This window comes from Rana temporaria, chromosome 7 (genome assembly GCF_905171775.1).
Source record: "Rana temporaria chromosome 7, aRanTem1.1, whole genome shotgun sequence".
Lineage (NCBI taxonomy): Eukaryota > Metazoa > Chordata > Amphibia > Anura > Ranidae > Rana > Rana temporaria.
Genome location: NC_053495.1, coordinates 63,735,629 through 63,807,717, shown reverse-complemented (window position 1 = coordinate 63,807,717; position 72,089 = coordinate 63,735,629). Strand labels below are relative to the sequence as shown.

Sequence of the window (72,089 nt, the reverse complement as noted above, 5' to 3'; positions counted from 1 at the left end):
AAGTTCCTTTTCCCAGGCCAACATATGAGGTAATTTGGTACAATTATTAGCAAGAGATCGATATATGATTGAAATATTTCCCTTCCTGATCAAACCCTGATCACAATTACTTTCATAAGGTGTCAATAATCCAGAGATCGAGTCACTATCCCATAGGCTTTGTGCATAATCATGTAGTTGGGAAAATCTTAGTTTTTCTGAGACAGGAAGATCTAGCTTGGCTATGAAGTGTTGTTCAGGAAGTGGACCTGAGCGTGAAAAAAAACGACCTATACGATACAACCCTTTATCATGCCACCATTTGAAAGAATCTATATCAATTTTAGTAACAAAGAGTGGGTCTAGAAAAACGCTTGATAAAGGCCTGCCTTTAGAAATTAGAGAGGGATTGTTTTTAAGTGAATCCCATAAAACTAAGGTTTGAGAAAGAGTCGGAGATAATATAGAAGGCCTATTCTTGGTAGGACTCCACATCAACTCCTCTATCGTTAGATTCGGGGTCGCCTGCTCTTCTATATCTAACCAGTCAGGGCGTTCATGTTTAAGAAAGGTTTCCGATAATTGTGCCAATCTCGCTGATTGATAATACCATAATAAGTTGGGTACCCCCAGACCACCCTGTTCAGGTAAGTTATAGAGAGTGCGAGATGGAAGGCGTGGACCCTTGTTGTTCCAAATAAACTTGGTAATCTTTCCTTGAAAAGATTTTAGATGACTTTTAATTATCGGTATGGGTAATGATCTAAAAAGATACAAAAGCCTAGGGAGAAGAGTCATCTTTACCGAGTTAATTCTACCAATCCAACCTATATTCTGAGTACCCCAATCTTTCAAATCTTTCTCAAGTTTTCTATACATAGGGGGATAATTGGCCAAATACAAATTTTGGATGTTGGGGGTCAAATAGATACCCAGGTATTTGATATAAGAGGTGTCCCATTTGAATCCATAATCTTTCTTCAGTAAAGAAACCGTGGATTCAGAGAGAGAAACATTGAGGGCCCTAGACTTGGCCACATTCACAGTTAGACCTGAAACCATAGAGAATTTGTCTAAAAGAGAATATATTTCTGGTATGGATGTGTCTGGATCAGTTAAAAACAATAAAAGGTCATCTGCAAATAAGGCACATTTATGCTCCTTTTTGGCACATCTAACTCCCCTGATGTTTGTGTTTTCACGAATAGCTATGGCCAGGGATTCCATAACTATTGCAAACACCAGGGGAGACAGAGGACAACCCTGCCTAGTACCCCTATGAATCTCAATAGGTTCCGAAAAAATACCCTGAAAGCGTATATTAGCTTTAGGGTGAGAGTAAAGTGCAGATAAGACTCCAAGAAATTTCGTGCCAAACCCCCAACGTTTCATCACTTCGAACATGAATGGCCATGATACTGAGTCAAATGCTTTCTGAAGATCTATAGAAAGAAGCATTCCCCTTTGATTAGTATCACCAGTCCAACCCGAGTTCAAAATAGAGATCAGATCCACAGCCCTCCTAACCTGATCAGGACCTTGCCTTCCAGCGATGAAGCCTACTTGATCTTTACTAACATACTGGCCAATGAAAGAGGACATTCTATTGGCCATTATCTTAGTGAGTATCTTAAGATCGTTATTAATGAGAGATATAGGTCTATAGTTTTCCACCAGGCTATGGTCTTTTTCTGGCTTAGGGATAACCGAAATATAAGCCAAATTAAGTTGCCTGTCTATGGGAACTCCACCGGTCATGTGGTTGAAAAATCTAACCATGTAGGGTGTCAAAATGCTCGAATATGATTTATAATATGCACTTGAAAACCCATCAGGGCCCGGGGCTTTATCTAATTTTAGATTTTTAATCACTAACGATATTTCTTCAGCGGATATGGGAGACTCCATTACTTCTCTATGAATTTCAGTCAATCGAGGAAGTTTCAGATTGTCCAGAAAATCATCCATTCCCACTGAAGAAAAATCAGCAGCGGATGCATAAAGCTTAGAAAAGAAGTCCTGAAAGGCCTCCATTATCTTCCTAGGATTCAGGGTGAAAGAACCATCACTCATTCTTATTTTAGGGAGAGTCCGTGATTGAAATCTAGGTGACAATTTATGAGCTAGCATTGGGCCTATTTTATCTTTAAATTTATAGAAATTAGCACCAGTCCATTTCAAGTCTTCCCCTGCTTTAGTTGTAAGTACCAAATTCAAGGCAGATCTAGCTGCATCAAGTGCCTGAATTGGAAAGTTAAGAGGATCAGATTTATGTTTTTTACGGAGTTCTAAATAGTTGTTTTCCAGTCTCATAGGGGGTTATCCTCAAAAGAGATACTCCGACTTAACTGCTGTTCAGTCTGTGTGTAACTTTGGAAACGATCCTCAAAAGGCTTTTTCCAAAGTTACACAGAAGATCCGGCATGTGTAATTGAATTACACTGCCTAATTTTAGGATGCAGTACCGCATTCGCCGCTGGGGGCATTTCGAGTCGAAATGCCGTTGCTAGTATGCAAATTAGCACTTAAGGCGATCCACAAAGCTTTCTAGCTTCCTTTTTGCGCCGTAAGTGTTATTTTGCAAGTGTAAAATTAGGGCTGGTTCTACAAAGTGTAAACTAGTCACACCTTGTAAAAGCCCATTCCAGCGACGGCATTTGGTATGCTTTCCCGAGGGAGAACTCCACGGCAATTTGTAAAAAACAAAACCGGCATGGGTTCCCCCCCAGGAGCATACCAGGCCCTTAGGTCTGTCATGGGTTGTAAGGAGACCCCCCCACGCCGAAAAATTGACGTAGGGGGTCCCCCTACAATCCATACCAGACCCGTATCCAAAGCACGCTACCCGGCCGGCCAGGAAGGGAGTGGGGACGAGCGAGCGCCCCCCCCTCCTGAGCCGTGCCAGGCCGCGTGCCCTCAACATGGGGGGGTTGGGTGCTCTGGGGCAGGGGGGCGCACTGCGGGCCCCCCCACCCCAGAGCACCCTGTCCCCATGTTGATGAGGACAGGACCTCTTCCCGACAACCCTTGCCATTGGTTGTCGGGGTCTGCGGGCGGAGGCTTATCGGAATCTGGGAGTCCCCTTTAATAAGGGGGCCCCCAGATACCGGCCCCCCACCCTAAGTGAATGGATATGGGGTACATCGTACCCCTATCCATTCACCTGGAGGCAAAAAGTAAAATGTAGTAAACACACAACACAAGGCTTTTTAAAATAGTTTATTATTCTGCTCCGGAGGCCCCCCCTGTCTTCGTTATTAGCTCAATTACCAGGGGGGGCTTCTTCTTCCACTCTCCGGGGGTCTTCTCCGCTCTCCGGGGGTCTTCTCCGCTCTCCGGGGGTCTTCTCCGGACTCCGGGGGGCTTCTTCCATCTTCTCCCCTCTTCCGCTCTTGACTCGGCGAACCCCGGTTCTTCTTCAGCTCTCCGGTGCCTTCTTCTTCAGCGCTGGCTGCCTGCTATGTTTGTGTGTTAGCTCGATTTCAAACAGGCAGCCGGCGCGGTCTTCTGTGGCGTCATCTTCTCTTCTGGTCTTCTGTTCTTCCGATGTTGCCTCGTCGCCTGTTGTCGCTGTAATGATGGAAGCGCGCCTTGCATCACATTTATATAGGCATCACCGTCCCATCATGCTCCGGCAGGTACCCACGTGGTGGGTGCCTACCCACGTGCACCCACCACGTGGGTACCTACCGGAGCATGATGGGACGGTGATGCCTATATAAATGTGATGCAAGGCGCGCTTCCATCATTACAGCGACAACAGGCGACGAGGCAACATCGGAAGAACAGAAGACCAGAAGAGAAGATGACGCCACAGAAGACCGCGCCGGCTGCCTGTTTGAAATCGAGCTAACACACAAACATAGCAGGCAGCCAGCGCTGAAGAAGAAGGCACCGGAGAGCTGAAGAAGAACCGGGGTTCGCCGAGTCAAGAGCGGAAGAGGGGAGAAGATGGAAGAAGCCCCCCGGAGTCCGGAGAAGCCCCCCCGGAGAGCGGAGAAGACCCCCGGAGAGCGGAGAAGACCCCCGGAGAGTGGAAGAAGAAGCCCCCCCTGGTAATTGAGCTAATAACGAAGACAGGGGGGGCCTCCGGAGCAGAATAATAAACTATTTTAAAAAGCCTTGTGTTGTGTGTTTACTACATTTTACTTTTTGCCTCCAGGTGAATGGATAGGGGTACGATGTACCCCATATCCATTCACTTAGGGTGGGGGGCCGGTATCTGGGGGCCCCCTTATTAAAGGGGACTCCCAGATTCCGATAAGCCTCCGCCCGCATACCCCGACAACCAATGGCAAGGGTTGTCGGGAAGAGGTCCTGTCCTCATCAACATAAGGACAGGGTGCTCTGGGGTGGGGGGGCCCGCAGTGCGCCCCCCTGCCCCAGAGCACCCAACCCCCCCATGTTGAGGGCACGCGGCCTGGCACGGCTCAGGAGGGGGGGGGGGCGCTCGCTCGTCCCCACTCCCTTCCTGGCCGGCCGGGTAGCGTGCTTTGGATACGGGTCTGGTATGGATTGTAGGGGGACCCCCTACGTCAATTTTTCGGCGTGGGGGGGTCTCCTTACAACCCATGCCAGACCTAAGGGCCTGGTATGCTCCTGGGGGGGGAACCCATGCCGTTTTTTTCTTTGAAAATGGGCATGGAGTTCTCCCTCAGGAATGCATGCCGCTGTCATTTTTTTTATCCCCGACGCAACTTTAAGCCGTCGCGATCCTCAAAACTCGGCGTAACGTAACTTCGCGCATGCGCAGTACGGCCGGCGCGCATGCGCAGTACGGCCGGCGCGGGAGCGCGCCTCATTTAAATGGGACTCGCCCCATTTGAATAGGAACGCCTTGCGCCGGCGGAATTTTAGTTACACAGCGTGAAATTTCTAGATAAGTGCTTTGTGGATCAGGCACTTAGGTAGAAACTTTAAGGCAGTGTAACTTAAATTGGATTTTTTAAGTTACGTCAGGTTTTTGTGGATCTGGCCCCTTATGTCCAGGTTCCTTAACCGGATTTCTTTAACTCATGTGCGATACTTAAGGCAGCCATCCTGGGCTCCCTGGAATCCTTACAAGCGCTGGTACTTTGTGGCCCCATGGCCCCTTACTCCTTCAATATTGACTGCCCTAAAAGCCTGGAATGCAGGTCTTTGCCTAGAGACTGGCTTTTACCGCTATCTCCCCTCATACATCATACCAATCCAAATTTACCACATTTTTATACCTTGCCCGACCCTCAGGTTTGGGCTAAATTTCGAATTAAATCTATTAATTAAATCTATTTCTCACATTGTTTATAACAGGGTACTGAAGGCTTTTGTTTCCTTTTGCTCTGATTATAACATTCCATCCTTTTATATTTTTAGACATCTGCAGGTTGCTCACACATTCAATGCTCAATTTCCACTACAGGTAGATAGCTAGATTCACATAGGGCGCCGCATCTTTAAGGCGGCGTAGCGTATCGTATTTACGCTACGCCGCCTTAAGTCAGAGAGGCAAGTACTGTATTCACAAAGTACTTGCCTCCTAACTTACGGTGGCGTAACGTAAATGGGGCCCGGCGTAAGCGCGCCTAATTCAAATGAGGATGAGGGGGCGTGTTTTATGTTAATGGAGGGTGACCCGACGTGATTGACGTTTTTTAGGAACGGCGCATGCGCCGTCCGTGTACATATCCCAGTGTGCATTTCTCCAAAGTACGCCGCAAGGACGTATTGGTTTCGACGTAAACGTAACTTACGTCCAGCCCTATTCACGGACGACTTACGCAAACGACGTAAACATTTTCAAATTTCAACGTGGGAACGACGGCCATACTTAACATAGACTAGGCCAGCTATTTGATGGAATAACTTTACGTCGGAAAACGCCTTACGTAAACGGCGTATCTTTACTGCGACGGGCACACGTACGTTTGTGAATCGGCGTATCTAGGCATTTACATATTCTACGCCGAACTCAACAGAAGCGTCACCTAGCGGCCAGCCTAAATATTGCACCCTAAGATACGACGGCGCAGGCTGTCTATCTTAGATAGGTTTAAGTGTATCTCAGTTTGAGAATACACTTAAACTTACGACCGCGCAGATTCCGAGTTACGTCGGCGTATCTACTGATACGCCGGCGTAACTATTTGTGAATCTAGCTAAGAATGTTCGGATCTGAAAGCTTTGTTAAGAACTGATTCTCTCACAAAACCTTCCTCAACGCTCAATGCACCTCCCCATGTACTCTTTTATGTGTGCCGAATAAATTATTTACCCAGGATTTGGCGTGCCGGCTTCTTCTATTGGAATCTAGTAGAACAGTAGTTGGACTGTTTTTGTTTTACGCTAGGAAGGCGTTTACACTGCACTGGAGAAAACCTTCTGCTTCCACCATAGCCTATAGAAAGCAATTGGTAATACCAACCTATTATGCCGCGTACACACCATCGTTTTCTGCGATGGAAAAATGCGACGCTTTATGTGCTTTAAAAAAACGTCATTTTTCAAACTTCAATTTGAACAACGACGTAGCATACACACCATCGCTTTTTCACAACGCTCTAGCACAGCGCAGTTCCGTCAATCACGCACGACGTCACTATAAAGGGTCGTTTCCATGCGGAAGACGGCCTCTTTTGCTGATATCGTGTTGCTGCGTGTTAGTAAAAGTTTGGTGAGATACGATTCGTGATTTTCAGTGACTGTGCTTTAAATTTCGTTTTCTTGTCTATAAGCTGAAAAACACCTTAACGAATGTGCTGATTCCATTCTGAACAGTCGTTTTACATGAATGAGCGCTGCCGTCTCCTAACTTGCTTCTGAGCATGCGCGGGCTTAAATCGACGTTTTTACGTACACACGGTCAATGTTTAGAACACAGAAAACGACGTCGGCCAAAAACGACACATAAAATTGAAGCATGCTTCAATTTTTTTCTGTCGTTTTTTAGAAGACATAAAACGACGTTTTTGCCCACACACGGTCAATTAAATTGACGTTTTTGAAAATGACGTTTTTTTCCATCGCAGAAAACGATGGTGTGTACGCGGCATAACTCTACAAAGACACTTTTGCACGCGGGGGCTGCACTCATAAGTTATGGAAGAAAAGGTTGGAGGATGCAGCCATGGCATAATTCTCACCTGTGTGTCAGTCTAGACTAGGGGTAGATCACTACTTATGCATTCACTCCTACTATTATCCTTTCTTTAACCACTTAAGGCCCGTCGCACGACTTTATACGTCGGCAGAATGGCACGGCTGGGCACATGGATGTATATATACATCCCCTTTAAGAGCTCGCGACCCGGTCCGAAGCTTAGTGACTGTGCCCACGGGACCCGTGGACCCAATCGCTGCGGGTGTCCCACGAACGGGTCACAGGAGCTGAAGAATGGGGAGAGGTGAGTGTAAACAAACCTTCCCCGTTCTTCTCTGTGGCAATGTCAGTGATCGTCTGTTCCCTGATGTAGGGAACGACGATCACTGACGTCACACGTCCAGCCCCACCCCCCTACAGTTAGAAACACACATGAGGTCACACTTAACCCCTTCAGCGCCCCCTAGTGGTTAACCCCTTTCACTGCCATTGTCATTTTCACAGTAACAGTGCATTTTTATAGCACTTTTCGCTGTGAAAATGAAAATGGTCCTAAAAATGTGTCAAAAGTGTCCACCATAATATTGCAGTCACGAAAAAAATCGCTGATCGCCGCCATTAGTAGTAAAAAAAAATATTAATAAAAATGCCATAAAACTATCCCCTATTTGGTAAATGCTATACATTTTTGCGCAAACCAATCGATAAACGCTTATTGCGTTTTTTTTTTACCAAACATAGGTAGAAGAATACGTATCGGCCTAAACTGAGGGAAAAAAATGTATTTTTATATCTTTTTTGGGGATATTTATTATAGCAAAAAGTAAAAGATATAGATTTTTTTTCAAAATTGCTGCTTTATTTTTGTTTATAGCGCAAAAAATAAAAACCATAGAGGTGATCAAATACCACCAAAAGAAAGCGCTATTTGTGGGAAAAAAAGGACGCCAATTTTGTTTGGGAGCCACGTCGCACGACCGCGCAATTGTCAGTTAAAGAGACGCAGTGCCGAATCGCAATAAGGGGCAAGGTCCTTAAACTGAATATTGGTCCGGGTCTTAACCGGTTAAAGGGAGAGACTTTTGTTGGGTAAATGTCCTTTATCATGTGTACTTCTGCACAAGCCACACACGCAACTGTTGCATGTTTCCCTTCTTTTTTTACCTTTTGTTGTCCGTGCCATGTTTTGGGCATTGGTTATGGATAGTCTGCACCTGCATGTGCTGGACTATCTGGCTGTTGTGCTTTTTGTCTTTAACTCACACTAAAAACGAAAAAAAAAAAAATAATAATAAAAATAGTTTGGACTTCAACTAATACATGCGCCCGCTGTTAGCACTACTGTATATAAGCTGTTTGTAGCATCAGCTACATATTGCAAGTCGCAATGACATTGGTAAAAGTAGTGCAGGAACCTTTTTCATTATCACTGCGACATGAGTTTCGGCGATATGAACAGTTCCATTGCCGGCAATGGGTTGCGACTTGTCATGCAATTTGGAACTGTCAAATCGCATGACAAACCGCTCCGGTGTCAATGGAGGCTTAAAGGGTCACTAAAGGAATTTTTTTTTTAGCTAAATAGCTTCCTTTACCTTACTGCAGTCCTGGTTTCATGTCCTTATTGTTCGTTTTTGCTTTGAAGTGGCTGTAATTCTGCTCTGATCTCCACACTTCCTGGTTGTCTTTTTCCTTATAACTATCATACTGGGAGCTTTTCACGGTGGTCTAAGCTGTCATTACTGTGGGCCAGATTCATGTAGCTCAGCGGATCTTTAGATCCGCTAGATCTACCTGGTTTACGATCCGCCGGTGCAATTTAGCGAGGCTAGTGCATGATTCATAAAGCACTTACCTCGCAAATTGCACCGTTGGATCGTAACTCCCCCCGGCGGAATGCAAATTACGCGGCTAGGGGGAGTGTACAATTTAAATCAAGCGCGTTCCCACGCCGATTTAACTGCGCATGCGCCGCCGGCGAAAAAGCCCAGTGCGCATGCTCCAAATGACGTCGCTAGGACGTCATTGTTAGCGGCGGGTACGTCAATTGCGGCCATCGGGATTCCCGATCGACTTACGCAAACGACGTAAAAAATTAATAAATCGGCGCGGGAACGTCGGCCATACTTAACATTAGCTACCCCTCATATTAGCAGGTGTAGCTATCCGCCGGAAAAAGCCGAACGCAAACGACGTTGAAAAAGAGCGACAGGCGGGCGTACGGACATGAATCGGCGGTTCTCCTCATTTGCATATGCGACGTGTAAAAAAAAGCGACAACACCTAGCGGCCGGCGGGAGATTACGGCCTAAGATTCGACTGGTGTAAGTCACTTACACCAGTCGGATCTAAGGGAGATCTATGCGGAACTGATTCTTATGAATCAGTCGCATAGCTCCGACCGTGGGATCTCACAGATCCGACCGTCGGGTCTCACAGATACGACGGCGGATCAGGAGATCCGCCGGCGTATCTATTGATGAATCTGGCCCTGTGTGTCTAAAACTTAACAGAACCAATCAGATTCATTTTAAAAACAAAACACTGCCCTGGATTTGTTTGTTTTTGTTCTGTGTGTCTCTCTAGTTCACAGGAACATGAAAACAGTTTAAAAGTGAAACTAAACTGCAGGCACATTATAGGATTGATTTGTTATCTATTTGTAATCATTTTTAAAAGGAATCAGTTAACCTTTATGTCTCTATACCCTGTAAACAGTCATTTCAGCAAAAAAAAAAATTTCCTTTAGTGACCCTTTAATTTTCATTTAGACCAAGTTTGTCCAAACAAGTATTTCCTTCACTAAAACATGTGACCTCTGTGAGCAATTTATAAACTGTGTGTAGTATCAGTTACGCAGGGACTTCCCATAATGCTCCTGGAACAAAAATCCAGTTGGGCTCAGTGCTGCTTTTTACAGGAAGCTTTGCATTTTTATAAATAATTACAAGGCTTCCACTGACTGGCTGAGGTGGAGAGTCAGGCAGATGACATCACATTCTCCACCTCAGCAGTGGCCTAACCAGAGTTCTGGGCGCCCGGGGCGAAAAAAAAATTCGCCCCCCCCCCCCTTATATAAACATCCACGTTTATATGTGCATAAACGTGGGGGACTTAAATATTTTGGAGCTTTTTTTTAAAACACCTACACTGACAGTGACCTGACCCCTACACTGACACCTACACTGACACTGACCTGACACCTACACTGACACTGACCCCTACACTGACACTGACCCCTACACTGACACTGACCTGACCCCTACACTGACACTGACACTGACCCCTGCACTGACACTGACCCCTACACTGACACCTACACTGACACTGACCCCTACACTGACACTGACCCCTACACTGACACTGACCCCTACACTGACACTGACACCTACACTGACACCTACACTGACCCCTACACTGACACCTACACTGACCCCTACACTGACACTGACCCCTGCACTGACACTGACCACGACACTGACACTGACCCCTACACTGACACTGACCCCTGCACTGACCCTGACCCCTGCACTGACACTGACCCCTGCACTGACACTGACCCCTGCACTGACCCCTACACTGACACTGACCCCTGCACTGACACTGACCCCTGCACTGACACTGACACTGACCCCTACACTGACACTGACCCCTACACTGACACTGACCCCTGCACTGACACTGACCCCTGCACTGACCCCTACACTGACACTGACCCCTGCACTGACACTGACACTGACCCCTACACTGACACTGACCCCTACACTGACACTGACCTGACCCCTACACTGACCCCTGCACTGACACTGACCCCTGCACTGACACTGACCCCTGCACTGACCCCTGCACTGACACTGACCCCTGCACTGACCCTGACCCCTGCACTGACCCTGACCCCTGCACTGACACTGACCCCTACACTGACACTGACCCCTGCACTGACCCCTACACTGACACTGACCACTGCACTGACACTGACCCCTGCACTGACACTGACACTGACCCCTACACTGACACTGACCTCTACACTGACACTGACCTGACCCCTGCACTGACACTGACCCCTGCACTGACACTGACCCCTGCACTGACACTGACCCCTACACTGACACTGACCCACCTAACTCCTACAGTAGAAGTCCATCCTCTGAGTCCTCCTTACCTGTGTCTGCTCTTCTCCAGAGACTCCTCCAGGACGGACAGGACCCCAGCACTGGATGTGCAGAACTGCTTCCGACGGAGTTCCGACTCTCTTCCCCGCCGGCCGCCAGCACTATCCACCCGCAGCCCGCTCCATGCTGCAACTCCCCTCCACACAGTGGCAGCGCCGTACCACAGAGCACTAGAGCGGAGGGGAAGACGGCGCCGGCGGCTTTCCGTACCTGACGTCTCCCGCCGGCCGCCGCCATTTTCAGACTTTCCCGGCGCTCTGCGATTGGACGTATGGCGGTCATGTGCGGAGGCGGGACTTCCAGCCCCACTCCTCACATGACCCCCATATGCCCAATCACAGGGCGCTGGACATTACACATTGCACGCTGGCCGCTCGGAACATCCGGTGACACGGGAAATTAAAATTAGGAGGAGGCACGGAAAGTCGCCCCCCTAAATGGTTCGCCCGGGGCAACAGCACCCCCTGCCCCCCCCCTTCCTACGCCAGTGCACCTCAGCCAATCAGAGGAAGTCTGGTACTCTATCATAAAAATTCAAGGCTTCCTGTGAATGTCTGAGCAGCCCAACTTGATTTTGTATTGGGAACGGGGCAGGAAATCCCTGCACCACTGCTGTAACACAGCTCTGTATACTGTATGTAACTAATGCTACATACAGTTTATAAAGTACTCAAAGCAAGTGCATGTGTAGCCCTATTATAGGGGGGGTCATATAAAGTTGCCCTCTCCACACAGACTATGGTGGTAACCTACAGGTAACTAAATGAGCCAGAGCCTTCGCTAAAGGAAGAGTGAACTATGAATATATAGGCCCAGATTCACAAAGCACTTACGCCGACGTATCTCGAGATACGCCGCGTAAGTGCAAATATGCGCCGTCGTATCTGTGCGCCGTGCCCACAAAACTAGATACGCCTAAAAATAGGATTCATCCGACCGACGTAACTTGTCTACGCCGGCGTATCGTGGGCGCATATTTACGCTGGCCGCAAGGGGCACTCCCATTGATTTCCGATTCAAATATGTAAATGAGGGAGATACGTCGATTCGGCGTAAAGTTATTCCCCATATACTGTAGGAGGCGCAACTCATGCAAAGGTATGGACCAGGGAACACAGCCGTCGTATTTTACGTTGTTTACGTAGTACGTGAATATGGCTAGGCGTAGGGTACGTTCATGTCGTAGGCAGTGATTCGACGTATCTTAGGCAATTGTTTCGACGTGATTCTGAGCATGCGCACTGGGTCCACGGGACGGCGCATGCGCCGTTCGTTTTAAGTACTTGTATGACTCTCGGCCCATCATTTGAATGGGGTCACGCCTCATTAGCATGGCTCACGCCCACTTCCACCTAAGACGGCTTACGAATCCGGGCCATAATTGGCAGTGCCTCCACCTAGAACAGGACTCCAGCATATGTAGAGATGATCCCTTTGTAGGACAATAACTAGTAACTCACCCAAAATAACTGACAGCAGCAGTACTAATACACCCAGCATAGAGTCCTAGGAGTAAAGATATGCAGACATCCAAGCAGGTGATTAGTGTAACTTTATACAATATATGTGATGGCATTACATACTGTACAACCAAAGCAATAACAGAAAGAATGTACAGTACGTATGTCTGGGAAGAACAGTGTATACAGTACAGTGGCGGTGCGTCCATAAAGGGCGCACGGGCGCCGCCCCCTCTCTCCTGCAATCTCTCGTTCACCATAGATAGATTCATGCATTACATGAATCTATCTATGCTTGCCGCTGCCACCCCCTATTCATGTGCCTGACCCCTTTTCGGGCGCTGGGCACATTACAGCGGAGGGGTATTTTTTGGAAGCACCTGATTAGAGCCGTAGGCTCTAATAGGCGTCCAAAAGGGTGAACAGCGGGTGCCATGCTGGGCGCATGCTGTTCACTAAGCATTGGGTTAGGAAAGCGAATTAATTGCTTTCCTAACACTGAACCGCCTCTCAGCCAATCAGGTGCTCGGGTTTGTTACCTGTCACCTGATTGGTTGAAAAAACAGGTGCTGTGATTGAATGGCGCCTCTCAGGTGTCCAATCATAGCAGAGGACGGGAAGAGAGGACGGTAGAAGACATCAAGGAGCGTGGAGGACAACGCCGCCATGACCCGCTGCCCCACCGAGACAAGGTAAGTGCCGGTGGGCAGGGGATGCACAGTGGCAGAATTTGATGGGCACAGTAGCGGCAATTGATGGGCACGCTGGCAGCAATTGGTGGGCACAGTAGCGGCAATTGATGGGCACACTGGCAGCAGTTAATGGGCACAGTAGCGGCAGTTGATGGGCAAAGTAGCGGCAGTTGATAGGGCACACTGGCAGCAATTGATGGGCACAGTGGAAGCAATTGATGGGCACACTGGCAGCAATTGATGGGCACAGTAGCGGCAATTACTGGGCACACTGGCAGCAGTTAATGGGCACAGTAGCGGCAGTTGATAGGCAAAGTAGCAGCAGTTGATAGGGCACACTGGCAGCAATTGATGGGCACACTGGCAGCAATTGATGGGCACAGTAGTGGCAATTGATGAGCACACTGGCAGCAATTGATGGGCACAGTAGCGGCAATTGATTGGCACACTGGCAGCAATTGATGGGCACAGTGTCAGCAATTGATGGGTACAGTAGCTGCAGTTGATGGCACAGTGGTGGCAATTTATGGGTACAGTGGCTGCGTTTGATGGGCACAGTGGCTGCATTTGATAGGCACAGTGGCTGCAATTGATGTTTTTTTTTGTTCAGTTTGAGCACCAGCCGCCACTGATACAGTATATGTATTTATTTATCTGGATATTTACAGTGGGATCCAAAGTTTGGGCACCCCAGGTAAAAATGTGTATTAATGTGCATAACGAAGCCAAGGAAAGATGAAAAAATCTCCAAAAGGCATCAAATGACAGATTAGACATTCTTATAATATGTCAAAAAAAGTTAGATTTTATTTCCATCATTTACACTTTCAAAATTAAAGAAAACAAAAAAAATGGCGTCTGCAAAAGTTTGGGCACCCTGCAGAATTTATAGCATGCACTGCCCCCTTTGCAAAGCTAAGACCTGCCAGTGTCATGGATTGTTCTCAATCATCGTCTGGGAAGACCAGGTGATGTCAATCTCAAAGGTTTTAAATGCCCGACTCATCTGACCTTGCCCCAACAATCAGCACCATGGGTTCTTCTGAGTCTAAGCAGTTGTCTAGAAAACTGAAACTGAAAATAGTTGACGCTCACAAAGCTGGAGAAGGTTATAAGAAGATAGAAAAGCGTTTTCAGATGTCAATATCCTCTGTTCGGAATGTAATTAAGAAATGGCAGTCATCAGGAACAGTGGAAGTTAAAGCAAGATCTGGAAGACCAAGAAAAATATCAGACAGAACAGCTCGCAGGATTGTGAGAAAAGCAATTCAAAACCCACGTTTGACTGCACGATCCCTCCAGAAAGATCTGGCAGACACTGGAGTTGTGGTACACTATTCCACTATAAAGAGATACTTGTACAAATATGGTCTTCATGGAAGAGTCATCAGAAGAAAAACTCTTCTACGTCCTCACCACAAAAATCTGCGTTTGAACTTTGCAAATGAACATATAGACACGCCTGATGCATTTTGGAAACAAGTTCTGTGGACCGATGAGGTTAAAATATAACTTTTTAGCCGGAATGAGCAAAGGTACGTTTGGAAAAGAAAGGGCAGAGAATTTAATGAAAAGAACCTCTGTCCAACTGTTAAGCATGGGGGTGGATCAATCATGCTTTGGGGTTGTATTGCAGCCAGTGGCACAGGGAACATTTCACGAGTAGAATGAAAAATGGATTCAATAAAATTTCAGCAAATTTTGGATGATAACTTGATGCCATCTGTGAAAAAGCTGAAGCTAAAGAGAGGATGGCTTCTACAAATGGATAATGATCCTAAACACACCTCAAAATCCACGGGGTACATCAAGAGGCGTAAACTGAAGGTTTTGCCATGGCCTTCACAATCTCCTGACCTCAACATAATTGAAAATCTATGGATAGACCTTAAAAGAGCAGTGTGTGACAGACAGCCCAGAAATTTCAAAGAACTGGAAGACTTTTGTAAGGAAGAATGGGAAAGATACCTCAAACAAGAATTTAAAGACTCTTGGCTGGCTACGAAAAGCGTTTACAAGCTGTGATACTTGCCAAAGGGGGCAGTACAAGATATTAACTCAGGGTGCCCAAACTTTTGCAGACACCATTTTTTTGTTTTCTGTAATTTTGAAAGTGTAAATGATGGAAATAAAATCTAAGGGGTAGATCCACAGAGCAAGTACGCCGGCGTATCTACTGATACACCGGCGTACTTTCAAATTACCCACGTCGTATCTTTCGTTTGAATCCTCAAACCAAGATACAACGGCATCTGGGTAAGATCTGACAGGCGTACGGCTTCGTACGCCTTCGGATCATAGATGCAATACTTTTGCGTCCGCTGGGTGGAGTTCGCATCGTTTTCCGCGTCGGGTATGCAAATTAGCGATTTACGACGATCCACGAACGTATGCGCGGCCGTCGCATTTTCTAACGTCGTCTGTAGTCGGCTTTTTCCGGCGTATAGTTAAAGCTGGTATTTTGCGGCGTATAGATAGACTTGCCATGTTAAGTATGGCCGTCGTTCCCGCTTCGAAATTTGAATTTTTTTTTTTTGCGTAAGTCATCCGTGAATCGGGATGGACGTAACTCACGTCTAAGTTCAAAAAATTACGTCCTAGCGACGTCATTTAGCGTAATGCACAGCGGGAAATTTCAGAACGACGCATGCGCAGTTTATTCGGCACGGGGACGCGCTTCATTTAAATGAAACCGGCCCCCAACCTGCCCAATTTGAAATCCGCCGCCAGAAATACACTACGCCGCCGTAACTTACGGCGAAAACTCGCTGAGGATTCGAAAATATGCCAGGTAAGGTACGGCGGCGTAGTGTATCTCTGATACACTGCGCCGATGTATTTGTATGTGGATCTGGCCCTAACTTTTTTTGACATATTATACGAATGTCTAATCTGTAATTTGATGCCTTTTGGAGATTTTTCCATCTTTCCTTGGCTTCGTTATGCACATTAATACACATTTTTACCTGGGGTGCCCAAACTTTTGATCCCAACTGTAACTAAAATCCTTAAACACCAATACCTCCAATTAGGCACTGTGGCACAGTTCAGTTGCAGTGGCCCCTGATGAGCGGACTTGCAAGGCATAATACAATCCGGCTTGAGAGGACAAACCCTGACACATCTGTGGAGTGGTGGCTTCCTGGGGACGCTGGTACAGATGAACACACCAATGGTGAAGAAGTCAGGAACAAGCCACCTGCAAGGCAAATCAGGCCTATCTAGCTTATCTCTTGGTCGACTCCCTAACCTGACTATAGGCTATCAATGATACTGGGCCTCTACCTATCTAAGTGGCTGTCGGAAGCCTATCCTGTCGCTACCCTGAGCTGTTTACCATTCTCTAGGCTAATACTAGCTAGGAACCCTGCAGACCAAAAAAGGACACTGTTGCTTTAAATAATGAAGTGCCAGATATACACTTTAACACAAACCATTCACTTTATAGGTTATAATCAAATGAGCTTTGCTCTCATACACGTGAGAATAGCCCAAGTATATTGCAATATGCAAATAGAAAGTTTCAGTGAATCTCAACGACCCCTCCCCATCGGAGGACCACCGCCTTAAGGGGAAAACTTCTATGGAAATCACAGAGGAAAACAGGGGCATGTACCTCCGAGGATGGGACCCAAGAGCGTTCCTCCGGACCGTACCCCTTCCAATGCACCAGGTACTGTATGCGCCCATGGAACGTATGGGAGTGAACAATGGACTGTACTTCATACTCCTCATGGTTCTCAACCTGTATAGGGTGAGGACGTGGCACTGAGGTGGTAAAACGGTTGCAGACTAAAGGTTTCAATAAGGAGACATGAAACACATTAGAGATACGCATACTGGAAGGAAGGTCCAACGCGTAAGCCACTGGGTTTATCCTGTGAAGGATACAGAAAGGCCCAATAAACTGAGGTGCGAACTTCAGAGAAGGAACACAAAGTCGGAGGTTGCGAGATGACAGCCAGACCCTGTCCCCAACCTGGTAGGAAGGCGCAGGCGTCTGCGGTCAGCATGGAGTCTGTACCTCTCGTTAGCCTGTCACAAAGCCTCCTGGACTTTTACCCAAGTGGAACGAAGACCACAGAGATGTTTCTCTAATGCAGGAATACTCTGAGGAACAAACGAGTAAGGCAACATGGAAGGTTGGAAACCATAGTTTGCCATAAACGGGGACAATCGGGAAGCAGAATTCAGAGCACTATTGTAAACGAACTCCGCCCACGGTAAGAGGTCTGACCAGTTGTTGCGATGGTCAGAAATATAGCAACACAGGAATTGCTCCAAGGACTGGTTGGCTTGTTCTGCTGCCCCATTAGACTGCGGGTGATACTCAGAGGAGAAAGCAAGCTGAATTCCCAACTGTGCACAAAAGGTTCACCAGAACCGGGACACAAACTGACTTCCCCTGTCTGAGACAATGACCTTGGGTAGGTCATGTAAGCGAAAGATCTCCAGAGTAAAAATGGAAGTTAGTTCCTTAGAAGTAGGCAACTTCTTAGGTGGGATACAGTGAGACATTTTCGAGAGCCAATCTACCACCATAAGGATAACTGTGTTGCCCTGGGAGATGGGTGTGACAGAACCCACTGTCACTGTGACTTTGGGATTAATGAGGAGTGGCGGCTGGAAAACATCCTGGACTTCCGAGATGAGGTGCTGGACCTCTCCCAAGAGGCGTGTGACCTGGAGGAATTGAAGCACCTGGTTGAGCAGGAATGGGACCTCGAGATTGCCTACAAGCAGTTGTTTGACGGTGATCAACAGCCTGGCATGGCTTCTGTTACCTGGGACTGTCCGGGAGAAATAGCGGACAGTCACGAAGATGCGGAGCAAATGGAGCCAGGGGTGCCCCAATGTTTTCTCGTCCTAACCGCAATGGAAGAATGATACAGAGAGCAATTTGAATGCTAGAATGCCGGAATGCACCGGAGGTTCCCCAGGCATTGAGACAAGCTAATAGCATAACGGTCTCAGAAGGGGGAGTTGAGACAGTGATCAGCAGCAAGGCCAGAGTATTGCATCCAGTACCCCAGAAGAAGGCTGGCTACAGGGCAGAGTGCTGCTGGCCTCTGCCCAGCATCAGAAAAAGAGTTGGATCCGGAGAGTCTGAGAGATGATCTTCGTGAGCCGTTTCCCCAACAGCAGATATCCCCACCAGGAGTGGAGAAAGCAATTCTCCCTCCCAGCAATTGGACACTACCCCAATGTTCATCCCCCCAGCAGAAGCGCTGGCTATGGGGCAGAGTGCCGCTGGCCTCTGCCCACCCTCAGAGTTAGATCCAGGGTGTCCGAGGGATGACCTCAGTGAGCTGTTTTCCCAGCACTTGGACACTACCCCAGTGTTTATCTCTCCAGCAGAAGTGCTGGCTGCCTGGCAGAGTTCCGCTGGCCCCTGCCCAGGCCTCAGTATGTTTTTGGAGGGTTTGGGACACAGCCTCTGTCAGAAGTCGCCTCAACAACTGGTCACAGAACCAGGAGGGGAGAAAACCCTTCCCCCTCCCCAGTTGCTGAACTCTACCGTTGTACATGTCCACCTAGCAGAAGCGCTGGCTACGGGGCAGAGCGCTGTTGGCCTCTGCCCAGCATCAGAAAGAGAGATGGAGAGTCCTGGAGATAGTCCCTGCAAGATACCTTCTCAGCGGCTGGTAACTACACCAGGAGGAAAGCAAGTACCTTTTCCTCCCCAAATGCATAGCACTACCAGCCTACGTTCCCTACCAGATGAAGCGCTGGCATGGGGGCAGAGGATTATTCAGCTCCCCCCAATATCTGCACCCAAGCCCCGGATCAGGGGAGTGCAGACAGCTGTTTCCACTCTGCAACGGCTGTTTTTATTCACGGGAGACTGTACGTGCGGTTTTGCTCCCCAGCGCCAGAGTCGTACTTTTATTTTTCCTGTTTGCCTGGGGTGGAAGTTTGTGACTAACACAGGTCCAGACCAGTTATGGGTCAGGTAACTGGTTAGTCTGTTTTTAAAAGGGGAGAAATGTGACAGAACACACTGTCACTGGCCCAGATTCAAGTAGAATTGCGCGATATTTGCGGGGGAGCAGGGCAACGATTTTGCCCTGCGCCCCCGCAAATATTTTGCGCTGCCCTCGATTCACGGAGCAGTAGCTCCGTGAATTGCGAGGGCGCGCCGGCAAATTTGCCCGGCTAAAGCGCGTGCAAGTTAAATGATCCCGCCGAGGGCGGGAATCATTTAAATTAGGCGCGCTCCCGCGCCGAGCGTACAGCGCATGCTCCGTCGGGAAACTTTCCCGACGTGCATTGCGGCAAATGACGTCGCAAGGACGTCATTTGCTTCTAAGTGAACGTGAATGGCGTCCAGCGCCATTCACGTTTCACTTACGCAAACGCCGTGAAATTCTAATTTCACGGCGCGGGAAGGCCGGCTATACTTTAGCATTGGCTGCCCCTACTATTAGAAGGGGCAGCCTTGCGCTAAACGTAGCCGTACGGAAACTCCGTACCTGGCTTGCACGGGGCCCGCGCAAGCTTGTGAATCAGTGGTAGTATGCAATTTGCATACTACACGCTGATACACAATGGGAGCGCCCCCTTGCGGCCCCCGCAAGAATGCAGCCTAAAATCTGCGAGGCATAAGAGCCTTATGCCGCGCAGATTTTAGCCTGCAGTCGGTGTAACGAGGTTCCTGAATCAGGAGCACTCGTTACACTGGAGCAAGTAAGCACTTGCGCTGCGTAACCTATGGTTGAGCGGGCGCAAGTGCTTCTTGAATCTGGGCCACTGTGTGTTTTGCAAGGGACTGTGGGCTGGCCTCTCACCCACAGATTATGGCCCAGAAGAGACTGGAGACCTGGGGACATGCTGGCATTGATATAATGTAATGTAATGTAATGCTATATCCCTTCTCCCCCATCTCCCCCCCCTATTGTTGCTGTGTCTAATTATGTTGGTAAATGGCACATAGACAATGGTCTGGACTGGCGACATCTGTCCGCAGGGGATGTGTATTGAGAGGCTGCCTGCTTACCATAATTAATTTATGTTTAACTGTAGTCTGTTTCAATGTACAAGTGTTCAGTTCCCATTGGTTGTTCCTTGTCCCCTTCCCCCTCCCCTCTATGACAAGGCTAAGAAGAGGGTCCCTAACTGTGTGTAAAAGTGTATGTTTTGTATTTAATAAACAGTTTATGCTCTGCATGTTTAACCCTTAACACCTGTGTGGCTTGTCTCATGATTGAGGGGTTGGAGGGCTGGTTATGGCGAATCTGCAGGCTGCGTGTGCGTTTGGAGGACAGGAGACACAGGTCTGGCGTAGGTGCCCACCTGGGGTATCCAAGATCCATCACAATGGGTAACTCCACAATGAAATCCATAGACAGGTGGGTCCAGGGCCTCTCTCCATTGGGTATGGGTTGTAGGAGGCCCACTGGAAGGTGTCGTGGAGTCTTGCTCAGAGCACACACAGAACAGGCAGCTACGAAGGTGGTTACATCAGCACGTAGACTAGGCCACCAGAATTGTTGGGACATTACCCAAAAGAGTTGATTCTTCCCAGGGTGGCCAACAGCCTTGGGAGAATGGTAAGTCTAGAGCACGGCAGTATGGAGACTCTGACCTGAGCAGCAAGAATTTTGGCTCCCAAAGGAGAAGTGAGACTGGTGCAAACCGTAGCCAGAATACGATCAAGAGAAATCACAGGAACTGGAACCGACTTCTTCTTGGAAGTGGAGGAAAATTGTCGTGACAAGGTGTCAGCCCTTACATTCTTAGTACCGGGTAAGAATGAGACAGAAGGGCGCTAACACCAGTCTCAGAAGCATCAACTTCAAGGATAAAAGGCAACGTAGGATCAGGATGTGCCAACATAGTAGCAGAAACAAAGGCAGTCTTAAAGCGGGGGTTAACCCTAAAAAAATTCTAACATTACATTGAGCCGAGTTGTGACAATGACATTATGCTGACCTTTTTAATCTCCTTGCCCGATGTAACGGAATGACCCAGGACACCCAGAGACTTTGTAAGGATGAAGGGTACTCCTATACCGCCGTCACCAATGAGTCTTATGTCTAGGGTCACCTTATGTCCGATAGAGCCATAGGGTGACTGAGAAATTATGTCCTAAATTACAGGACAGGGGACATCACTGATAGTTCATATTGCAGGATTTTGAGATACTGCAAGATGTTGGTTAATTGTGACCCAACCAGTCAATAGTGACTCATTTCTATGATTAGCCCTGACTAGTGACATGCTAATTGAGTCAGGCTCCTGGAAGACCTTTCATTGTGTGATAACACTGCTTTAAGCCTATTGATGCTCAGAGGTGTGAATACCTTTCTGTTAAGCTGTATGCGAAGACAGAACGTCTGTCTAGGGATGTGGATTACGAAGAGATCATTGTGTGTGATGGTGTTTTGTTTGTTATGCTGTTAATGAAGGAATGTGCAGTGATTAGATCATGATAATTATAGGCCGGCGCCGACATGTCTAGAATGTTTAGTAATTAGCTCAAAGAATGTGATGTGTGGGTGGGGAGTTGATTGTTCCTTTCATGCCTTGTACTGTATATAAGACTAAAAGTTATCATTAAAGTTGTCTTCATTTTGGAACAAGTACAGAGCTGCGTGTCTCGTCTTGATTCGGGGGAAAATGGGATGGATCGGGTCCTGTTGGTTAGAGTGTCGATAAGCTGTCTTGGATGTGATGGAAGGTCGTAACGGTGGTGACCGTTACACCCTACATACCGTTTTATCTATATTTTCATTGCGGCTTCCGGGTATGTAATCTGAGGGACTGGGCGTTCCTATTCACATGCTAATTGATTGACATGCTTCCCACCGGCGCATACAGCGTGTCATGAGTTGCCGAAAGAAGCCGAACGTCTGTGCGCAGGCGCCGTATAGAGCCGACTCGCAGTCCGGCTTCTTTCGGCAACTCGTGACGCGCTGTATGCGCCGGTGGGAAGCATGTTAATCAATTAGCATGTGAATAGGAACACCCAGTCCCGCAGATTACATACCCGGAAGCCGCAGTGAAAATATAGATAAAACGGTACGTACGGCAAGGAAATGAAAAAGGTCAGCATAATGTCATTGTCACAACTCGGCTTAATGTAATGTTAGAATTTTTTTTTAGGGTGAACCCCCGCTTTAAGACTCTCAAAAGCCTTAAAGTGGGAGTTCACCCGAAAAATCTATTTTTAACATTAGATTTAGGCTAATTAAGGGGAGCAGAAACGGGTATTTTTTTTAAAATCAATGCCGTACTTACCGTTTTAGAGATAGATGTTCTCCCGCCGCTTCCAGGTATGGGCGTTCCTATTTGATTGACAGCCTTCCGACCGTCGCATACAGCGCGTCACAAGTTTCCGAAAGTAGCCGAACGTCGGTGCGCAGGCGCCGTATAGAGCCGCACCGACGGAAGGCTGTCAATCAAATAGGAACGCCCAGTCCCGAAGATCATACCCGGAAGCGGGTACATCTATCTCTAAAACGGTAAGTACGGCATTGATTTTAAAAAAAATACCAGTTTCTGCTCCCCTTAATTAGCCTAAATCTAATGTTAAACTATTTTTTTTTCGGGTGAACTCCCGCTTTAATGTACTCTGGAGACCAAGTCTGTGGGTTGCCATCCTTTCTGGTCATATCAGTCAGGGGCTTGACCAGAGATGAGAAGTTATGAATAAACTTACGATAATAGTTGGCAAAGCGAAGAAAACGCTGCAGAGGACAGAAACCCACCGGTCGAAGCCACTGTAGGACAACAGAAAGTTTCTCTGGGTCCATCGAAAAACAAGCCGTGGAAATGACATAATCCAGGAATTTGACCTGTTCCCGGTGGAATTCACACTTCTCCAGTTTACAATAGAGATTGTTCTCTCTTCGTTTTTGAAGCACTCAACAGACATCTGTGTAGTGGCTCTCCAGGGACTTGGAAAATATGAGGATATCGTCGAGATAGACCACCACACATAACTGCAACAAATCTCGGAGGACATTGTTAATAAACTCTAGGAAAACTGCCAGAGCATTACAGAGGCCAAAAGGCATTACGAGATACTCTGTTCTGGTATTAAAGACAGTTTTCCCCTCTCAAATCAAGCTTCGTGAAAACCGTTGCTCCTTTGAGGTGGTCAAATAACTCCGTAATCAACGGAATCGGATAGGCATTCTTAATGGTGAGACGATTGAGACCCCTATAATCAAAGCAAGGTCTCAGTTCACCACTCTTCATCTTCACAAAAAAGAAACCAGCACCAGCAGGAGACGAGGATGTGCAGATGAAACCTTGAGAGAGTGCGTCTGCAACATACTCCTCCATGGCCTTATCCTCCAAGACCGACAAAGGGTAAACCTGGCCACAAGGGGGTATGGCACCAGATTGAAGGTCAATTGCGCAATCATACGACCGGTGTGGAGGCAAAGTACCAGCTTGATCCTTGTCAAAGACATCACAAAAATCGCGATACTCTTCCAGCAGGGAGGAGAGTGAATAGGTGCACATGACCTTGGCTACCTTTTGAAAGCATCTCTTACTGCATTGTGGTGACCAGGACAGAACCTCAGCACGTAGCCAATCAAAAGATGGGTTGTGACTCTGTAACCAAGGATAACCAATAACCAGCGGAAACTTAGGTGAGGAAATAACTTGAATAACTAGAATTGGATTATCTCATGGTGAAGAGCCCCTACGGCCATGGACAAAAGAACATTCTCATGAGTCACATGGGCAGGCTGTAGAGGTCTCCCGTCAAGATCGTCAAGAGCCTCAATGGCAAGTGGAGTGTCACGCAGTTTCAGCAGAATCGAGTGCTTTGATACAAGGGCAGCATCAATGAACAGGCCTGCAGCCCGAGTCAATTAGAGTCTGTATCTCCACGGACAACTCAGCCCAAGACAGGGTAACTGAAAAACGGGGGCTTATCCTTCTGGGACACTGGAGACGAAACAATGCCACCTAAGGTCTGTCCGTGACAGGACCTCAAGGTTCGAGTGTTACCTGGATGGGTAGGACAAGACTTCAAAAAGTGACCAGCCTAGCCACAATAAAGGCACAATATCGCCCTCCTCCTAAGGGCTCTCTTGTCCGCAGAGAGATGCGTGAAGCCCAAGTGCATGGGTTCATCTTCACAGAACGGCTTGGTACCAGGAGGCATGGGAGGTGAGGGAGACAAGGGTGGGACTGCAAAGCTCAGAGACAAATGTACAGGAGGTTTCCGCAAGCGCTCCTTAAGAGAGAGTCTTTCTTTGAGTCTGGAGTCAATGAGGATGTCAAATGTGATCAACCTCTCCAGTTTAGTGGGTATATCTCAGGCCGCTATCTCATCCTTGATGTTATCCGAGAGACCATGAGAAAAAGCAGCCACGAGGGCCTCATTGTTCCATGCAACCTCTGCTGCTAGAGTACGGAATTCAATGGCGTAATCGTACTTGTACTTTGTTTGATGGACGTGAGGCACTTGGCAGCAGAAGCGGAGCGTGCAGGAACGTCAAATACCCTTTTGAAGGAAGCCACAAATTCTGGGTAACTCAGGACCACAGGTTTTTGCATCTTTCATAGAGGGTTTGCCTAGGCCAAGGCTCTGTCAGAAAGACTATGATATCATGAAACCCACTTTGCTTCTGTCCATGGGAAACGCCTGGGGCAGACCGCTACATTTACTTCCACTGGGCACAGTCCAGCCATCCTAAAGTCTAAAGAATAGTAAACTGGCCATTTCTTTAGAAAGTTTGGAAACCCCTGGTCTAAAAGGTAAATGTAACTTTAATCCTGTCTGTATTATGTTGCCAACTTGTGTCTATGTTGTATTTTTTATTCCAATCTCATTTCCCTTTAAAAGTTTAATAAAGTTCACTTTAAAAGTTCTAGATGTCATGTAAGCTAACCTACCTGGGTTGCCAATAGTCTGTAAAATTACAGACAGTTTGATAAAATCGGCTGATTTAGAAACTGTCTGAAAATATAAATTACAGATAGTGGCCGCATGTAAAAAATATGGGCAGGCTTCACAGTTCCGAAGCCTGCCGAGCTCAGGCAGGCTGGGGTGGGCTTGGAGTCGGACAATGGAAGGTGAACAGGCAGCATTGCCTTTTATGAATTGCAACAGGGGGAGCCGGGCTGGGATTCGGGAGCCAGAACAGTAATTCCTTTGTGTGGGAAAGGAGGAGGATAGAGGTTGTGAGAGAATCAAAGCAGAGAAGCGAGTCAACTGGACTGGACAGTGTCAATGGAGGAGCCTGGAGGTCAGGCCACACAGTCTGTGTGGGGGTCCAGCTGATATAAGGAGAAGTAAATACACTAAGGTAACCAGGTGAGGAGTACAAAGACAAGTGTGTCTTGCCTACAGTCAAGCATGGTGGTGGGAGTGTTATGGTCTGGGTATGCATGAGTGCTGCCGGTGCATTGCCATGAAATGTGATTTGCCATGAAATGTGATGGTCCGCCTCCATCACATCCCATTGGCTCACTCCTGTCACGTGACATATTTAAACGTCATCAGTCTCAGCTAGGCTATCATAGGGAGAGGATCTCCTCTCCCTATTATAGTTGAAGCTGCACGGAGATGCTATATACTGTTAGGAAGGAGAAGCCAGTGTGATATGCACAGCTCTGTGAGGAGCAGCCTGTGTTGCAGTGAGTGCATTGCTGGTGTTAGAATGTATAGAAACAATGATCGCACACACATCTATAGGCTGCTTCTCCCCTCCTCCTGCTCTCAGGCTGTGTGTCCAGCAGCACACACACACACCATGGGCAGCCTGTATAATGGAGCAGCCTCCCATCTGCCTGCCCCCCTCTCCTCTCTCTTAGCCCTTTGAAGAGCTGCACGGGGGCTGACCTCCCTGGGTGCGCGAGTAAGCTACATTTACTACTACAGCTCCGTGCAGCTATTACAGGGGGAGGAGATCCTCTCCCTATGATAGCCAATAGCCTAGCTGAGACTGATGACGTGTCTATATGTCACATGACAGGAGTGAGCCAATGGGATGTGATGGAGGCGGACCATCACATTTCATGGCAAATCGCATTTCATGGCAATGCACCGGCACTGGTGAGCTACAGTTCATTGAGGGAACCATGAATGCCATGTGACATACTGAAGCAGAGATTGAAATGTTGATATGTAACCTCTGAGGGTATAAATAAATAAACACTTAAAGGGGCATACCATCATCCAGGGTATAGATAAATATAATTTGGTTCTGGGGTCCCCAAACCCCAGAGCCAAATATGGGGGAGTTTTTGGGCCATTGTTGGACTATCACGGGACTAGTAGCATAGGTATACGGTGTACAAAGTAACAGGTAAATAGTAAAAAACATTTTTATTATTGGGTACAGTATCGGTAAAGACACAAGGGGGGTACAGAATTAAAAAATAAACAATATACGACTAGCATAGCACCAGTATAGTAGTCCCCAGGAGGGGGAGAAGCATAGTGGGTTGAAAGTCATATCAGGCCTCTTTACTAGTTTTGCGGCTTCGGCCGCTTCATCAGAAGAGAGTCTAAAGTTAAAAATCAGGGTGACAGGGGTCAGACAATAATACATCAATTACAAAAGGTAAGTTGGGGAACACAAAGACTACTGCTGCTCACCTAAAAACCTCCCGCACCAGACCAGCGGGGAGGACAGTCACCACTACAGAGGGTCCCGGGTAGCGACCAGGGGGTATGTGTGTGGGCGAATGGACCTTCTATCGGGTATATGGGGTAAGAAAAATAATTAGTATGGTTAGCCCAGACTGGGGGTGGAGAGGGGGGGTGGGTGCAACAAACGTGGTTTATACAGGTGATAAAAATCCAAAATGAAGCGTAATGTGAGGGTTTGAATGGGTGATAAGGAGTGGTGATTGGAAAACAAGTGGGAATAGAAGGGGGAGTGGGTGGGGAGTAGGGAGGAAGTAAGGAAAGGGGGAAGGGAGAGAAGTGGACAGAATTGCGGTGAAGAGGAGAAGTGAGCGAGGGGGACAGAAGGGGGGAAGGAAGAGAATGTGCAAAAGGTTACCTTGAATACAAGGAAGTGTAGTACAAGTAGGGGGCCCCGGGAATAGGAGCCCAAGTTAGGATATCTCAAGCCACAATTAACCTTCACAGGGGGGACCATGGTAATGGACCCCAGAAGGAGGGGAACCACATAGGGTCCCGTGGAGGCGTCAGGGTAGTGACACCTTCCAGTGACACCTAGATAGAGAAAACAAAATTAAATTTAAAAATGGTGGGACGAGGGGAGGGGGGAAGGGGGGTAGGGGAGGGGGAAGAGGGAAAAGGGGGGAAAAAAGGTTGTTTGGGGGAGAGAGAAAGGGGGAAGGGAAAAAGGAAAGGGGGGTATAGAAGGGGAAAGGGAAGGAGGGGCGGGAGGATGGGGAGAGGAGTGGGGAGGGGATGGAGGAGGGGGACAGGGAGAGGAAAATGGGATTGGGGTGAAGGAAGTGGAGTAGGTAGGTACGATGGCTCGGGGCAGATTGCGAGGCTCGCTGAGATGAAAGGTTAGATGTCTTACTGTGAGCCGGGTGGGGCCACAGGAATCCCGGGGTCCAACGTCCATTGCAAGGCAAGCAGGTGAATGCCTGCCTTTTAAACCCCCTGGCTGAACAGCTGACAATGTCAGCAGACGCTGATGGAAAGCGTCACTGGGTCTGAGCACGTGCATGACGGCGCGGTGGTCTGCGCATGCGCCGGGCAATGGTGTCCCGTGATGTAGGGGCGGAAGTCAAGAGACACATCTCCCAGGAGGGCACCACCCCGAGGGCGGGGCTGATGTCCCCATGGAGATGATCACTGGATCACCAGGGGGGAGCGCCCAGGGCTAGCCAAGCCAACCCGCAGGGAGTGGGAGTGGTGAGCAGCCAAGTCTAAACAAGTAAATAAAAAATATATGACAGATCGTGTAAAGACTGGTATTGTAAATAAAGATAAAATACAAATAAGGTAAATACAATAAAGTTCATTAAGTCATGTAATAAAGTGCCCCATGGGTAATGGGCATGTGGAATAGGGACAAATAACCTAAGATGGCATAATCAAGGATCCCACTGCGGATACAATGGGCCGGGGGATCAAAGCACCCAGATGGAACAGGTGACATGCACTAAGGGAAATAGATAATACCAGGACTGTCCCCGCAATGGTAGTTGCGTAGGGCAATCTTGGTATGGAATCTGGACAAATGGAGATTATCCGGTCCAGCCTGAAGGTAACTCAAGCTACGAACCGGAGGGACAAGACCACTTCTCGTGTCTAGATTGGGCATAGCAGATAACGAAGACAAGTGCCAGAGTCATACCTTATATAACATAAACTAGATATAGTTGAGGTAATGCAAGAGTATAATCAGAGGATACTCCCCAATGGATATACTGGGGAGTATTGAGGGTGGAATGCGAGGGGTATGAGGGGTGGTGGTGTAACCAACCCCTGTAACACTTGTCACAGACCGCCCGGGGGCCCAGGTGTGTTATCCACCTAATAATTAATTGATATGTAACCTCTGAGGGTATAAATAAATAAACACTTAAAGGGGCGTACCATCATCCAGGGTATAGATAAATATAATTTGGTTCTGGGGACCCTCTGTAGTGGTGACCGTCCTCCCCGCTGGTCTGGTGCGGGAGGTTTTTAGGTGAGCAGCAGTAGTCTTTGTGTTCCCCAACTTACCTTTTGTAATTGATGTATTATTGTCTGACCCCTGTCACCCTGATTTTTAACATTAGACTCTCTTCTGATGAAGCGGCCGAAGGCGCGAAACTAGTAAAGAGACATGTCAAATCGCATCTCAAATCGGCGGCAATTGTCGGCAATGGCACTGTCCTAATCAGTGCGACGCCGCATCTGCGATTTCAAAAAGTAGTTCCTGTACTACTTTTTGCGATTTCGGGCCGCGATTTACATTAAATTGCGGCCGAAATCGCGGCAAATCGCGGCAAAATCGCGGCCGCGAAATCGCGGTAAAATCGCGCATTTTACCGCGATTTTGAATTCGCAGCAGTGTGAACGAAGGCTCAGTGTTGTCACATGAAGAGATATAATAAAATATTTACAAAAATGTGAGGGGTGTACTCACTTTTGTGAGATACTGTAAAAATTCCCCCTTATTTCAGTAACCCCTCATACCTTAGTGGAAGGTGGTCTGTGGTCACCGGAGCCCCCTCAGATCAGAGTTCCCTACATTCCCCCTTAAATTAATTTCTTTAGAGTTCCCCTTTACACCAGAGTCTTCTGGATTCCACTTACAGTGCAAGGGAAACTCTGATGTAGAGGGAACAATTTGGACTGTGATGTAAAGGGGAGGTCTGTGGACTCTTGTGTAAAGGGGGGGGGGTGTCTTTGGTTATCAGAGATCCCTTACATTAGAGTTTCTCTTTACATTTCTCGATCTGCACCTCCTTCTCCCGCCTCTACCCCTTTGTGTCTGCCCACGCTCCAATCCCCAGTGCTGTGCCTCAGAAAATGAAAGTGGGGGCCGGAAATTTGAAGTTCAGCAGCCTCAGATACATCTGGATGAGAGGTGCTAACTGCCAAGGGGTGAGTGAGCTCACCATCCATCCCTGTCTGTGACTGAAGTCTCCCCCTTCTCTCTCCAACCCTCTGAGTAAGTACACTAAGGTAAATCAGGGTTCTCAGAGCACCCCTTACATCAGAGTTCCCCTTTACAACAAAGGGCACAGTGTTCCCCCTTACATCAGAGTCCTCTCCATACATCAGAGTTCTCAGCGTTCCTCCTTAAATCAGGGTTCCCAGAGCATCCCTTATGTTGGAGTCCCCAGAGTTCCCCCTCTACCCATCAGAGACTCCGGCTCCCTCCGTTGTGTCAGCGCTGGTGTCTGCCAGTTCTTATATAGCCATGGAGTGACTTTAAAGTAGTCCCTGCACTACTTTGGTCCCACTTTGATGCGACTTGAGGTCCATAAACCTCAAGAATACACAGGCATTGATTCAAGTCGCATCAAAATCATGCGACTTTCAGGTCGCAATAATGGAAACCTAGGCTTACTGAACAAGCTGTAGGTCGGCCCCTTTCACACTGCCACAACTTAAAAGTCGCAGAAATTTTACAGTGATTTTGACGCGTTTTTGCAGCGATTTCAGGGATCGCCTGTGTAAACTTGAGGTCTATGGACCTCAACTCGCATGAAAGTCGGACCAAAGTAGTACAGGGACTACATTGAAGTCGGCACGACTGGAAGTCACACATTTATGAATGGCTATCATTGGAAATCATGGGGAACAGCTTGTCATGCGACTTTGCAGTCCCAAGTCGCAGGACGTCGCACAAGTGTGAAAGGGGCTTTCAGCTAAACTTGCACATTTCCCTCATGCATGTGAGTCCTGACTTTGGGGGTGATTTCAGAGACATCTGTACAACATTTCTACACAAATATCTATTGAAATCGCACCCCAAATTCGCCAAACGTTGTACATAAACTACTTTTGGGAATCGGTGCGGCGCTGCAAATGCTGCACCGCACCGATTCAGATGGTGCCATTTCTGGCAATAGCTGCCGATTTGGATGTCAAATCGCATGCCAAATCGCTGCGATGTGAACCAAGGCTTAGAAGCTGATTGGCTACCATGCACAGCTGCACCAGATTTCGCACTCTCCACTTTTAGTAAATAGTTTTAGTATTAGTCCAGCTTGGACCTTGGTCTGAAAGCTCATCCTGAAAATGTGGATGTTAGTGAAAAAATAAATAAAATAAAAAATATCATGAACAAACATTTAAAATAACTCAGCGCTCTACGTGCTCCCTGTGTTCTGACATACACTGTACACGCTGCTGCTGCGCTTGCAATAAAGTTATAGTTAAAAGACAAAAAAAAAAAGTGTCATGGGCGGGTCCACGTCTACGCTCCACGCCTATAAATACCAAGGACGCCGCTTCCTCATTCTCTCTTCAAGTTCGGTGACGAGCAAAGATGGTGAGTGAGAGAAGAAGGCCTGGAAACAATCCGTCTGATATCCTGACCATCCGTAGTCCCAGTCCTTTGCCGGCGGGTGGTGGTTGTTCTCGGGGTGTGAGGTGTTCTTTGTAGATGAATGTACTATTCCCCGCACTGTGTGGACGGGAAGCCTTTCTTGTAGGCCGCATTTCCATGCTGTCGGCACGTGACCGCGCTCAGGCTCTGTGGACGGGGCACACGTGTGGCGCGCTTCTCTTTATATGTTCGGGTGACTTGTATACGGATGTGTGAGGATCTCTAGTTGCCTCTTTGGGAGTTTTTAGTTGGCGGAGGGTTATAGATATTTTCTTTAGGTGAACCCGGGAGCGGTGTGTTGAGGGTGATAGAAGCCGAACATAAGAAGCGTCCCCTATATAATCCATTATGAAGGTGCCCTGTGCCTGCCACCCTTATACCAGACTGCAGCCCCGTCCTGCCCACCAGTCTACATGTCATGACATGTTGCAGTCGCTATGCTTTGGTGTGATTGCCATTTTTATGGTGATGACAGCACTGAGCTCTCTCTATTGAGCTGTTTTCAGTATGTCAGATCAGCAGTCTGCATTCAATCTGCTGCGGAACTATAAGTCCCAGAATGCAAAGCGAGTCACAGGCAAGACTGCAGAGACATGCAAACTGCATGTGCTGTGTAAATGTAGAGTACATGTAACCTGGTAGACCCTCCTGTCAGTCCCCTGATAGCATTGGAACCTGTTCAAAAAGCAGGTCATAGAAGTGTGATGTGGACAAGCAATATGTGCTGGGTATTGAAACTTAATAGGATATGAGCTGAGAGATTGTAAGACCACATGCAAAACAATAAAACTTTTTGACAAGTGTGCTTTAGAGGAAGTGCAGTCTCTTCACAATTTGTAACATCTTTGCCATTCTATATTTACTGTGATTCTGTACTTGCCAAATATGCTCCAGAAATCTCTCTCCACTGAGTCTGGCTGCAGCCATTTTAACTGTGGGCAGCCAAAGCTGCTGCCTGTTCACTTCTTGGATTTGCACACCTCTAGCTCTGTAGCTGTGCAGCTTTCATTGGCCCTCATGACTCATCAACCCCTTCCTGGCAAACTCACAAGAGCTGTACATGCCATAAGCCCAGGCTTTTTATCTACCAGGAAGTGGGCTGTATTAGGTATTCACTGGCAAACGTTTTGCTATCCAAAGTTAAAACGGGGGCAGAAAATTCAATAGCTGGAAAGATGAGAAAATGATTGAAGGTCTACTTTAACTTTTTTTGTAAGGATCCTCTGCAGAACTTTGCTGATAGTGGGTGCAATCTCAGTCTCCTGCAGAATCTCAGGATAGCTGTCTGCCCACCTCAGGTGCAGGCAGTTACTTTGAGAGCAGAAAGATCAAGAGTTGTGAGACCGCTCGTAACTCTTGAGGCCTGCAAGCCATTGGCCGCAATAGTTAGCCCATCACTCAGTTTTCTGTGAAATAGACTGTGGACAGAACATGCATGGCTGCACTGTTACAAATTGTGATTGTGGGTGTGAGGCGATGGTCCCTTGCCCACTGTCATGGGGAGTGCATGCTGAGCATGTGATAAGACACTTAAAAGCTTAAGGGTGTAAAGGGGTAGCTCCACTTTTGTGGGAAAATTATCAAGTAAAAAATATAGCATCTACCATTGCAACACAAGCCCTTCAATTAATTTTATTAAATTACCTTTCCTATTTAAAGCGGGGGTTCACCCTATCAACGCAAAAAAAATTTTTTTTTCTTTTACCATAAAATCAGGCATTGTAGCGCGAGCTACAGTATGTATGCCTGTCCCGATTTTTTTACCCTTGTACTCGTAGATCGAAGATACCGGGGAATGGGCATGCCTATGGAGACGGAGGATGATTGACGGCCGGCTCTGGCGCGTCACGCTTCTCTGGAAATAGCCGAAATAGGCTTGGCTCTTCACGGCGCCTGCGCATAGCCTGTGCGCAGGCGCCGTGAAGAGCCAAGACCTACTCCAGCTGTCTTCGGGGAGAGTGACGTGCCAGGGCCGGCCGTCAATCATCCTCCCTCTCCATAGGCACGCCCATTCCCCGCGGGAGCCGAAATCTACAATGTACGATTACAAGGTGAGTCCGGGGTTAAAAAAATCGGGACAGGCATACTGTAGCTCGCGCTACAATGCCTGTCTCGATGGTAAAATCAAGTCAGTGAGGGTGAACTACCGCTTTAAAGTGGAACTCCTGCTGATCGGAACCCCCCCCCCCCCCGTGTCACATTTGAAACCTTTCGGGGGGGGGATATCTGTCTAAAGGCAGGTATTTGCACCCACTTCCGACCAGTTTCGGGCAGACTGCGGGCATGACGTCACCTCTTCCGCCTCCACCAGTACACCGCTGGAGCCAATCGGCAGGCGTAGCGCGACTCGCGCATGCACCGTAGGGATCCGGGCAGTGAAGCCGGAGCATTCACTTCCTGGTTCCCTCACAGAGGATGGCGATCGCTCATCCTCTGCTGTGGACGGCGCTGGACTCCAGGACAGGTAAGTGTCCTAAGTCAGCAGCTGCAGTATTTGTAGCTGCTGGCTTTTAATAAAAAAATTTCAGCGGACATCCGATTTTATCTGTAGCACTTTATTTGTAGTAAAATGCAATATGGCCACCTGGTGTTCTGTACACAGATGGTCTACAGAACACCCCCAGAATTGTGATTTACCCCAGAATTTGCAAATGAGATTTTAAATATCCCCTGCAACTTATTTTTGGTGTGATACACTGAAAATGAAATCGCGTGTAGATGCAGACCCTGCCAGTTTACTCATAAGTTATGCATGTGCAGTATCGGATACAAGTAAAACCTTGGATTGCAAGCATAATTTGTTCCAGAAACATGCTTGAAATCCAAAGCACTTGTGTGTAAAAATTGTTTTTTACAGGGTGTAAAAGAGGCACCTAAGTTTGGCAATAAGTTGCTAAATGTTGTACCTTCATTAAATGAGCTAAAGATAAAAGGTCTGCGGTCACCGGTGATACACCTCCATCCCTATATGCATATGCATATGCAGAAAAAGAGTCGCCCTTGGGATTTTAAATGAGGTGGTCAGTTTGCCACTGAGTAACAAATGTTAACAGTATAATTTTTTTTTATAAAAATGTACATGCATGGTAGCAAATCCATTGGCTGAGCTACCATGCTGTATTCATGTATGTACATCTATTTTAATAAACAATTATACTGTTACAATTTTTGTTACTCAGTGGCAAACTGTGACCACCTCATTTAAAGTCACAAGGGTGACTTTTTCTGCATACCTTCATTAAATGTAACCATGTTGCTACACTTGGAGGCTTTTTTTTTTTTGTGACATGACGCTGCTCTTGTATCAAGACATTGCTTGTATATCAAGGCAAAATGTATTAAAACATTTTGCTTGTCTTGCAAAATACAGTAAACCTTGGTTTGAGAGCAATTGTAAAACCACTACCCTACAGACTCGCTCTGTACATGGGACAGACAAATTGCAATTTCTTCAGAATAACAAAAGGTAGGAATTTGTAACAAAGTTGTTAAAATCTTTGCAGTGTACATATTGGTTGGCAAGTGGTTAACTGATTTTTGAATGGAACTCTGTAAGCCCAGTGTTCGACTTCAGCTAGCAGGTTTGATAGGCTGTGCTGCCTGTTGGCTTTTGTGGGGGGGTTGTATGGGGCAGTATAATGAGCCTGGACACCTATTTAAATGAGGCTTTACTTTTTTTTTTTTGTTTGTTTCTAGTCTCACCGAAAGTTTTCAGCTCCAAGGCACGGCTCTCTAGGCTTCCTGCCCCGCAAACGCAGCAAGAGACATCGTGGCAAGGTCAAGAGCTTCCCTAAAGATGACCAGAGCAAACCAATCCATCTAACTGCTTTCCTGGGCTATAAAGCTGGTATGACCCACATTGTCAGGGAGGTGGACAGACCTGGCTCAAGTAAGTGCACTTTAATAGCATGCAAATTCACCTTTAGGGCTCAAATTCTAATTTTGTTGGTAAAGCCGTTGGATAAGAGATATAATCTGCCTTGGTGGATGCAGCATCAGACCAATGCTGCAGCTGTCCCCTGCTGATCCTCATTGGAGCAATGGCCTGTGGAGTGGCTGTCTCATTGGCTCACTGAGACTGCCATCAGTCAAGGCAGCTAGTGGATCCAAACTTGGATGACTGGATCCGCTTCAGACTGCTCTCCGGTGAAAATGGGTCACAGGAATGCAAAACAAATTGCTCGCCTGTGACCCAGAGGAGAAGCTCAGGCTGGATTTTAAGAAACAAGTACCTTTCCCTCTCTGTTTTGGCACGGCCTTGAAGTTTTCCACACAATTGGGAATCTCCTACTGGCAAAGTGTGCCTTGTAGTACTAACGTTTAACTTGGGTAGCTTAAAGTGGAACTACACTGCAACTCGGCAAACTAAAAACATAATTAAATTTGTGTTTAATATACAGAGCAAACTCCCCAATCCATTCATGTCATGCTTTTTGTACTGAAATCCCTTTTGAGAAAACCTAGCATTAGTCTGTGACCATGGGTCACGGTAGCAAATTCATGTAGCATTTACTTGCTGAAATCCTTTGCTCAGTATGCAGGCAGGAGGGTGTGCCAAGTTGAGAAAACACATCCTCCCCTTCCTGAAGACTCCTGGGGAAGCTTGGGCCAGGGAGTAACTGAAGAAAGTTTAACACAAGTAATGCTGCTTATCCATTTACCATTGGTAGCAGCCTAAGTATTAAAATGGCGAATGTTGATTGAGCGTGCAGTTCCTCTGTAATGTTACAACACCAACATTGAAAGTTTGCTAATGACAAACTAGAACAGTTGCCTTGTTTGAAGAGTAGAGGTGTGGATGTCTAAAGTTTTGATATTGTGCTTACCTTAAGGCTACATATGATGAAACCTTATCGACGGGCGGACTGAGTGACAGCCTCTGGCTGTCATTGCTGAATGTCGAGTTCTGACTGTAACCTTTTTTAAATTCAAAATTTGGTTTGAAAGCACAAACAAAATGCTTTGTGATTATAATAAAAGGTTGTTTAACCCAGAGAAATTAAGTTTGTGTACTTGGGCTAGATGTTTGCTATGTTAAATTCCTCTAATGTTTAATTCAGAGGTAAACAAGAAGGAAGTTGTCGAGGCAGTGACTGTTGTAGAGACTCCTCCCATGGTTATCGTTGGCATTGTGGGTTACGTCCAGACTCCACGCGGTCTCCGCAGCTTCAAGACCATCTTTGCTGAACACATTAGTGATGAATGCAAAAGGCGCTTCTATAAGAACTGGTAAGTGACCATGGTTTTATCCCAACAATTGCACTAGCATAAAATAGAGGATTTAAATGCTTCAGACCTGTTGTACTGTCAAAGTGGGTAAATGATAAAAACTGCTGTAAAAGTTGCCCAGGTATGTGTACACGGCTTTGGATATTTGGGTGCAAGCATTGAAAGATCCAAAATGCTTAGTAGGGTTGGTTTCAGCTCTATCTTTTAGCTTCATAATAAAGCCTTAACAAGAACAATTGGTTCTTTATTTAGAGCTGAACTCTTAGTGGGGCTGCCCTTGCACTGCAAGTGTTAAACAAAAAGAATTTAGGTGTAGAGGCAGTTTTACTTCATCCTTTACTCCCCTGGCTGTAGTTATTGCCAGGCTGCTGAACCTGATGTACAACCCACAGAGCCTGTATGGGGTGGCTGGGAAATTGGGGGGTAAGATTGCTTTTTGTTTTGCCCCCCCCCCCCTAGACCATGTCATTGAAGTGCACCAGATGGGTTTTAATGTACAATAATGCATTTTATTTAACCACTTTATGATTGCATATATTAAATACCTGGAATGAAAATTGGCAGCTCCTCTCAGCTTTGGCCTTTGCCTTTGTCTGATGAGCTCCAGGCTCCGCTTGCTGGCTAAAAAGCTCCTTTGAAGCCATGCAATGAGCTGAACACTTGAAAAGGTCTGGCTCCTTCCGCTCATGTCCTTTTTAAGGCTTGATGAAGGGCCGCTCCAACTCTCATGCTCTGCCGTTTAAGGTATAAGTCAAAGAAGAAGGCCTTTACAAAATACTGCAAGAAGTGGCAAGATGACGAAGGAAAGAAGCAACTGGAGAAAGACTTTAGAAGCATGAAGAAATACTGCCAGGTCATCAGGGTCATTGCGCATACACAGGTGGGTGTTCTGTTAGTCCTGTAAGCTGCTTTTATTTCATGCTCCCAACCCTCCTAGCTGTAAGCACAACAGTGGGGCAGGAATGGCAGATCAGGGCATGCAGACAGGAGGGGGGGGGGGGGGGGTTATTGATGGCTATAAACGTTTTGCCTTCCTTTTTGGGATGGTGTCTGACGTGGATTGAGCGTGCAGTTCCTCTGTAATGTTACAACACCAACTTTGAAAGTTTGCTAATGACAAACTAGAAAAGTTGCCTTGTTTGAAGATGGATGTCTAAAGTTTTGACTTTATATTGTGCTTACCTTAAGGCTACATATGATGAAACCTTATCGACGGGCGGACTGAGTGACAGCCTCTGGCTGTCATTGCTGAATGTCGAGTTCTGACTGTAACCTTTTTTTTTTTTTATTAAACATTTGGTTTGAAAGCACAAACAAAATGCTTTGTGGTTATAATAAGTTTGTTTAACCCAGAGAAATTTTAAGTTTGTACTTGGGCTAGATGTTTGGTATGATTCCTCTAATGTTTTGAATGAGTTTTATATGAATTTTTACAAGAACTATAACAAAGGGGCTTTTTTTTATTTTTATATAAAGCCCCCTCGTTGGCACTAAATGTCTAGCATATAGTGACCCCCCCCCCCCCCCCCCGTTACATGGGCATAAGCTGTAAGTGCATAGCAGGCTTGCTTGGAGGTAAAGGGAGCTGTTCAGGTAAAATCATGGAAGCTCTCCATATGTTTAAGGCACAGAGGCAGTCACGAACCTGGCATCAACAGTGGTCACTGACCAAGAATACTTGGTTCAGACTAGATGAGCTACTTCAGATCAACATGCATTCCATCAGACTTTAAAGTCCTTGGAGCAGCCTCAAATGTGCTTTTTTGCAGTCTTCTCTATTTTAGCCACTTCAGCCCCAGAACATTTGACTGCTTAACCACTTCCATACAGGGCATTTTCAGCGCTGTTGCACTTTGAATGACAGTTACGAGGTCTTGCAACACTACCCAACTTTTTTTATTTTTTTTTCCACAAATATAGCTTTTTTTTTTTTTTTTTTTTTGCTCTATAAACAGATAAAGAGTAACAATTTTGAGAAACACTAGATTTTGATTTACCGTATTTATCTTCATATAACGCAGCCCGGTGTATAGCACGCACCCCCAACCTGGAAGGAAAATTCCTGGGGGAAAAAAATGCTTAGTTTGGATGCCCCTTGACGGTGTCTTGCCTGGCGGCCTTGTACCGGTCCTGCGGCCATTGTGGTGTCCTCCCCGCTATGTTTCAGCCGATTCCCGCACTGTGTTTGAACCACTCCGCCGACATATACCGAGCGCAGTATACTCGGGCGTACAGGACGCGAGCGGAGCCTGCCCGAGTGTACTGCACTCGGTATATGCCGGCGGAGTGGTTAAAACACAGCGCAGGAAGCAAGTATCGGCGTATATCGCGCACCCACGATTTTGCACTTTTTTAGGGCAAAAAAGTGTGCGGTATATGCAGATAAATACAGTAATAAATATCAATTTTTTTCAAAACTTTTTTCTGAGTTTAGACAATTTGTATTTATATTTTTAGTAAAAAAAAATAAAAAATCAATAAGCATGTCGTATGCCGTCAGGAATGCGCACCAGGTCACGAGCCCTAGATGGCCTGGGAAGAAAATACATCATATAACAACGCAGAGGGAGGGATCCTGCTGCATCATATTATGGCTTGTAAAGAAGGGGTTAATGGCCAGGCCATTTTGCACTGCGTCGCTCTTAACTGACAATTGCATGGCCATGCAACGCTGCACCCAAGCAAGTTTAATTTATTTTTTGTGCTATAAACGGTGACAATTTTGATAATGGAACACTGTAATTTCTGCTATAATACCCCTGCTTTTATTTAAAGCTAATCTTTCCCGGTTTAGACCAAGATGTATTCATGTGTTTGGTAATAAAAAATCGCAATAAGCTTAATTTTTTTTTTTTGCGCTAGTAATGGCAGCAATCTTAATTTTTTTTTCACTGACACATTTTTGGTACTATTGTCATTTATACAGTATAAAGGCCATTGCCAGGGAAAGGTGTTGACACTAGGGGGGGCGCAATCAAGGGGTTAACTGTTCCCTAGTGTGTTATAACTAGAACTCGCTATTAAAAAAAAAAATGACAGATTGTGGGTCCCAGCTATTAGGAACTCATGATTTGTCTCCTCGTCACAGTATGATGGTGACTGGTCAGCAAACGGTTAAAACTGAGCTGCATGTGTGCAGCTCCGGGCTATTGTGTACCAGAATAATTGCTGCATGTGCAGAAAGAATGTTCTTCTGCTCTGGCCATTGAAGACTGCCATAGACCAGCACAATGGGAAAGATTTAAAGTGTTACTAAACCTGCCCTCTAGGAGAACTTGTCAGAAGTTATCCGGCTGATAACCATGCTACTGAGCAGGAGAAAGCTAGGGGACTCAGTGCTTTGAAGAGAAGAAAACACTAGATGTGTTCACAGCTCAAGTTTCATGAATCTGGTTTACATCCACTTTAATATGCACATTGGTTTCTGGGCAAAGCGGGTCAAACTTAAATTGGTAATTTGTGCTATTCTCAAATCATGCTTGCTATAAAGGCTTCAGCCTCCTACACCAAAATATGTTCTGCAACAGGTTTTTATTTTTTTTCTTTAGATGCGCCTTTTACCTTTGAGACAGAAGAAATCGCATCTCATGGAGATCCAAGTTAATGGTGGTACAATTGCTCAGAAGATTGATTGGGCCCGTGAGAAGCTAGAGCAGCAGGTAACGGTGTCTGGAGTCTTTGGGCAGGATGAAATGATTGATGTCATTGGAGTCACAAAAGGAAAGGGTTACAAAGGTGAGTGCACAAACAATATCTTATGCTTTAGTGTCTGAAAATGTGTGTGTTAATCCTGGTTGACTTTCTAATTTGCCCACCATTTCTTTTTTTGTGTGTAAAAGTACTTTTTGTTCTGTGATGAGGTCATGGAACAAGCACTGGGCACAGTGCCTGATCTCTTATGAGGAATTATTCCATGCTGCCTTCCTTCTGAGAACATGATTATATTGAATAACTGTTTGAAAATTGTGCTACATGTTCCTCATATAAATCTTTGTTTCAGGTGTGACTAGCCGTTGGCACACAAAGAAGCTGCCACGTAAGACTCACAGAGGTCTGCGAAAGGTCGCTTGTATTGGAGCTTGGCATCCTGCTCGTGTTGCCTTTTCTGTGGCTCGTGCTGGCCAAAAGGGATATCATCACAGAACTGAAGTCAACAAGAAGGTATGAATTCATGTAGGGAACTTCCTCATGCACCACCTGGTTGGGCTAATTTACATAGGCATAAGCTAACTGCGATTTGTTTACATTGCAGGCTACTGGGGGAATAATGATGTACAGGGTTAAGTTGTATCTAGAATGGTCATGCATGTGGCAATTGGACATTTAGACATTGGTCAGCTGTGGCTACCTGTTAAATCTTAGCCTGCCCTAACTTGTACAGCCAGTTTAAATCTGAACTCTAAGGGAAATTGGGTGTCCCACACTAAGGGTTTTCTGCTCATTTAGTCTGAGGTGCCTGGATAAGCTTTATTACTTGCCCTGTCAGGCATGCTCTAGAGGGGGACACTGTAATAAAGGCAGTGCTGATGGTGTATACAGGTTGGTGTTATGAGAGCAGGAGGGGTGGCTCAGAGGGCAGGAAGACAAAAGCAGAGAACAGATGGCAGAGGCATGTAAACTGACCATTGTGTCTGGTCTGAGCAGCTATGATACACCATGGTCAGTTTTTAGCGTGGGGGGGGGGGGAGAGCAACTGGCAGGATCAGCCAGTTTTTTTTTTTTTTTGTTACAGGTAGCCAAATGACAAGCACTGTCATATAACATGCTTTAAAGGAGCAGGATCACTTTTTATTGGGTTAATAAATGCTTAAGTATGGCAGTCGATGCATTGGCAATTTTTAAAATGCTTAACTATTTTATTTCAGATCTACAAAATTGGACAGGGCTACCACTCAAAGGATGGTAAACTTGTGAAGAACAATGCTTCAACTGATTATGACATTTCAGACAAGAGCATCAACCCTCTGGTAAGCAGCTTATGTTGTGCCCACCTTTCTAGAGTAATTAGATTGTGCAAATGCACTGAGCAGTTAATGGCCCTGTAATGACTTCATGAATTTTTTTTTTTTTTTCTTTCCCCCAAGCGGTGCACACCCACCGCTTGAATATGAAAAACCCCTTGGTTCATATTGGGAACAAGCAGAGTGGCTACATTTCTTCTGGACCATGGTGAACAATTGTAGCCACACAAACAAATTTGTATCACGTTGGCAAAAAATTTGGAGGATGCCAAAGGCAATAGGTGGTAATTTGTTAAATTCGCATACTTGGCTTTTTATAGTTTGCAGTTTGGCGTCACTGTAGGAAATCTGTTGGGGTCAATGGCTTCTAAAATTAGATCAGCAGAATAAACTGCTGGTAATGACTTACTTTGGCCAAAGTTGCAGTGAATCTTTAAAAGTTAGTCCTGTTGCGAGTTGTCCTATGATGAAATTATGGAATTAAGGGCTGGTCACAGCTCCTGAAATGCATGAAGAATAATTCCATGCTGCCTTCCTTCTGAGGACTTAAATCACTGTACCACTCAGCCTTGAGAGATGTCTATTGCAAAAGTATGACATCCTTTTGAACAGAGGAACCCTTGAAATGGCTTTCCGATCTCGGTGAACCCCTGCTAAAAATGACTATCTACAATTCGTGATACACTGGTGTGGTGGTCGTTGGGAAGAATGCTTTTTACAGTTGTGGGTATTAGGAAGAATTGCCCCTTACAGATGGCTACAAAGATCATTGGTGTCAGTGGGAACTTAAAGGCAGAAATTGTAGCAGCCCCTGGAGGATCCTTAGGGTTTCATGAAACCCTGGTATCGGACTTCATTTCTTTACCAGTTAGGATGGATCACAAACTAATTCATCCAAGCAAGGAGGATGGAGGAATTCTGACAGCAGAGGCTCTTCTGTTGAAATACACTTACTGGCAGATGCAACTGCTGATTGAGACATTTTTCCAACGAGCCTGTTTGACAGATATCTTGAGTGTGAATGCCTACACATGGTACCTGTTTAATTTTGATCACCTATGGCTGGCCCTAGACATGAGAATGGTACTTTTGGTATTAGTATCTGTTTGGATTTGGAGGAGCTCCAGTGGCCCTTTAAAACTAAGTCAGCCGCTACAAATACTGTAGCTGCTGTCTTTTAATTCTAGGACACTTTCCTGTCCAGTGAGCCTGTGATGTTGGCACCCCAGACAATTTTTTATTTGGCTCTTGGGAGGCTGCTGCCCTACTGTGCGCTCGGCTTTGTGAATGGCCTGGCAGCAGGGCTAAGGAGGGGGTTGAGAGCTCAACTTCTGTGGGACCTCACCATGGCAAGGTCTTCTGGGAAGTGAGGACAGGTACCGGTTCCAAAAGCTGCCAAATATAAAAGTTGGGAGGGAGCAAACAAGCAGAGCAGTGAAACTACTGTAAGGCACGTACATTTTTTTTTTTTTTTTTTCTGATTTTGCAAATTGGAAAAAATAGACTTTAATAACGATTAATCCCACTGATTGCTGATTTTTAACTATTTTTTTTTTTATTTTTTAGGGTGGTTTCGTTCACTATGGAGAGGTGAAAAATGACTTTCTCATGCTAAAAGGTTGTGTCATTGGGACCAAGAAACGAGTTCTCACATTGCGCAAGGTAAAATCTTATTCCTTTAAAGGAGCATGCATTTTTGATCCCATTGTGTAATAAATGGCAAAACAGGAAAAGAGTATATAGCATAATTCTGTTAAAACATTTATAAGGCAGGGTAATTTTAGGATTTTTGGTCCTATGGTTGCTATTTAACCATTTTGTCATCAATTTCTATAGTCCCTGCTTGTGCAGACCAGTCGCCGTGCTTTGGAGAAGATTGATCTTAAATTTATTGACACCACCTCTAAGTTTGGACATGGACGTTTCCAGACAGCAGAGGAAAAGAAGGCTTTTATGGTAAGTCCATTCTCCTCAGGATTGTTAAATGTTATAATATGCCAGCAGAACAAAATATTGTCAAACCAAAGTTACAGTAGTACTTTATGCTTGCAATCTATATACTGAAGTGGTAAATACTTTAGCAAATACATTTCACGTATTGCTCTTTGACAAGTGTCATTGTTGAATGCATTCAAACAAATGTAGCAGGCAGCCAAAAATCTTAAAGCGGAGGTCCGCCTAAAAACCAGCTACAAATACTGCAGCTGCTGACTAAAATGGGACACTTGCCTGTCCAGGGTGCCCACAATGTTGGCAGCCAAGGCCAAGCAATCTCTCTGCTGCCCATCTGCGGTGAAGGAATCGTGAAGTGTTGCAGCTTCACTTCCCTACTACGCATGCGGGGGCCGCTCTGTGCATTTTAACCACTAGAGTACCGGGCCATCGTCAAATGACGGCTCCACGGTTACTCTGAAAATTCAACAGGACGTCATTTGACATCCTGTATTCTTGCGGCCACTGGGGGGCGCGCCGGCGGCAGCGCGCCCGGCGGCAGCGCGCGCGCGCCCGGCGCGTCCCCGAGATGCCGATGCGCGTGCCTGGCGGTCGCGATGTCCGCCAGGCACTCGGGATCGGCGGCTACAGGGACAAGACGTGGAGCTCTGTGTGTAAACACAGAGCTCCACGTCCTGTCAGGGGAGAGAGGAGACGGATCTGTGTCCCTTGTACATAGGGACACAGCATCGGTCACCTCCCCCAGTCACCCCCCTTTCCCCACAGTTAGAACACAATTCAGGTATACATATTAACCCCTCCCTCACCCCCTAGTGTTAACCCCTTGAATGCCAGTCACATTTATACAGTAATTAGTGCATATTTATCGCATTAATCGCTGTATAAATGTGAATGGCGCCAAAAACGTGTCAAAAGTGTCCGATGTGTTCGCCGCAATGTCACGGTGACAGTAAAAAAAATCGCAAATCGCCGCCAATACTAGTAAAAAAAATAATAAAATAAAAATGCCATAAATCTATCAGCTATTTTGTAAACGCTATAACTTTTGCGCAAACCAATCAATATATGATCATTGCGATTTTTTTTTTACCAAAAATATGTAGAAGAATACATATCGGCCTAAACTGAGGAAAAAAAACGTTTTTTTAAAAAAAAAAATTGATATTTATTAAATAAAAAAGTAAAAACGACCGCGCAATTGTCATTCAAAGTGCGACAGTGCTGAAAGCTGAAAATTGGCTTGGGCAGGAAGGGGCGTAAGTGCCCAGTATGGAAGTGGTTAACTAATCACTGCTGTCTCCAGGGACCAGTGTTTTACAGAAGACAGCAGGGGGGCAAAGGGTGTGACTTCTGTGGGAGTCTGCCCAGAAGTGGGTGCAAATACCTGTAGTATACAGGTATTTGCACCCCTCCCCCCTGAAAGGTGCCAAATGTGACACCGAAGGGGGAGGGTTCCGAAAAGCAGAGGTTAACTTTTTGTGTGGACTTTAAGACAATCAAGGCTGCTGTATCTAGGAAGAGATTTATGAATTAACTAGTCAGTAGTTGCATTCCTAATGTTCACTCTGAACTATTGATGTAACACTTTGTTGCCCCTTTGGTTGCATTAATCACAATACTGGAAAGATTAACTTGGTTTTTTTTTTCTCTTCAGGGACCACTCAAAAAAGACCGTCTGGCAAAGGAGGAGACTGCATAAAGCAAAACTTGATCTGTTCCATTTATTTGGCTTTGTTCCAGCTAGGTCTCAATAAAATATTCTATACAAGTTTTGTGTATTGTGATTCTTAAGGTCTTGCATAGATTGATCCTGAAATCTTGGTGAGTCTCACCTAGCTTAAATACAGGTTGGAAGGTAAACCTACTTTTGCAGAGCTTACATTGTATAAGTCTAAATTTGACACTTTCTAAAACATTTAAAAAATACCAACAAAAAACTTATCTCCTTGTATCCCCAGTTGACAGGCTGGCATTAATTCAATAAAGTGTTTACATAATTTCTCACTGAAGTGAGCCATTGCCGTCTCGAACAGTTGAACTACAGGAAGGTTTCCAATAACTAGAAGAACTGGTCTAAAGAGTTTTCAAGTTTGTGCAAAGAGCAGTTTTCTACTTTCCTTATAAGATAAAATTACCCTGTCTGTGGTGGTAGCACATGACTTTGCAGGCAAAACAAACTTGAAACATGACAGTGTCTACCAGAGACGGTTACTTAACATGCTATTTTGCTGTACGCTCGTTTTAATGGTCACTCCTCACACTTCACTCCGCACAATTCTGCCTGCAATTCCAGATTGCAAAAATCCTGGTAAACAATGAGTTTTTGTTACAATATGGAAGATGTTACACCAAATTCCGACATGTCATGCTTTAAAATTGTGCACTCTTGTGGAATAGTGCCAAACTACAGTACTTCAAAATCTCCATAGGCAACATTTCTACAAGTTGCCAGTTTAGAGTTGGAGGAAGCCTAGTGCTAGAATTGCTCTTGCCTTAATGTTTGTGGTGATGCGGTTTGAACACAATTTACATATGCATGCACTGCATGGGGATGCTGTAATTTTTTACTGTCCCTTTAAAATGGATATTTATTGCAAGAAATGTAAATACAGTGGAACCTCGGATTACAAGCATAATTTGTTCCAGGAGAATGCTCATAATTCAAAGTACTCATATCAAACCGAGTTCCCCCATTGAAGTCAATGGAAACAAATTTGTTCTGCTTTGACTTCAATGGCATACAATACCACATGCAGGTGGGGTGCCAGAAAGCCTCGGAAACGGTCCGAGGACACCTCTGCAAGACTTTGTTCTCAAACTGGCCTTGGACCTTTTGTGCATTTCTGAATGGCTGCAATCAAAGCTGTTCAGCTCCAGCACTCCCACTATTACACTGTAATGACAAAAGTAAAGTGCTTTCGAACATCATATCGGCCATGGTGCTGAGATTAAAGCACTAACACCAGCCATTTCCCCCAACAAATTGCCAGCGAAAAGCCACATCAACCGCCCCCCCCCCTGTCCTTGGCACAATTTTATGCCACAATGCTGATCCTCAGTGCCAAAAAGGTTGGGGGACCACTGTTAGAGAATCGCTGACTTAAATTTTTTTTTTTTGGCTTGTTGCTGCAGCAATAACCCTGGTATTCGACTTGCTGACCAGGATGTCATTTGTCTAAGGCCTGGTCGACAAGTGGTTAATGGCACCATAGGTGTGTGTTTTCTCTCTGGTTGCGTGACTGCACAAATTATGGCAAAACGTGCAGTTAGTCTCCCAAAGGGTGCAGGAGCTTTTTACAGGTTCTTTTCTAGAACTGCTTTGCCACATTTATCTTTTGCAGATACTATAGAGCAGGGATATGCAATTAGCGGACCTCCAGATGTTGCAGAACTACAATTCCCATGAGGCATAGCAAGACTCTGACAGCCACAAGCATGACACCCAGAGGCATGATGGGACTTGTAGTTTTGCAACAGCTGGAGGTCCGCTAATTGCTTATCCCTGCTATAGAGGCTTCTCACTACTAAGGAAATGTTCTTGAGCTTTATTGATGCAGGCAACATGCACTGCATTTGGCGCATCAGCTTGCTGTTCTAGACCATGTAGCTTTTGTGTATCCTTCCACACTGGCGTGGGCATTGGCAGAAAGTGCTGCTGTAGTAGTGCTAAGCTTTTAGTACTGAACAGTATTTGGCATGGCTTTGTAGAATCACTCTTGCCTAACCAATCTATTCACCTAATGAGGAGGTAATTTGTCATCTAGATAAAGGAAGGCCCATAGATATGTCTGGATTTTACAAAAGCATTTGACACAGTTCTCCACGTTTACTGTACAAAATGAGGTCTGTTGGCATGGACCATAGGGTGAGTACATGGATTGAAAACTGGCTACAAGGATGAGTTCAGAGGGTGGTGATAAATGGGAGTACTCAGGATCAGTTCCAGCACAGAACCCTAGGGACCCCACTACTAACCATGCCATTTAAATTTCTCTTTCGTTCATAGACGGACACAGCCTTCATTGACCTTAGGGTTATGCTTCTTCCTACCATCTCCTGGTAGGAAGAAGCATAGCCCTAAGGTCAATGAAGGCTGTGTCCGTCTATGAACGAAAGAGAAATGGATTTTACGGTGAGTACAAAAATCCTTTTTTTTTTTTTCCATAAATGACCTGGAGGATGGGGTAAACGGTTAAATCTCTATTTGTGGATGATACTGGATGTGGAAACCTTACAAAAGATTTGAACAAATTAATGGGGTGGTGAACTACATGTCAAATGAGGTTCAATGTAGAAAAATGTGAAATGATGCATTTGGGTGGCAGAATATGAATGTAATCTATACAGTGGAGAACCTCTGGGGATGCTAGATTGGGAAAACCTGTGGGTCCCAGTACATGGGCTCGGCAATGCTAAGCTGCTGCTAATAAAGCAAACAGAATATTGGCATGCATTAAAAATCAACTCCAGCGATTATTCTCCCGCTCTACAAGACTCAGCCACACCTAGACTATGCTGTTCAGTTCTGGGCCCCAGTCCTCAGGAAGGATGTACTGGAAATGGAACGAGTAAAAAATCAACAAAGCTAATAAAGGGTCTGGAGGATATTGGTTATGAGAAAAGGTTGTGAGCACTGAACTTCTCTCTGGAGAAGAGACACTTGAGAGGATATGGATATGATTTTAAATTACCATACTGGTGACCCCCCACAATAGAGAAATTTTTGCAGAAGGGAATTTAACAAGACGTGGTCACTTCTTAAAATTGGAAGAAAAGAACTACGTAGAGTTCTTTACTGTAAGATTGGCAAGGAGGTGGAATTCCCTTCCACAGGTGTTGACCTGTGGGGAGCATTAATGGTTAAAAAAAAAACTATTAGATAAGCACCTGAATGACCACAACATACAGGGATATACAATGTAATACTGACATATAATCATACACAGGATGGACTTTCTTTTTTTCCCAACCTTGCCTACCATGTAACGCTTCTTGGAGTCGTTGTCCTGTTGGAAGATGAATCTTCACCCCAGAGCAGTTTTGCATCAAGAATGTCTACATTTCTGCATTCCCTCAATCCTGGTGTCTCCCAATTCCTTCTGCTGAAAAACCTTCACACAGCATTGGTGCTGCCACCACCATGTTTAACTGTAGGGATGGTCTTGGTCAGGTGATGATCATTTCCTCCAAACATGCTTGCCATTCAGACCAAAGAGTTAAATCTTTGTTTCATGAAACCAGAGCGTTTTTTTTTTTTTTTTTAGGGTCAGTCCAGGTGCCCTTTGGCAAACTCCAGGTGGGCTGTTGTGCTTTTTACTCAGGTGTGTCTTCCATCTGGCCACTCTACCATACATGCCTGATTGGAGTGCTGCAAAGATGGTTGTTCTGGATGGTTCTCAGAGAAATGTTGCAGCTCTGTCTAAGTTACCATTGGGTTCTTGCTCACCTCTGACTAAGGCCCTTCTTCGATCGCTCACTTTGACTGGGCGCCCCACTGTAGGGCGAGTCATGGTGTTTTAGACGATGGAGGCCACTGTGCTCACTGGGACCTTCAATGCTGCAGATTTTTTTTTGGTACCCTTCCCCAGATCTGTGCTTCTACAATCTGGAGGTCTACAGACAATTCCTTGAACTTCATGGCTTTGGTTTGTGCTTTGACATGCATTTATAACCGTGGGACCTTATATATATATATATATATATATATATATATATATATATATAATTTCTCAAGTCATCTTCCAGGACGGCACCTTGAGAGTAGACTGGCTCCACCTGACAGGAAACACAATCAGAAAGAGGTTTAAAAGCCCCGCCCCTCCCCGTGCACCTCTGTTATTGATTGTGTTTCCCACCAGCGAAACAGTTTGTTATTTTTTATCAGACCTAAGGCCTGGGGCTGGTGGTCCCCCTCCGGGTACTGAGCAGTGGGTCCTGGGGGCCGTCCCTGCCTCAGCTTAAAGGTGTAATGCCTGTCCCGGGGGGTTTTCCCCGTGTGATAGGGGGGGGGGAGGAAGATTGCAAACAATACCCCCCTTCTTTCCTTTCTGTAGGAATCCCTGGGATAGTGGCTATTCCAGTACTCCTATGTGGCCATGTTCCCTCTCCTCCAGGACCCCTTACCTGCTGGGCGGGTGTGAGGGCTTCCTCAGCGTGGCTCCGGTGTACTGTCCTCCCGGGGACATTTTCGAATGGAGCCAGCAGTCGACGCCGCGTCACAGGCGGCGCGCGGTGATGACGAAGTTCCGCTTCCGGTCTTCACCAAAATGGCGGCCGCCAGCGGCGTCGGCTCCTCGCTGTTCTCACTGCAGCAAGGAGGAGAGTGGCGCCTACACGACTTCGCTATGGAGCGCGAGGATCGTTCGCTAGCAGCCGCTGCCGAGGACACCACCAAGGGTGAGTCTGCCTCAGAATGTCAGGGCGGCATATTGGACTGGGTCCTCTCCCTCCCCCCCCCCCCTCTCCTCTCCTCTCACACTAGATGTTTGAACTGTGATATATTTTTTCTCTCCCCTTACAGGGGAGGAGGTTTCTGCCCAGGGGGAAGCTGCTATTCTCTCCCTAAAACACACTTCCAAAACCAAGAGGTGTAGTAACTGTAGCATTAAGCTGGCTGCAGATTACTCCAAACTTCTTTGTGCCAAATGCATACAAAAATTGACAGCAAAGGAAACTTCCCTGATTATGAAAGAATTCCTAGCTGTCCAATCCCAAATGCTCTCCACATTAAAGGAATTTAAGGACACCTTAAAAAATAGGGATCCTGAGCCCATAGCAGCCGGCCCCTCTTCTCAAGAGAGCTCATCCACCCCAGTGCCACGAGTTTCCAGGGCTAGGGAGTCTCTCCTATCTGACACCGAAGATTCAGAGGCTCCAGAAGATGGGGTAGTTGATAGTCATTCTGAGGATGAGGATGAGGATGCCAGATCAGGCAAATATATTTTTTCTACAGATGACATGGGGGGTCTGCTGTCTGCTGTCTATGCCTCTGAGGGGATCCAGCAGCCAGCAGAGCTGGTGTCACCTCAGGACAGAATGTACCAGGGTTTAGCTAAACCCCAGCCAAAGGTTATCCCAGTCCATCAGTCACTTAAAGATATAGTTCTGAGGGAATGGGCTGAGCCTGAAAAGAAACTACTAAGGTACAAGACCTGGAAGAGGCGCTGTCCCTTTAAGGAGGAGTTAGAAAATACTTTGTTTAAAACTCCTAAACTAGATGCATCTCTAGCCCAACTCTCCAGGCAGTCTGACCTCTCGTTTGAAGATGCAGGAAACTTAAAGGATTCCTTAGACAGGCGGGCAGACACCTCCCTTCGCAGGGCCTGGGAGGCTAATACGGCCGCCCTTGGACCCGCTTTAGCCTCTTCCTGCATCGCTAGGAATGCAGATACCTGGTTAACCAGACTTCTGGAGCATGTACCTCAGACCTCCAAGTTTAAAGAAATTAGAGATTCTCTTACAGTCATAGGCAGTGCGGTTGCCTATCTTGCAGACGCATCGATTGAAACAGTCCGATCCTCTGCTAAGACGGGTGCTCTCGTCAACGCCGCCAGAAGGGCGGTATGGCTCAAGACGTGGGAAGGTGATCTTGCTTCCAAGACCCGTCTATGTGCCCTGCCCTTTGAAGGTACTCTTCTCTTTGGGGCAGGACTTGATCAAGCTCTAACTAGGGCCTCAGAAAAGGGGAAACGGTTCCCCCCAAAACCTAGACCTAACAGGAGAAGATTTTTTCGAGGCCCCCAGAATAAAAACCGACCTTCTGACCGAAGATCGGCCTTTAATAAGCGTTGGATCGCGGGAAAGGATAAGCCAAAAGGGGGTATCCTTTTCCCCGATCCCAAACCCGCAGGTAAGGACTCCAAGTGACTTAAGAGTCGGGGGAAGACTCTCCCAATTTTTTCCAGCCTGGGAGAGTATAACACGGAGTCCTCACATTCTGCAAATAGTGAGGGAGGGTTACAGATTGGAATTCCGACAACTTCCCCCCCCAATATTTCTCCTCACTCATCTACCCCAAGATCCCCTCAAGGCAGCTGCCCTTCTGGGAAGTGTCACAGATCTAGCTCAGCAGGCAGTCATAATCCCAGTTCCGCCAGGACAACAGGGTCAGGGGGTGTACTCACATATTTTCATGGTGCCCAAACCTTCGGGGAAATTCCGATTGATCATAAATTTAAAACTTTTAAATACCTTTCTCCTCTACAAGAAATTCCGCATGGAAAACATTTACAGTCTCAAGGGACTGTTGTTAGAAGGAGTCTTTATGGTAACCATAGACTTGAGGGACGCCTACCTCCATGTCCCAGTCTTCAGGGACCATCAAAGGTTCCTCCGATTTGCCATTGCCTCCCCTCAGGGGATTCAGCACTGGCAGTTCACCGCACTCCCCTTTGGTCTGGCCTCCAGCCCAAGGGTTTTCACGAAGGTCCTGGCAGAGGTGGTCGCCTTTCTACATCTGAAAGGGATCTCCCTTGTCCCCTACCTGGACGACCTACTGCTTTTCAACCCCAGCCGAGAACTCCTTCTCTCGGATCTGGCCACCGTCCTGACTACTCTGGAATCTTTGGGATGGATTGTAAACAGAGAAAAATCTTCTCTCCTCCCAGAACAGAGAAAAATGTATCTGGGATTCCTGATAGATTCCATAGAGAAAAAGCTGGTTCTTCCAGAGGACAAGATCCAGAGACTCGGGTCAGTGGTCAGGTCCGTCATGGGGTCAATAGAAATTTCCCTCAGACAGATCATGAGGTTACTGGGACTGATGACCTCATGCATCCCAGCGGTCCCATGGGCCCAGCTTCATTACAGATCCCTGCAGGCCTTCCTGCTCTCCTCCTGGGACGGGAAGGACTCATCCCTAGACTCCAGGGTCAGCATCCCGGAGTCAGTAAAATGCACACTGGGGTGGTGGCTCATTCCTCAGAATTTGGAGGAAGGCCTCCCATGGAACCAGACAAATCCTCTCAGGATAACCACGGATGCCAGCTCCTGGGGGTGGGGAGCCCACATGTCGGGTCTCCAGGCCCAGGGGTGCTGGGATCGACAACAGAGCAGGTCCTCTTCCAACTTCCGCGAATTATTAGCGGTCGGGAAGGCCTTGGAGGCGTTCGAGGAGAGAGTCATAAACCAAGAAATACAGATTCTCTCCGACAACGCAACCACGGTGGCGTTCATAAATCACCAGGGAGGCACCAGGTCCCGTTCCCTCCTAAGGCTGTCCTTAGAAATTCTGAGTTGGGCAGAACAGAGAGTCCTCTCCCTTTCAGCAATCCACATCAGGGGAGTCCTAAACTTAGAAGCGGACTTTCTAAGCCGCCAACCCATCCTCCAGGGGGAGTGGGAATTAAATCGAGAAGTCTTCGACTGGGTTCGACATCGTTTCGGCAACCCAGAGATAGACCTCTTCGCGAACAGGAAGAACAGGAAGGTAGAAAGGTTCTTCTCCCTCTCCCGGGATCAGGGATCGGAGGGTGTGGATGCGTTGGCCCAGGCCTGGACATTTCAGCTGGCCTATGCTTTCCCTCCCCTGAGTCTGATCCCAAGGGTCCTACAGAAACTGAGTCGCTCACGGGGGAAGCTGATCCTGATCGCTCCCCAGTGGCCCAAAAGAGCTTGGTTCCCAATGTTAGAACGTTGGTCAGTTCTTCCTCCCCTTCCTCTCCCGGTCCGAGTGGACCTTCTGCGGCAGGGACCGATCTTTCACCCAGAGCCCGACTTTTTCAGTCTGACGGCCTGGTACTTGAGAGGTGGAACCTGCAGCGGAGAGGTTGTTCGGAGAAGGTAATAAATACCCTTTTGGCTAGTCATAAGGAGGTCACTAGGAAAATCTATGCTAAGACCTGGGGGGTTTTTTCACGCTGGTGTGCAGCCAGGCAAGCCCCACTACCTGAAATATCTGTCATCCTGGAATTTCTCCAGGAAGGAGTTGATCTAGGACTAGCCACAAGAACCTTAAGAGTACAGGTAGCCGCCTTGTCCTACTTTTTAGACAAGAGGCTGGCCCTGGATCCGCTGATCAAGCGATTCCTGTCGGCTAGGGATAGGTTATCCCCTATTCAAATCTCCAGGGTTCCCCCCTGGGACCTCACCTTGGTTCTAGACCATCTATCCAAACCTCCGTTTGAACCGATAGACAGCATTCCGGTTAGGCTGTTGACATTTAAATTCTCCTTTCTTCTGGCTATTACTACGGCCAAAAGAATAGGAGACATGCAGGCGCTCTCAATCAAAGAGCCGTATTTTCGTCTTTTTGAAGACAGGGTAGTCCTAAGTCAGGATCCCCTGTACCTACCTAAGGTGGCAACGAAATTTCATAGGTCACAAGAAATTATTCTTCCTTCATTTTGCGCAAATCCACAGAACGAAAGGGAAGAGACCTTCCACTGTTTGGATGTAAGACGCTGTTTGTTAAGTTATTTGGAAAGGGTGAGCGAGTTCAGACGCTCATCTCACTTGCTAATTAATTTTTCAGGACAGAAAAAGGGTTGCCAAGCATCTAGAGCCTCTATATCTAGGTGGATAAGACAGGCAATTTCATTAGCATACATTAAAGCTGGCAAAACAGTACCTAAAGTCAAGGCACATTCCACGAGATCTATAGCAACCTCCTGGGCAGAGAGAGCAGGAGTTTCAGTGGAACAAATCTGTAGATCAGCAACGTGGTCAAGCCAGAACACCTTTCTCAAACACTACCGAGTGGAACTTCTGTCACCCCAAGACTTGACGTTTGGCAGAAGAATCCTGCAGGCAGTTGTCCCGCCCTAAGGTAGGCCTGAGGGTTACTTGCTTATCTCTCAAGGTGCCGTCCTGGAAGACGACTTGAGAAAATACCAGTTACACTTACGGTAGCTGTTTTTCTGTAAGTCTTACAGGACGGCAGGCCTATTTCCCACCCTGAGGAATTTATATGGTTTGTATTTTTATATACTGGTTCCCGTGCTCTTATGGTGGTTACTTTATCACTAACTGAGGTGCACGGGGAGGGGCGGGGCTTTTAAACCTCTTTCTGATTGTGTTTCCTGTCAGGTGGAGCCAGTCTACTCTCAAGGTGCCGTCCTGTAAGACTTACAGAAAAACAGCTACCGTAAGTGTAACTGGTATTATATATATATATATATATACATGAATGAGCATTTCCAAATCATGTCCAATCAACTGAGTTTGCAACAGGTGGACTCCAAGTTGTAGTAACATCTCAAGGATGATCAGTGGAAACTGAATGCACCTGAGCTCAATTGAGTGGCATGGCAAAGGCTGTAAATACTCATTCACATGTGATTTTTTATTTATTTATATAAATGTTAAGATTTCAAACACACTTCTTTCACTTTGTAGAAGGTTGAGAAAAATAACGAATTTAGCCTAGGTTCACATTCAAACGATTTGTCATGCGATTTGAGAAATCAAATCACCTGACAATTGACAGCCTGTTGGAGGCAATGGCACTGTTCCAATTGGTGCAACACCGATTTTGCGGCGCCGCCGCACCGATTTGCAACGGTAGTTCCTGCACTACTTTTGCTGATTTCAGGTACGACTTCAACAGACATCTGTGCATGAAGCCACACATTTCTATCAAGTAGCACCTGAAATCGCGCTACTTCAAGTGACTTAGCGTGATTTCAAAGTAGCATCAATGTGGCTGTAACATAACAAAAATGTGGAAAACGTGAAGCGCTGTGAATACTTTTCGCATGCCCACTACAGTTTATACAGCACTACCTTTGGGGACACCTATTTGTAAAGCAAATGGTTTGTTTGGTCCAGCTTGGTTCAAACTGTATGAAAATATATAATATAAGTAAGGCGCTGCTCCTAATTGGGTGCAAATGTGCCTATTTGACCAAACTAGTATTTTGTTTATCAACCCTGCAATTATAAACACAATGCAGCGTCAATAAAACCCGCACTCTAGTAAATGTTACATACAGTAATTTGCACACTTAATATGAAAAAAAGTGTCAAACAATATATATGGACGTGTACATGTTCTGCTTAAAAAAAAAAAAACACTGCACAAAAAGCAACAAAAAATGCTTCAAAACAGTTATTTCCAAAAGGTCAAGTCCCATCCACCGTGTCTTATAAATAATTATGACCTTCCCAGCTTTCCAAAGTGCTCCGCCATGTGTGTTATAGGGGGACATGCAGCAGATTTTTGTGACCATATATGCCGTGTATAGCATGGATACTGCCTCTAGTGTGTTTTCTTTCACATACCATATGTAGTCATAAATCACCAAAGGGGAATGATAGGTATATCATGTAGTACTTATAATAAAAACAATATTTAAAATGCAGCCAGTCGATTTCACTTACAGTGCCTTCAAAAAGTATCCATACCCCTTGAAGTTTTCCACATTTTTTCATGTTACAATCAAAGCTGTAAATGTATTTTTTGGGGATTGTATGTGATAGAGATAGACCAACACAAAGTAGCACATAATTGTGAAGTGGAAGGAAAATTATAAATGGGTTTTCATTTTTTTTTTTTACAAATATGTGAAAAGTGTGGCGTGCATTTATATTCAGCCCCTTTTACTCTGATACCCCTAACTAAAATCTAGTGGAACCAATTGCCTTCAGAAGTTACCTAATTAGTAAATAGAGTCCACCTATGTGTAATTTAATCTCAGTATAAATACAGCTGTTCTGTGAAGCCCTCAAAGGTTTTTAGAGAACCTAAGCGAACAAACAGCATCATGAAAGAGAAGGAACACACCAGACAGGTCAGGGATAAAGTTGTGGATAATTTTAAAGCAGGGTTAGGTTATACATTTTTTTTTATCCCAAGCTTTGAACATCTCACGGAGCACTGTTCAATCCATCATCTGAAAATGGAAAGAGTATGGCACAACTGCAAACCTACCAAGGCATGACCGTCCACCTAAACTGACAGGCCGGGCAAGGAGAGCATTCATCAGAGAAGAAGCCAAGAGGCCCATGGTAACTGGAAAAGCTGCAGAGATCCACATCTCAGGTGGGAGAATCTGTCCACAGGACAACTATTAGTCGTGTACTCCACAAATCTGGCTTTTATGGACGAGTCGCAAGAAATTAGCAGGAAGCCATGTGGGGGACACAACAAACACGTGGAAAGGTGCTCTGGTCAGATTAGACCAAAATTTTACTTTTTGGCCTAAAAGCAAAACCCTATGTGTGACGGAAAACTTACACTGCGCATAACCCTGAACACACCATTCCCATTGTGAAACGTGGTGGTGGCAGTATCATGTTGTGGGGATGCTTTTCTTCAGCAGGGACAGGGAAGGTGGTCAGAGTTGATGGATAGAGCCAAAAACAGGGAGATCTTAGAAGAAAACCTGTTAGTCTGCAAAAGACTTAAAGCGGAGGTTCACCCTAAAAACATGTATTTAACATTCCATTCAGCATAATTCCAACATTTACACTATGCTGTTTTACCCTTTCGTCTTCCAGGACAGCCCTGTAGATGTAGCTCCTCCCTCCGGGACAGGAAACACAATCACCCCCAATTATAAAAGGCGGTCCTCCAGGCCTTCTCCTCAGTTTTTTGTGTTTCCTGCCGGACGGGAGGAGATACAATCAGGGAACGTATCTTTTTTTGTGTGTGAGAGAACCTACCTCAGACCTTCAGCACTCCTCTGGCCCTAGGGGTAGAGAGTGTAGCTGGAGTCTCCCCCGCCGTGAGCTCGGCGAGAGTCGGACCCCGTTGACGGCGGGATCCGTCCCCTGGAAAGATCTGGATGGCATGGCTGCGAGGTGAGAGACGCCATCGAATCGGCGCGCCACTTCCGGTATTCGATAGGGGGCGGGTTCCGTGCGTTCCAAAGAGAGGAAGGTGTATTCTCGGCGGAAGCGCGTCATCAGGGGGCGCCCGGAAGTATCGTTCCTACTTCAAAAAAGGGCGCGGAGGAGACTCGAAGGATCCCGGCGCTAGTGTTTGTTCAGTGAGACTGAAACGAATAACACAAGACCATGGATGCAGCAGCGGCTATTTCCGATCCTGGTCCAACAGGCACCGGTACCTCTCAAGTAAGGCCTGGTGATGGCACATGGCTTACTCTGTTAGGTAGGGGATGTTACCCCAGATACCCCCCCTAGGTGGTGAGCCTGTTTGGTGGAGGGTTTTGCACCTTCTAGGAACCTTTTCACAGTGGTGAATGTAGGTCTAGCTGGTTGTAATGTGGTCAAACTGTGTTGTTTATTTTAACAGGTCAAGGCCCATGATAAGAACCAGCCTCCTAGGAAGAAATGTGCAGTGTGTGGGACAAAGCTAAGTTCTAACTGAGATAAGCCTTTATGTCCTGACTGTGTTAATAGCTTGGTTAAGGAAAGTTCGATAACCACTTGTAACCAAATGTTATCATCTTTTAAAGATGAAATGGCATCCACATTTCAGTCGTTTAAGGGACTGATAGACAGGATGCAGGGTCCAGCCCCGTCCCTAACTAGGGCCTCTAGTGCTCCTTCCTTGCAAATTCAGGAAGAAGAGGAGGAGGTTAGAGACAGAACTCCCAGATCAGTTGTTTCCTCTCAGGCAGGTTCAGCATCTGAATCAGAGGGAGAGGAGGATTCCTCCAGGGCGGCCAGATACAAATTATCATTAGATGATGTGGGGGATCTTCTAAATGCTATCTATGATACTTTAGATATCCAAGAGGAACAGGTTCAGCTCTCAAGGCATGACCTTATGTATCAGGGGAATGCGACTAGAACCAAGGTTTTTCCGGTTCATAAAACTTTGATTGATATGATTCTGCGAGAGTGGGAACAACCTGAAAGAAGACCCTTTTTTTCAGGCAGCCTCAAACGTAGGTTTCCATTTGAATCAGATGTGTCTCATCCTTGGAACAAAGTTCCTAGACTGGATGCCCCTTTAGCCAAGGTCTCCAGGAGGACAGATTTGGCATTTGATGACCTAGGTTCCCTTAGGGACCCAATGGACAAAAGGGGGGACCTACTATTGAAAAGAGCTTGGGACGCCTCTGCGATCAGTTTAAAACTAGCTCTAGCAGCTACTTGTGTAGCAAGGAACTTAGAGTGTTGGCTCACCCAGTTACAGGCACACATCTTGGCCAGTACCTCTAGACAGGAGCTTTTAAAATCTTTTCCACTCTTGTTCAAGGCAGTGGGTTTTCTAGCTGATGCCTCAGAGGAGTCAGTAAAGTTGGCTGCCAGGTCAGCAGCTCTTGTCAATGCAGACAGAAGATCAGTATGGCTGAAAACCTGGACGGGAGATGCCGCCTCAAAATTAAAATTGTGTGGTCTTCCGTTTTCAGGAGACCACCTTTTTGGACCCGGCCTCCAAGAGGCTTTGGAACGTACTCAGGACAGGAAGAAGGCCTTTCCTGAGAAAAAGAAGAAGGCTGAGGGAAAGAGTTTTTTTCGTGGCTTCAGGGGTTCAAACTTTTGGCAAAACCAGAAGAAGGAAGGCCAACCCAAGAAGCACTGGGCAGGCCACAAGGGGCGTGGTAGAGGAGGAATCCTGTTTAATCCTCCTCAACCCCCCCCAAAACCGCAATGACTCCTGTGTCCCTGTGGGAGGAAGGTTGGGGCAGTTCCTCCCACAATGGACCAAGGCAACTTCAAGCCCGTTCATTCTAGATCTAATAAAGAATGCATACAAGCTGGAGTTTGCGTCACTGCGTCAGGGTGACTCATCCACCCAGGGAAAAAGCAAAAGCAGAAGCTCTCATGCTGTCCCTAGGAGAATTAGTGGATCAGAGAGTCCTAATTCCGGTACCCCTGGAGGAGCAGGGACAGGGAGTGTATTCCCATGTTTTCATAGTAAGGAAGCCATCAGGGAAGTTCAGGATGATCCTGAACCTTCGGCCCCTGAACAAATTTGTAAAATACAAAAGGTTCAGAATGGAGTCGATCTTTACAGTATCAAGATGTCTGTTCCCGGGGTGTTACATGGCGACCCTGGATCTCAGGGATGCTTACCTGCACATCCCTATACATCCAGATTACCAAAAATTTCTCAGGGTAGCAGTAAGTGTAACCCTAGGGATTCAACACTTCCAGTTCCAAGCCCTGCCCTTTGGTCTATCCTCGTCACCAAGAATTTTTACCAAGGTTCTAGCAGAAGCTCTTGCCCCTCTCAGGGACCAAGCGATCACAGTAATCCCATATCTGGACGATCTACTGTTTGTGGCAAGATCGGCTCAACAGTTAGAAAGGGATTTACTGGTTGCGCAGGAGTATCTCTCCTCACTCGGGTGGATAATCAACCGGGACAAATCCCAGTTGGTGCCATCCCAGGAGGTGGTATACCTAGGGTACAGGATATCTTCGGTAAAGAGAAAAATTTATCTCCCCGAGGAAAAGGTTACCAAAGTAAGTCAGGCTGTTGCCCAGCTACAGTCCAATCAGTGGATTTCAATCAGAGAGGTAATGAGAGTCCTGGGATTCATGACATCCTGTTTCCCTGCAGTTCCTTGGGCAAGACATCATCAACGCCCATTACAGGAACTTATGCTCCGTCTCTGGAGTGGCCAAAGTCAGGATTTAGAGTCACTGATTCCAATCTCAGCCAAAGTAAAGAGGAAGTTGTGGTGGTGGCGAGGACATCACAATCTGAGCAAGGGTCTAGACTGGTCCTTCCCGGTAGAAGTAATAGTGACAACGGACGCAAGTGCCTGGGGCTGGGGAGCCCACCTAGAGGAAGTAGTAGCCCAGGGAGCATGGTCTCCAGCGGAGGCAAGTCGTTCTTCCAACCAAAGAGAGCTGTTGGCAATCCTAAGGACAATAGAGTAATTTCAGGAAAGGTTGGTAGGACATCACCTGCAAGTTCGCTCGGACAACGCAGCGGCTGTTGCGTACCTGAACAAGCAGGGAGGGACAAGAAGTCCGGCTTTGCAAGAAATATCCAACAAGATCCTCTCCTGGGCGGAGACCAACTTGTTTTCACTGACAGCAGTCCACCTAAAGGGTACTCAAAACTCTCTGGCAGATTACTTAAGTCGCCAGCCAGTGAAGCAGGACGAATGGTCCCTAAACGAAGAGGTATTTACTCAGATAACACAGAGGTGTGGGGTCTTCCGGAAATAGATCTTTTTGCCTCAGAAAAGAACAGGAAGGTAACCCAGTTCTTCTCAATACATCCCAGAGACCAGGCCTTAAGGATAGACGCATTTACCAGTCCTTGGAGGTTCAACATCTGCTACGCCTTCCCCCCAGTAAGGATGATAGCAGCAGTGCTCCAGAAATTTCGGTTGGAGGCGACAGACTTGATTTTGATCGCGCCCTGCTGGCCAAAGAGGCCTTGGTTCGCAATCCTGAAGGAACTATGCATTCTTCCTCCATTTCCCCTTCCAATCCGGAAGGATCTGATCTCGCAGGGTCCAATCCTACACCCGCAGATAGACAGATTGAGTCTAACTGCGTGGTATCTGAGGAACAGTTATTGAGAGCAGAGGGTTTCTCAGAGAAGGTAATAAACACCCTATTGCAGTGCAGAAAGCCAGTTACGAGAGCAATCTATGCCAAATTCTGGAAGAGATTTTGTTCCTGGATGAAAGAACAGAGGTTAGATCATCCAGGTATTCCAGCTATTCTGGATTTTTTACAGGCTGGGGTAGATCTGGGTCTCTCCCCTAGCACCCTAAAAGTACAGGTAGCAGCCCTGAGTGTCTTCTTGCAGTGTTCCCTTCAGCAGAATTCATACGTTAGGAGTTTTTTCAAGGCCTTATCAAGATCAAGGCCAGTAAGGGTTTTGACCTGTCCTTCTTGGGATCTTTCGTTGGTGCTCAGAGCACTTTCAGGCAAACCTTTTGAACCTCTGGAGGAATCCATCCTTAAATGGGTTACACTTAAAACAGTGGCTTGGTGGCAGTGACCTCAGCCAGACGGGTGAGCGAGCTACAGGCTCTGTCAATTTTGGAGCCTTTTTTGTTAATTTTTGATGATAGGATTATTTTGAAAACAGACCCCAGTTTTCTTCCTAAGGTTGTGTCCAAGTTCCATAGGACACAGGACATTGTCCTTCCTTCTTTCTGTTCCACCTCAGACTCAGAGGGAGCACCCCAAAACTTATTAGATGTTAGGAGGTGCCTTTTAGTTTACTTAGAAGCTTCCAAAGAGTTTAGGAAGAGCGATTCCCTTTTTGTTAATTTTTCAGGTAGTAAGAAGGGACATAAAGCGTCCAAATCCTCCATTGCCAGATGGATCAGGATGGCAATAGGAAAGGCTTATGAGTTAGAGGGCCTACAAGCCCCATTTGTTAAAGCACACTCGACTAGAGCAGTTTCGAGTTCATGGGCTGAGAGGGCCGGAGCCTCACCAGAAGAGATTTGCAAGGCGGCAACGTGGTCAAGTTATACTACTTTCGCCAAGCACTATCGCCTGGACTTGATGTCTGAGAAAGATCAGGCATTTGATAGGAGGGTCCTCCAAGCAGTAACCCCACCCTGATAAGTAAGTTTCTTGTCAATCATCTACAGGGCTGTCCTGGAAGACGAAAGGGTAAAACCGGAGTTAGGCTTACCGGTAACTCTGTTTTCAGGAGTCTTCCAGGACAGCCTGGCTTCCCACCCGGTGTTTATATTTCTAAACTGGAAATGGAAGTTTGTACTAACGATGTGTTGGTAGATTATGTTTTTCAGAGCCCTTCAGGAATTCTTGGATGAACTGAGGAGAAGGCCTGGAGGACCGCCTTTTATAATTGGGGGTGATTGTGTTTCCTGTCCCGGAGGGAGGAGCTACATCTACAGGGCTGTCCTGGAAGACTCCTGAAAACAGAGTTACCAGTAAGCCTAACTCCGTTTTTTTTTGCTGTACATACCGTCTTATTGTTATTTTCCACCCGTCTTCCGGCTTCTCACTCCCGTGGGAGTAGGCGTTCCTATGCAGAGGCTAGATGATTGACGCCTTGTGAAAAACTTCCCCCTGGCACATAAGGCGCGTCACCAGTTTTCCGAAAGTAGCCGAACTGCTAGTCGGCTCTATACGGCGCCTGCCGTGTAGAGCTGACTGCGCAGGCGCCGTATAGAGTCGCCTACTTTCGGAAAACTGGTGACGCACTCTCTAGATGTGCAAAGCTAGTAGAGACATCCCCAAAAAGACTTGCAGCTGTAATTGCAGCAAAAGGTGGTTCTACAAAGTATTGACTGAATACAAATACACGCCATACTTTTCAGATATTTATTTGGAAAACCATTTATAATTTTCCGTTCACTTCACAATTATGTTCCACCTTGTGTTGGTCTATCACATAAAATCCCAATAAAATAAATGTATTTTTTGTTGTTGTAACATGACAAAATGTGGAATAATTTTTCAAGGCATTGTACATGCTATTGTGCCTAGACTGGCACCAGCTCAATCAGCCTGCCTATTGCTACAAAGCCGCCTTGCTGTTCTCTCCAAAGGCTTAGGGTGCATTTCACCTCAGACCGTCAACACCCCAAATTACAAGCAATAAGGGATCCCGTTACCTTTCTGTTTACATCTGACTGCCCATAGAGTAGAGTGGGCGGTGTCTTAACTGTCATCCACCCTCTCTGCTCTGCTCAGCAGAGAATCAGCAGACAGATCCCCTGCTGAGCAAAATGGAGTTATGCAGATCCTGACCTGTGTAAAAAGGGCGTTAGATGTAATATTTGGAAATAGAAAGCTGTAGGGGATGTTGTTTTTTTTTTATTATTTGCATGGTAATGTGTGTGAGTTGTTATACTAAAGAAAGACTTTGCTGAAACCTTTCTCAACCTTTTTACTCCAGAGGAAGCCTTGAGATCATTTTCAGACCTCTGGGACCCCTTGCAAAAAGCAATACAGTTGTGATCAGTGATAGAAAATGCCTTTATATTGATGACAAAGGGGGAGATTGCCCCTCCTTGCAGTGGTGGTCAGAATGCCGCCCTTACAGACAGGTTCGATTTTATGTATTTGGCTCTGCCAAGTGGCTTTGACCCAGGACTACAAAGGCACCATGGCTTTGACCCACAGAAATATGTAGGCACCACCAAATGGGAGGTCAATCGGCCACAGCTTAACCACTTCACCCCCCAACCATTTCACTGCCAAATGACCAGGCCACTTTTTGTGATTCGGCACTGCATCACTTTAACTGACAATTGCGCGGTCCTGCGAAGTGGCTCCCAAGCAAAATTTGTCGTCCTTTTTTTCCCACAAATAGAGCTTTCTTTTGGTGGTATTTGATCACCTCTGTGGTTTTTATTTTTTTCACTACAAACAGTAGAGCAACAATTTTGAAAAAAAAGCAATATTTTGTACTTTTTGCTATAATAAATATCCCCAATATTTTGTTTTAAAAAAAGCTATTTTTTTTCTCAGTTTAGGCCGACACATATTCTTCTAAATATTTTTGGTAAAAAAATAGCAATAAGAGTATATTAATATGGCATTTTTTTATTATTAATTAATTTTTTGACTAGTAATGGCAGCGATTTTTATTGTGATTGCTACTTTATGGCAGACACATCGGACACTTTTGACCCATTTTCGGGACCATTGTCATTTATACAGCGACAAGTGCTATAATAATGCACTGATAACTGTAAAAATGACACTGGCAGTGAAGGGGTTAACCACTAGGGGGTGCTGAAGGGGTTAAGTGTGTCATAGGGAGTGATTCTAACTGCCACTCACGAGGCACGCTGTGCGGCAAATTTAAAGGGACGTACAGGTACGTTTTGCGATTTCGACCCACGATTTACATTCACATTGTGCAGAAACGTGCGAAATTGGGAGTGACAATACGCTTGTCACCTGTCCGGCTGGGCGGCAAATTTAAAGGGACGTACAGGTACGCCCATTTGCCTGCTCGTGCCATTCTGCCGACGTATATTAGCGCGTGGCGGTTGGCAAGTGGTTAAGGAACCCCTGTTTTGATTCATACCAGTTCATTTATTCGCTTAGCCCTGGTTCACACTGGTGCGATTTGACATGTCAAATCGCATGTTAAATCGACAGCATTTTCTGGCAATTGACAGTACGGTTGCCAACTACCCGGTTTTGACCCGGACAGTCCGGTTTTGGACATATATGCCTGGGTTTCCACCTGCCAGAAACCTGGACACACCTACCAACCGTCCTGTGGCCAGTGGCAGCTGGATCTCTGCTCCCCGGCCACAACATCTGGTGAATGATCATCCATGCTACCTAAACATCGGTGCGCTCTGAGTCTGAGCCCAGCTCAGCAATGGGCAGTAGCGGGTGTCCTGTTTTTGGCAAAGCACTTCATGTGCTGGACGGACGGCTGGCATGAGGGTCTGTGATTCGCCTGGAGGACCTGGTCACATGTGGAGGCAGGGCTGGACTGTGTCTGTGAGTAATCGCGCCTGCAACTGCATGCTCCCAGTTTCCTGACTCGCACTGTGTGTCTCCTGAGGTCCCCTTCCTCTATGTCAGATCCCCCTCCTCTCTGTCAGACCCCCTCCTCTGTCAGACCCCCCTCCCTGTCAGACCACCCCTCCCCCTTCAGCTAAACTCGCACGGCTTCATTCCCGCAGCCCAGTGTAAACCTGGGCTCTATGATAAATAAAATAAATAATTACAACCTTGGCTATATAAAAATCTAGCCAATGCTGATGCGGCTATTACCAATAAAATTATTAACAAATGATAACCCGCTAAAAAATTAATATATAATTTATTTATACAGAAAAGAAACTAGCCACTAATCAAATATAATGAACTACAAAGTAAGTATTGTAGTACAACAAAAATAATGTTGTTACAATGGAAATACAAAACACTATCAATATTTTAAGACTACTTGCAGTGTGCTCTTAGTTTGATCAACCCTAGTTAACTAGAGGTCGTTAGTTGGCATTTAAGCCAACCCAATGTCTAGCTGAGCAGCTGTGCATACATCAGGAAAATCTATTACAACACCTCCTGAAGTAAATGCTGCAATATAAAAGCTAATAAATATAAACTATTCTTCCGAAAGGTGTTAATGGATTCCCTCTAGCTATTGCATAAATGGATTGATTTGTCTACAGTGTAGACCTCTACACCTATAATTAGCTAGTCTATTAAGATTCTGATAAGCACAATAATGTAAAGTTAGTTATGAAAACACACACACTGCTGCTAGCAAAATCAATATCTTTCATTTATTTCCCAAGAAAATAGGAATATACTAACATCACCCACTAACAGCAGAGTATATATACAAAAGAACATCAAAGATACTTATCACACATGGTTTCACCGTCTGGGTTCTGGATGGTAAAAGATAACGAGACAAAAGGCTCACATGAGCAGGCCAGGATAAGGGGACAAGGGGACTCTTAATCTTCTGTGTGTGCTTTTAACATTCATTTCTCTTACCCATAACCAACCCCACTTGCCTCCTTGTCCAATCAGATATTGCCAAGATAGTCCTTCTCTCTTTGAAGCTTGTATCACACCAGGTGGGCTGGAGACAAGCCCTTTTGCTATGCAGATTCTAATATGCTACAAAGCTTTGAATGTAAATTCTAGAACTATGATCTTAAACCATGTTGCCTTCCAACATATGCCTTCCAACATACACGGTTCCTATGGAACGGTCCACAACTGTCTTAATGTGTTGTGCTTCCCAACACGTGCTTCAGAAACAGATCCTTTGGAACAGTCCATGATGGTCTCAACGTGTTGTTCTTCCCAAAATGTGCTTCAGAAACAGCTCCTATGGAACACTACATAACGGTCTTAACGTGTTGCTTCCCAATAGGTGCTGCTTTGCTACCGGGTGACACACTAATATCATTCTTCTGTGACAGCTTCCATGTCAACATTCTGTGTCTTCTGTATCTTCTCCTTTCCGATATCTTCAGGATGGGGTGCAGTACAGGCAAGGGGTGTCCATTCACTCACCATTCACCAGCACATACTCAGAGCAGCATGTTAATCAGCTTTCAGATACAGAGTCTCCAGGAGGGCCATACTTGCCCATATTACTAACCTAAAATACACCTTTTTTACACTATACCATGACCTAAATCAACCCATTACCATGATATATACATATGACCCATCAAATTACGCATCCCGCTCCCAACCTACTATAACTCCTTACTGCAGATACGGGTTGGGATTAGGTAGGTTCATTCTCAATGGCCTTCCCTACCACAATTCTGGCACGTCAGCGGTATTTCAGGGCTCTGGATTGGCAACAAAGCCTCTAACTTGTATGAAGAGACCTTACTGTCAATTCGCCCTCAATTTGCATAGATAAATGCAAGACTTTCCTATATAAATGTCGAGTCCAACAACACATACTATTTTGAACCAATGACGAAACTGCAGCAATAATGAGTAATACTACAACGGGATGTATCAAATAATTCAAAATACTGTTGGCCTTACTGGAATGTCCGAATACTACCTAGCACAAAGACCCTCCAGCATAATTTTCTAATTGATGCACTACCTCCTTTATTTTATTCTGATCATGGTAGATGGCTATAGTAGTATTAGCTCTCTCTTGCTGCAGCATCCTCATAAGGCTTTCATCTATATCCCAATCTGTTAACCATTCCTGTATCTTCCTTCCCATACCAAGGCTTAGGGCTTTCAGATTAACAGGGCGGTTATGGTTGACATCCACAGACAGATTGGCGATATGCGGTACCACATCATTTTATTCCTGTGTCTGGATTTCAGAGACCAGCCAAGGGTACACCATGCTCCTCTAGCTATTGTCAGGTTCACAGAACATCCTAGTTCCATGACTAACATTACATTAGTATCTTTTAGGAGAAAAAACAAACTCTCCTATGTCCCAAATGATACACCGCTGTTCCATTCCCAGCAATGATCTCTCCATCCAGAACAGTGGAATATCTTCCCAACATTTCTCGTTCACCACCGTGTACTGACCTGGCATACAAAGGACATCGTGGTCATGCTTCCGACAGAGGGAAATATCAACCTGCCCCCAGCTTCCGTACTCTCTGATCACATGTGGGTAACTTAGCTTAAAATGCAACAAAATAGAATCCCCAGTCAGTAAGCCCATTGATGCCACCAAATATACAGACCGAGTCTGCACTTCTGTATATGGGATCATACAGCATAACACCTTTCACAATCCAAACTAGTACAGCCCATCCAGGCATTCGACCACCACTTTGGATTAGTGTAAGGGACGTGTTTTGGCAAAGTCTTACTGACCGGTGATGCCAACTCAGGCCACTGCCCCTCATACAGAGACTGTACAATCAGCTTGATGCTGGTTGATAACTCCGCCTGCCCCTGCGTGCACGCCAGAGCCAATGATATATTTCTATCCTGTACCATCTCACACTCTCTACCAACCTCTCAACATGGTTGACAAAATCTTAAGCCACTTTACACTGGGTATTTATGTGACTTGTTGAATGTTATTAAGAATGCCACCAATCTTTCTGAGTAACAAAGCCCTGCTTATTGTCTGAAGCTATGGTTGCGAGTTTGTGGTGAAGGCATACTGTACCCTGGTAGCCAGCGTTTGTTCCCTTTATTTAATGGAGCCTGCTCCTGTGTGTAGTCATTGGCATTACCCGTGCAGGGTTTCAACCTCTCAGGTTAGACATAAACCAGGTGTATCTCCCACATGTCCAGTAACTGAGAGCTTCTCTATAGGACTGCTAAGATTGAGACACCACCCCCTACGAGGAAGTTTTCACTCCATTGATGTGTCACCTGGCACCCTCTAGTCTGGCCAATGGACACCTTATTATGCATAAGTGCCAGCCTCATAGGTACCTGCACCATATTAATTCAGTTATGTCAATACATGTCACACATTAAAAATATTTCCTTCTTTCAATTCCTCCTCCCAAAAAAAAACATTTTACATTTATTTTTCTGAAGGATTGGATAGGTTATGTTCCTTCCCCAACCGCCAACTCATTGCATTTGTATTCATAGTCCGTTTGCATTCATAAATGACAGGAGAGACTTTGGCAAAATGTTTCACAAGTCTCGTTGTTGGGCAAAGTCTTTCAGATTCAGTATTTGCACAAAATTGTCCATAAGAAAAAAAAAACTTATATTTCAAGTATTAATCTGAATCTTTTCTCTCCTGAACATTTATCAGAACAAATTTGCGGTGTGGTATAGCACAGCGGAACTGCCAACCAGATGGAAATCTTTCATCTCTGTTCCAGAATCCTCTCCAATTTCGCTCCACCAGGATGCTGGAAGTGAAAGACAAGAGCAGAATCAAATTCTTATCCATAATATCTACACGCTTGCTTACTTATAGTTCCTACCTTAGAACACAGGAATTTAGTATTCCTGACTTCTGAACAAATTGTCAAAACAACCATGATTCCTTTAGGATGAACCTACTCTAAAATGGATCCCCATGGTACGAGCAAAAAAAAACAAAAACAAATGAACGTGCGCGTTGCTTCTCAAAAATCTCAACTTTAAAGCGCATGTTCCATTACAAAAAAAAAAATTAAAAGTCAGCAGCTACTAACACTGTAGCTGCTGACTTTTAATAAGGACACTTACCTGTCCTAGCCACCAGCGATGTCTGCCCCCGCCGAGGCCGATCCTCGATCCTGGCAGTTTCAAGCGCCGCCATCCACAGTAAGGGAAACAGGCAGTGAAGCGGTACGGCTTCACTGCCCGTTTCCTACTGCGCACGCCCGAGCAGCGTGGCGCTTTGTGAATGGGCCGGCTGCTTTCTGGGACACACACAGTTCCCAGAATGCAGCGCGCCCCATTCACAAGAAGACACCCAGTGTAGAAGAAGTAAGAGAAACCACCGCAGAGGATGAAGAAGCAGATTCGGTACTTCCGCATAGCAACAGCTATTTAGGGTGAGCAAAAATTTTTTTTTTTTTTCATTTTTTTTTTTTAGATTTTTGGTGGAATATTTTTTTTTCAGGTGGAACCTCCACTTTAAGCATTAAAAAGACAATGCATTTATCTGTACTTTAAGACCTATGCTATGCACTAAACCCCTTTCAGGTGGACAAAGCCTAAATCTTTTGGAACTTTTTCCACCTGAATGAAAAGAAAAACAAACAAAATAAAAAAAATAAAAAAAAAATAAACAACAACTCCAGCAGCTAAAATGGCTTCCTACCAACTCTTGTCAGTTGCTAATTGAGGAAATGGTCAATGACCCTCCTTTCAGGTAGCCCAAACCTAACAATTTTTCCACCTGAAACAAAACAAAAATAAAATAGATTACTAAAAAAATAACAATTTTTTTTTTTAAATCTAGCCATTATCACACAAAAACAACATGACAAGACAACCACCATAAAACAATGACAAACACTCAACTTTTAATTAAAGACATCCATGGACTTTTCTCATTTCGATCTGACAATTAGTTAATAGGAAAACAAAAAACAAAACATCCATACTTCATCACAACATTTGTAACTTCATTTGTAACTCTTTAATCCATTAATGTCTGATTATTGTTTAATTTTTTCCATTGTTTGCAAACAATTACTAATTAATGAGTTCATAGTACCATGTGATAATCGATTATACATTTACAATAACCTAACCCCTGCTCTGCTAAATTTACCCACTGTTCTCACTTTGAAGAATCTGCAAACAAAACACAAACATTAATATCCAAACTTCTTCCCTGGTCTCTGGAAATGGAACACAAAGACAGTTATTACACACAATTATCATAACAATTGACTTTCTAAGTCCCCCAAGCCTTTTCCCATTAATTGTAATGCTAGGGGAACAATTGTCAATTGTCAGCAATATCGCTCCCAGGATGAATGCCACTCAATAAAAGAACAGTAAAATCCCCATAGTGTAATTTGTAACAACGATTTTAATATAAATAGTAAGCACTCACATTAAAATTTGTAGCAAACAGCATCGGCATCAGCATGTAAGCAGGATATCTCCGTTCTCGGCCGTGAACGGAGATGACGTCACCGACGGCTCTCCTCCTTCCTGACACCTGACGCCTGTAGACGCCACTTAGTCATAGGATAGGGAGCCGTATGTGAACTGGTGACTTTTATACTGCCGCGCTGGTCAAACTGATTCAGCGGCAGAGCAAATAATGGTTAAACTAACAAGATCATCATACTAATCTCGTAATAGAGCAACATCATTAAAATAATATAAAAACAATTATAAAATGTATTAAATATCTTTGGTAAGTCCCTCTAGTGGTGAAAAGAATATTACTTAGTTGAGTCTATATTGAGCCCCCCCTGCTGGATACTGGGAGAACCACAACCAAAATATTAAAAGGCCATACCAATACTAATTTCAAACTAATGAAATAGATAATGGGAATGAAGAGACTAATGGTAGATCAAACAGGAGCTAAATATATAATGGAGAGATACATAAATAAACAGGGAGGGGACATCCAAGTCAATTTATCAGTCGCCCACTAGGGAGGCAATTTATTTTTTTATTTTTTTTAAAACATCCAACAGGTGAAAGGTGTAGTGATCAATATTAAAAAAATTAAATTATGTATCATAAATTATTTAAAAGGGAGAATTACGTAAATCTAATAATTAGAAATAAAACAATTAAGATCAAACTCAATGTTGTGTCCATGAGGTGCCAAAGTGCATAATTCATGAATCCAGCGAGATTCTGCCTGGCTAATCTTTTGTACCTTATTATCACCCCTCCAGTGGGGTTTATACTTCTCTATGCCCCATACCCTTAATGAGGAGGGGTCTTTGTTATGACGACGCTCATAGTGGCGGGATAAGCTATGTTTAGGAAACCCATTTTTTTTATGTTTTGTGTATGCTCACGTAATCTTTTCCAGAGCTCCCTTTTAGTTCTTCCTACGTACTGGATTTTACACGGACACTCTAAAAGGTACACCACCCCTTCCGTCTTACAGGAGATGAAATCTTTGATTTTGTAGTCTTTCCCTGTAAAGCTAGATTTAAAAGTTCCTTTTTTTTTTTTTACTCTCTTTCGTATGTCTACAAGTAAAGCATGTCTTGCATGGGTAGTATCCTTTTTAATTGAAGAATGTGAAGCTTTTCTTTTCAGGAGGGTCCAATAAATTTTTTGCAATTAAGTCTCTCAGGGTGGGGGCCCTCCTGTATGTAAACAGAGGTTTTTCTGGGAGTATAGATGCCAAATGGCTCTCCGCTTTCACAATGTGCCAGTACTTCCTACAGATTGTTTCAACTTGTTTATATTGTACACTGTAATCCATTATCAAAGGCACTCCCCCTGGCAAAGGTATTATTTCTTATGAATTAAAATATCTCTGTCCAGAGCCACAACATCTTGTATTTTTTTTCTCGATAAAGTCCTGTTTGTTGCCCTTCTCCCTGGAGAAGAGCTACAAACAGGACTACAAACAGGATATTACCCATGCAAGACATGCTTTACTTGTAGACATACGAAAGAGAGTAAAAAGAAAAAAGAAACGCGTCATGAAGGAGGAGAGCCGTTGGTGACGTCATCTCAGTTCGCGCCCGAGAACGGAGATATCCTTTTTACATGCTGATGTCGATGCTGTTTGCTACAAATTTTAATGTGAGTGCTTACTATTTATATTAAAATCGTTGTTACAAATTACACTATGGGGATTCCACTGTTCTTTTATTGAGTGCCATTCATCCTGGGAGCGATATTGCTGGGACTTGGAAAATCTGCAGCTGGGAGATTGGAACAACAGGCTGACCTGGAGACGCAAATCTGCAGTGGAATCTGGGGGGTAAA

The 72,089-nt window shown here is 45.7% G+C and overlaps 1 protein-coding gene and 2 non-coding genes across 3 annotated transcripts; all 3 read left to right on the top strand.

The window, feature by feature from the left end:
* Positions 1 to 31,165: 31,165 nt before the first annotated feature.
* RPL3 (ribosomal protein L3) lies at positions 31,166 to 45,237 on the top strand. The gene is made up of 10 exons (XM_040359496.1): positions 31,166 to 31,269; positions 35,023 to 35,215; positions 36,387 to 36,555; positions 37,300 to 37,435; positions 40,104 to 40,290; positions 40,556 to 40,716; positions 41,421 to 41,522; positions 43,083 to 43,178; positions 43,353 to 43,472; positions 45,124 to 45,237. The coding sequence occupies exons 1-10, from the start codon at positions 31,267 to 31,269 to the stop codon at positions 45,166 to 45,168; spliced, it is 1,212 nt and encodes a 403-aa protein (XP_040215430.1). The 5' UTR covers positions 31,166 to 31,266; the 3' UTR covers positions 45,169 to 45,237.
* LOC120946442 lies at positions 40,400 to 40,493 on the top strand. The gene has a single exon (XR_005750763.1). It is a non-coding gene; the product is annotated as a small nucleolar RNA U83B (small nucleolar RNA).
* On the top strand, positions 41,972 to 42,065 carry LOC120946445. Its single transcript, XR_005750766.1, has one exon. It is a non-coding gene; the product is annotated as a small nucleolar RNA U83B (small nucleolar RNA).
* Positions 45,238 to 72,089: the final 26,852 nt, after the last annotated feature.

Bases quoted from the DNA above. Each gene is read 5' to 3' on its own strand.
- RPL3 (XM_040359496.1), top strand. The intron at 40,291-40,555 runs GTGAGTGCACAA...TCTTTGTTTCAG, and splicing joins AAAAGGAAAGGGTTACAAAG to GTGTGACTAGCCGTTGGCAC. The intron at 41,523-43,082 runs GTAAGCAGCTTA...TTTATTTTTTAG, and splicing joins ACAAGAGCATCAACCCTCTG to GGTGGTTTCGTTCACTATGG.